Source organism: Azolla caroliniana, unplaced genomic scaffold (genome assembly GCF_043228905.1).
Source record: "Azolla caroliniana isolate FFs.n. ecotype wild unplaced genomic scaffold, voAzoCaro1.0.p SCAF_1, whole genome shotgun sequence".
Lineage (NCBI taxonomy): Eukaryota > Viridiplantae > Streptophyta > Polypodiopsida > Salviniales > Salviniaceae > Azolla > Azolla caroliniana.
Window position 1 is genome coordinate 9,750,886 of NW_028230436.1, and position 56,772 is coordinate 9,807,657.

The 56,772-nt window shown below is 38.4% G+C and overlaps 4 protein-coding genes across 5 annotated transcripts; 3 read left to right on the forward strand and 1 right to left on the reverse strand.

The window, feature by feature from the left end:
• Positions 1-16,346: 16,346 nt before the first annotated feature.
• On the forward strand, positions 16,347-23,262 carry LIG1 (DNA ligase 1). Of its 2 annotated transcripts, none has more exons than XM_087324647.1 (18): positions 16,347-16,849; positions 17,645-17,874; positions 17,999-18,115; positions 18,193-18,294; positions 18,391-18,507; positions 19,197-19,427; positions 19,511-19,605; positions 19,688-19,775; positions 19,860-19,991; positions 20,730-20,842; positions 20,948-21,049; positions 21,594-21,655; positions 21,745-21,816; positions 22,086-22,159; positions 22,262-22,318; positions 22,435-22,512; positions 22,662-22,739; positions 23,016-23,262. In XM_087324647.1, the coding sequence occupies exons 1-18, from the start codon at positions 16,375-16,377 to the stop codon at positions 23,076-23,078; spliced, it is 2,286 nt and encodes a 761-aa protein (XP_087180773.1). In that variant the 5' UTR covers positions 16,347-16,374; the 3' UTR covers positions 23,079-23,262. The 2 variants fall into 2 exon arrangements, with proteins under 2 accessions (XP_087180773.1, XP_087180783.1); XM_087324657.1 differs by having other exon boundaries at positions 16,710-16,849; positions 17,634-17,874.
• A 9,417-nt stretch (positions 23,263-32,679) lies between these two features.
• LOC147868894 (COBRA-like protein 1) lies at positions 32,680-36,159 on the forward strand. Its single transcript, XM_087324441.1, has 6 exons — positions 32,680-32,814; positions 33,064-33,143; positions 33,819-34,278; positions 34,386-34,533; positions 34,770-35,056; positions 35,420-36,159. Exons 1-6 carry the CDS (start codon positions 32,739-32,741, stop codon positions 35,707-35,709), a joined length of 1,341 nt encoding a protein of 446 aa, XP_087180567.1. The 5' UTR covers positions 32,680-32,738; the 3' UTR covers positions 35,710-36,159.
• A 1,800-nt stretch (positions 36,160-37,959) lies between these two features.
• Positions 37,960-40,909, reverse strand: LSF2 (dual specificity protein phosphatase (DsPTP1) family protein). The gene is made up of 5 exons (XM_087324453.1): positions 40,478-40,909; positions 39,711-39,916; positions 39,137-39,304; positions 38,541-38,756; positions 37,960-38,333 (listed from the first exon to the last, which is right to left on the reverse strand). Exons 1-4 carry the CDS (start codon positions 40,842-40,844, stop codon positions 38,541-38,543), a joined length of 957 nt encoding a protein of 318 aa, XP_087180579.1. The 5' UTR covers positions 40,845-40,909; the 3' UTR covers positions 37,960-38,333.
• A 3,157-nt stretch (positions 40,910-44,066) lies between these two features.
• LOC147868896 (GDSL esterase/lipase At4g10955-like) lies at positions 44,067-46,808 on the forward strand. The gene is made up of 3 exons (XM_087324465.1): positions 44,067-44,232; positions 44,463-44,946; positions 46,115-46,808. The coding sequence occupies exons 1-3, from the start codon at positions 44,165-44,167 to the stop codon at positions 46,733-46,735; spliced, it is 1,173 nt and encodes a 390-aa protein (XP_087180591.1). The 5' UTR covers positions 44,067-44,164; the 3' UTR covers positions 46,736-46,808.
• The last annotated feature ends 9,964 nt before the right edge of the window (positions 46,809-56,772 follow it).

Genomic DNA, 56,772 nt, shown 5'->3' on the forward strand with positions numbered 1-56,772 from the left:
GGCTGCATAGTTGGTCATGTCTTTTGTGTTCATTAGCCCCGAAACTCAATGTGAGTACTTTGGCTTCCTTGTTGGTTATTCAAAGATGATTGAAGAATGGAACGATGATATCATGCATGGTCTATGATATTATTGACTTCTATAATGATGCAAGATTGATATTGACTAGCGGTAAGGGAAGAGTAATAATTACGTCAAATGTGTTTTGCGCTCCCATATAGTTCTACATCAACTTTAGGAATAGTTAATGGCGAGGGTGATCCATTATTAATATAAATAATTTTGAAAACCTCATTGTTTTGACAACTAGAATATTGTGGATGAGACATCAAGTTTGAAATTTCAGTTGGGCTAAGAAGACACACAATACACGTATAGAGCTTACAAGTTAAACAAGAAAACTTAATCATTCACTAGTTGATAGGCATTCACTTTAATTCACTATTTTAGTAAAACATCTATTCCTAAGGCTATTTGTATCACAATGGTTAAGTGACGTAAAAGACAATTCACATTGTAGTAAGCTATAAAATACATATAAGTAAACATTTGCTCGATCAGGTTTCATAAAACAACGTGTCATTACTATTAGTATTGTTAATTAAAAGTGCATGTGCACCCCTAACATAATGGAGTCATTGTGACAACCTAATGCTTATTCAAAATAGGAATGTGAAGTTTTATACTAGCATGTGGGTCTTTTTCCTAAAAGTAAGGTTGAATTCCCAAGTTCTTGAACTTGAGAACATCATGAGGTTTTAAGTAAATACTTTTGTCCACAATAGTTAAAGTTAATATACCTACTCATGAAACCTAATGTTTGCAAAAAGATATTGCGCATACATTTTCAAAATCGGTATGTAAGTATAGCATGTGGGTTAAACAATCGAATTGTTAAAGTTGATATTTTACAAATTTACAGAAAAAGGGTGCTAATTACAGGGGTATTTAACATTTTGTAAAGAATGTGTTCATGAGATTTGTACACATACGGGATAGAGCTTGAATGTGATTGATGTAGGTGTACATCCATAGTAAGTGCCCCTTGAAAATCAATTGTTTTGAAGAAGTTAATACACAACATGATTCCCATATCTAGCCAAATGATGTCGCTAAAAAAAGTGTAGTAGAGATATGTACAATAAAGAAAACCATTACCTATCTTTGAAACCAAATTGGTCCAATTCACCAAGCCCTCTACCCAAATGTCCGGTCTCTCCCAAATACTTTATCATGATATCTATTGAATATCGAGAAATCGATGTATTATGAGTGCACAAACAATTTTGAATAGAGTTTTGTTTCCTAAAGCAAAACAAGTTTGCTATCTCGAAAATTCAATTGTGTTCCCCAATCTAAAAGATAGAATATATATATATATATATATATATAAATAGTATATACTATCTTTCACGATTGGTCTTCCAAGAATTAGGTTGCTAAGTATTATATTTGGACTAGATAAAGGGGAATTACTTTTAGAATTCCCTTAAAAACACTAGGTGAAACAAAGTTGTCTCTACCTTTAGAACAAGGTCACACACAAACACACACACACACACACACACACACACACACACACACAAGAGAGTTAGCAGTTATTATGTCGATGATGAGAGATTAGGATGGCGAAGGAACAAATAAATCAAATGATATGAATACAGGAACCAAATGGCCGTTCAAACAAATACCCCAAAAAAAGAGAAATCCTTAGGATGAGCAAGAGGGGTGAAAGAGAGCTCAAGAAGTCGAGAAAGGCCGACCAAGTTGTGAAATTGCGGGACCCTAGGAAAGATGCCAATGGAAGGAACAAATCAATCAAATGAAAGGGTAGAGAGAGAGAGAGAGAGAAAGATATATTAACGTCTTCTAAGGCCAAAATTGGCCCATGAGACAATTGATTTACAGCAAAATGGGGTATTTATCCAATCATCAAAACTAAAAATAAAATAAAATAAAATAAAATAAAACTTAAAATAAAAGAGCTCTAGTAGTGTACAAAACGTGGTATATTCGATAAAGGAAGTGACTTTGCATTAAGCCTAATTCATTTCCACCTAAGCCTCTCGAAAAGAAGTTGGAGGTCAAACGGTTTTGGTGTGGGTGTGACCCGTGGTCCCGGTGTAGAGAGTGCCCAACCATGGCTTCTAGGTGGTGTAGCTCATGTTCCCTTATTTTCTTAATTGCTTCTACACCATGTCGAGTTGCTTTGAAACCCGGCATTAGAGGGCGTTTAATTCTTCTTTGGTTTTCTGCTTCATCAAGGAAGAGGCTGAGTGGTGTAGGTGTGTCGACATTCGTTGTCTCCCCCTGTCCTTGAAAAACTTCATTTGTTACATGTTGGTGAATATTAGAAACATTATTGTCAACATTTTGTAGCTTATTCTCTCTATGTTGTTTTAGCTTTAGGATGTATTTGGCTAATTTCTTTATATCTAGAGTGTCTAATAGTTTGGGGAGGGTGGGAGAGGAACCGAGTATGTCTTGGGAGAGAGAGAGAGAGAGAGAGAGAGAGAGAGAGAGAGAGAGAGAGAGAGAGTACGAATAATAAATTGTAGGATAATAGATTTGCACATGGATTCCAAATATTCAACTATACTTAAATTTGGGCATACCATGCGTAAATATTCAACTCTGCTTAAATCAAGCTCTAATCTCCTTGGCATATGCATTTCAAATAACGGACATAATTTCGAAGGGGATGAATTATCCATATTATAGCTTGAAGAATACATTTGGCATCTAGCGGAGCAATGAGAACATAGATGTATCTTGGGAAACCAAGAGAAAGACTAGAATATTGCATAGTTTTCTCCTTATCTAAAAAAATTGGTCAAGAGTATATTGATGGACCTTATCCATGTGACAATCCTCTTTATTTAGGAAGCCCCCCACTATTTCAGAGAATGCCTCTTTCTATATTAAAATGTTGCCATGTAAAACTCCAACAAAAAGGTCGTCAAAGTGAAAATGGTTGACCATATCACTTCTATCCTTGGTGGAGTAAAGTCTAAAAATAGCTTATAAAATTTTGTTTGTTGTTCCCAAGATCAAATGATTTTTTCTTTGTGAGTGTAGATGTCGTTTCATCACCCATCCACACAGACAGGATTCCAAAACATGATTTATACAAAAATGGATCAACCTAAATCAACTTGTTCCATTGATGGTCCCGTTGTTATATTTTAGACTTGTAACTATAGGGGTGTTCAAACCGAAAAAAGTTGGCCATGTTTACTATTGTCCATGGAAACCTTAACATAGGAAAGGTCAGCCATGAAGCGTAGATCGATAAATGTATGATAGTTCCTCTATTCATAATTACTAGTGATTCTACACACCCTCGAAATTGATGCTCTTTCATACTCATCTTAGTAATAGAAACTTGCCCCAATTTATCTCACTCTTTGAAGTGACGACAATAACTCAACATTTTCGAGATTCTCAAATGCATATTGTATGTATTTATCATATTTCCAACACCCTTTATACCATATAGAACAGTTGTTCAAAACATAATAAACATGAAATAAAAGGCGCTATGTTGATTGCTACTTTGTGTGCAAAGGATGCACATGCACATTGGATGCACTTTATGTTTCCACACGCACCCATTTTATGAACGATAATAATCACAAAACATGTGTCATTTTAATTTGCAATTCTTTTTAACTAGGACACGCAATTAACAATAAATTATTATCGCGCTTTATGTTTAGAGTCCCCACATGCATACACACTTGAGGCCGGGTAAGTTGTGGGCACAAGTGCCCCATCCACCCAACCACACACAATTTGTTTTTAGGAATCCATTATATTATTGGTGGGAAACCCCAAAATGAGGTAAAAGGTTTTAATATGGGGCATAACAATTCTGACCAATGTCAAGAGAGACATTATGAGCATAAAGGGATCTTTTGAGAGAAACCAAATATTGATTGCCCAAAATTCTGCTAGTAAGGAATACTCGAAAGTGTCCATATAGCCCCATGCAAAAAACATGCCAATGCACTCAATAAAAAACCGAAAGAGCAAAACAAACATTGAGGATTTATGTGCAAGGAATCATAAGTTTAGACATTGGTTAATGAGTTGCACTGTAAGTAATATATGGGGAAGTCTAGAGGCACGCACACTCAATCATGTGTATGCCCTAGTTGGTTGATTGGGTTATGTGTAAAGAATTTAGATATATGAAAAAGACATCTAATTTTAGAATGATCAGAGCAACTAGTTGATTTATTGCTAGCTTCTTGTTGCCCAACAAAAGAAGTTGACACATACCTTAACACTCCTGCAATCAGTAGTTTGTTTGATGGTTTCATCAAGAAAGTTAGTTTACTACAAGCATTGGCATCAAATCTTTAGTTGAATACATTTCAATATGTACGCACAACTTACAAGTAATTTGACAGTATAGTTTAAAAATTATACATAAATCCCTTAAGGTCTTTCCACTTGTTGTGGCAATCACCCCAAAAAGCAAACAACCACTTCCACAAAATGCCCATATATGTTACTCAAAGCACTAAACTAAGTAACAAGAGATACATTTAATTTATTGCAAGCCCAAACGATAAATTCAATGAATTTTTGGCAATACACATGACTGTTGAATAGGAACATAAAATTGAAAGCCAAGCCAAATCAATAACTATATTTTGGCTCAATTCCTTTGCATTCCAAAACAAATCGAGAGATCTAGTAAGGAAATAGAGAATGGATTCCATTCATGAAAGATGTGAAACAAGTGAAATTGATGTTCCAATGGATTTATGTTGACTAACAAAACAACGTTGTTTTGGAGAGAAATGGGCCAGGCCAATTGTTGGCATTGGCAATCGAAACCCAATAGACATAGATACCATTGGAGACTCGAGAGTTGCGAGATCATATGTTGTTAGAAAGCACGTGTGAAGAGGCTCTAACTCCTGACTCTAATGTTCAGTTATACGTGTGTGTGTGTGTACAAGAGAACTTTTGTTCTTAAAATGAGTAAATTAAAATTTGAAACTCCAGTCAAGAGTCAAAGGAAGTTGTGCCCACCGATTAATTATTATATTTATTTAGCTAAGAAACTAAAAATAATAATGATATTTTTTTTGGAAAATAAAATAAAATAAAAAATAAAAAATAAAAAAGATAAATAATGAATAAAAAAAACAATGTGTGTGTGGAATCCAAAGCTTCTTATTTTTAATTATATTAGCTTTTATTCTTTATTTCATTTTATTTTTATCTATTTTCATATCCTATCTTTAGTTCTAGAAATTAACAAAATAAATAAATATTTGAATATACATATGTATATTGTTTATTTCTCCATTTAAAAATCACAGGAAAAGAATTCCCAGTTTTTGAAGAGAGAATAAATAAATAAAATTCGTATATAATCATTTTAATTAAAGCAATAAAAATAGTAGTAATATAATATAATTCATTAAAAAGGGTATGTCAGCAATGACTTAGTTTTCAACATAATACATACCTAAATTTGGGAAACTTATTATATAATTTTATTCCTCAATTTTGAATTTTATTATCCTGTTTGTTTATAAACAATCTTATATAGTCCTAAATTACATCCATCCATCCATCCATCCATCCATCCATCCATCCATCCATACATACATACATACATACATACATACATACATATACGTACATGATACATCCAAACTCACGCTTGGACTTAGGAATCCTACCCCCCCCCCCCCAATTTGTTCTTCTAATATCTCAAACCTTGGTCCTTTCACCTATAGGGGAGTCCACTAACATGGAATCGAGATAATAGGTCCACCTTACTCTCGATAACAAGTAGGGAATACGTCTTCATTAATTCCTACAACCGTATGCCTAAATCAACAAGCACCAATTGAACTGGTCGTTGATGTCCTAAGTGTATTTTTGATAGCTTAGCATGGCACTTTGGCACGTCAAACCTTTGGGGTGGGGGAGGTTATAAAGCACCAATGAAATGATTGCCCTAGCATGAGATTCTCCTTTGTGAGAAATATGAAGCCTCAATGGAAGGTTTACAATATGTGTTTATGTCACAGGTAGGCAAATTATAGGAATTTTAGGAATGATTGAATCTGTAAATAAAACTCCCACTTGGTCATAGCTCTATGAGTACACATTGGATGGGCATTCAATTAAACAACATAGCTCTATGAGTACACATTGGATGGGCATTCAATTAAACAATGTTCCAATCTCACTGGTTCCCATAATGTGTTACGACGATATCAAAACCAATTGCAAACAACCCACAAGAAGACATTTGTTGAAACAAATTTGGATCCTGCATGAATGTGCAACCAAAACTAGGTTATTGTTATCATCTTGGTTTGGAACCCCTACTTGTATGATATTTCCTTGTACCCAACATGTTATACATTTATGGGACATTTATATTCGTGTATATGGATACTATGGAAGAGAATACCACAAATTATATGAAGAATATACTCCCTTCTCTACATTCGTGTGTTAATGTGAAATTTGTAGAATATGCTCATGATGCTATGCCGAAAATATAACATGTACGCCTCTATCATACAATTATTTATCACTTATACTTTACATGTCTTATAGACCAATTATTTGTAGTGTAGCTTTCTTCTAGACAAGTCTAATGAGAAATGGTATTTTCACAACTTTATGAGATGGTTTATCCTTCATGTTGAAAAAAATACTAATCTTACTAGCTTTACACCTATATAGCGACTAATCCAATACATTAGAGTCAAGAATAACTACATATAGAGTAATTAAGGAAAATTGATTGAGAGGAGAGTTCCAATGGTAGTCCTTGGTTAAGATGGAGTTGTTCCCATCTTCCCTTAGCTCCAAGTAATCAAAGTTAACCATTCTCTTGCATACTCGTAGTTGGTGAGTAGAGCTCTACGGTTGGCAACAAATCCCTAAGTATACTTGTCCTACTCACAGAATGATCTAGGTTTGTTGAGCCAACCAAGGATATCCTCGATATAAAAAGGCTCTAACTACCATGTATAAGCACATATGTAACTAAGGACGTCTTAGTTAAAGATCCTCCAACTATGTTTGTGACTTGGTCAACTTGGTAACACTTGGCAAACTTGTGGGACAAGTTATTTGACGAAGTTGATCCGCAATTCCCTTGATACTCCATCAAGTTCCTCATCGATTCAAACCATGAGCACGTGCCAATTGTTCCTTTCCCATATCTATATTTTACACATCCATGGATCTTCTTTTGCTCTCTATTCCCTTGATCCCTTGACATGTCATATATCTTATCAATTCAAACCATGGGCACATGTCAATTGTGCCTTTTTTATATCTATATTTTTTCACATTCATGGAACCTCTTTCACACTTTGTCCTCTCTTGATGTGTCTTTCACCCTCATCTTCATTTTGTCACGAGCACACAAAATGTCATGGGTTCAATGCCAGTCTTTGGCATGATCTTGTAGCTCTTATCCTTCTTATTTATAATACAACTACTTTTATTTTGTCAACGTAGTGCTATTTTTTGGCTTTGAATCTTGATAGTACAAACTAGAAATTTTCTTTCTTCTTCTTTCATGATTAACATTTTCATAACGATGAAGTACATTAGAAGGAAATAATACATCTTCCATTTGCCACCAAGGAGGGTGAAGAAAACATAGCATCAACCAAGCAGGAAGATGATATTATGAATGGAACACTCACATCCACATTGCAAACAACACTCCGTAGTCCCCATTTTCATATTGAAGTACTTACTCAACAAGACATCTCTATGACCCACCATACCAAACAAGAGACAATGCTCCAAATCAACAAGAAGGCAAGATCCCCTCTTTGTACATAAATTAATGATCAAACAACAACCCTTGGAAACTACTCTAGTAACTTTGATAAAGACAAACTTAACAAATACCTTTGATTAAGTTGACTTATAAATCAACATTCTCAGTGCATTGAATGCCACCACTAACCTTGCATAGCCTAGTTGAAGTCGTGTTAATCTAGGTCAATGGACACACCAAGTATAATTTCAAGGGTGTTATAAGAAAAGAAAGAATTAGAAGAGAAAGATTTGGAAAAGGAACTAATTTAGGGTAGGAACACGAGGAATGATTTAATTGCATCTTGCCAACATTGTGTAGAACTCCAATAACAACTCACAAAAGGCTAACAAATGGATAAAGCAGAAATATATATCGTCAAAAGGAAAAAACAGAATGTCACGAGCAAGTTGACGAATGAAGAAGGCTCAAGATGGAGTGCTAACTAATGTGAGTGGAGTCACCCAAGTGTCATGAAGAAACTCCTAACTAATGGGAAAGTAGCTTCTTTTTGGGAAAAAAAGGTGTCATGAATAAACTAAAAAAAGAAATGAGAGCTCAACAATTAATAGTAGAAGGTATGACACAACAAACTCAAAATTCCCTAAACAAGCTCACTGAAGTGCAAACAACGTTACATATTTTACCACCACAAGCTAAGGTAGGAAGCACTAAAGTGGAAGATCAATGCGATGACAAGAAGAATTGGCATCTGAAAGTGTATGACACACCCAAACTTTGGCCTTCTCTCCCTCATTGTGTCAACAAGGAATGTAAGAGTGTTGGGAATCATGAACAAGATAGTTAATCAACAATAAGTCAATCAACAACCTACAGTGATCAAGTACCTTGACCACCCACATTGTAGAGGAATGGGTGGTTGAACCTCTAGGCTTGTGTTCCCACATGTTATTACCTTGTGGAAATGCAACTGCTTAGACATTTGTAACTTCATACATTTACCCCATGGATTGTCATCCATGTGCACCATTTCCTAAATCCTTTTCTTTGGGATAAGTGAGAGATTGCCCTTAAACTTAGCACATAGATATAAGGTTAAAAACCACAAGAAGTTCAAGTTTTCTTTTGCCTGCAACTAACACATAGGGTTGTGCCCCAACCCAATCCATCTACTCCAGATGAAATGCATAATAAACAAAGAGTTAATTGTTCCTTTGTGAACTCCCACCCCCTCGAATGTCGATTATGTGTGCAATGGTCAATGGGCTTGTAATGCAAAAGGGACCCATTAGGGTTTCCAACTTGCATAAAAATGCAAGAGCTCTAATGTAAAAACGACATTTGGGTGTCCCAACTTTGGGGCTACCCTTTGGTTCACATTCTCTTCCTTTTGCATCCATTAAAATCCAATTTCCTCTATGTAACCTTTCCGCACCAATTAATTGAGATATATATGTTTTTTATTTGGTCATTATCTACTTAATTGAGATACCTCGTACATTTATTATATAATAATGATCTATTTAATCAATACAATCATATTTCTTAATTAGTGTAGTGATTATGTGTGTTAATTCAACATTGACTTAAGAAACCATGAGGCTTTCAGCAGACACATGGAGTGGAGAGGTAAGTGATTTTATGTCTTGATGTATGACATGGTCTTTACCACTCGGGAGTAATGTCCTCCAATCCTTCGGCTAGGTCTTAGAGAGGAAGGTGACCCTCGGGACTTAGTAGTGACCCTTGGAAGTCCAACACTCCAAGGTATGAGTCATGTTGGCCCTTCTCGAAAATCACAATTCATAGTCCAACACCTACCCCGATTAGTTGTGGTGATTGCACATCATTTATATGTAGTTGGAGTTTTACTAGTTTCACTTCTTTTAATTGGATGTTCTCGTTTATTTCTTATTGTAATTACAAGATAATGCCACCTTTCATCAATAATAATGGTAAATTTGGAATTGTTTCATTAATACATCATGAAGATCATCACTAATACGCAATATTTGAAAGGCGAAGGAGAAAGAAGTAAACCTAGTAGTAATGCTACTTGACTTTGAAAAAGCATATTGTAGGATCTCATGGGAATTCCTAGAAGCAGTGATGGAGGCCCTTGGTTTTGAACAACAATGGATCCTTGGAACGACTGCCTTTTACAGAGTTACATTTAGCCAGGTTTTAATGCCTGGAAGTGTGGGGAATAACTTTAAGACGTCATGATCAGTATGCCAAGGATGCCCATTGGCCCCATACCTATATATCATTGAAGCAAAAGCTTTGCATTATCAAATTGTTGATAGATCTTGGCAATACAAGGCCTCCCCCTGTCGGATGATGCAAGAATGTTGCTTGATACGGAATATGTTGATGACACAACGACTTACATTAAGGGTGGTTCAAACAACCTGGATAGATTGCAAAGTGCAATTGGTGAGTTCTGCAAGGGCTTAAGTTCTAAAATAAATTGGAATAAATCAGTGGGCATTTGGATAAGTAATAAGCCTGTGTTAAATTGGGCTCTGGACCCAGATTTCAGATGGTTGAGGAGAGGAGAAGCTATTAGATACTTGGGCTTCAAATTTGGTATGGACATTGATCGATCATAACTCTACAACTTACTCGTGGACAAAATAAATGCGAAGCTAATATGGTGGAATGCAAGAAAACTATCCATTGCAGGCAAGCTCGTGATTGCAAATTAGATTCTAATGGCCACTATATGGCATGCTGGATAATCGTGCCCAAGTCAATGAATTTGATAAAAAGGATTATCAGAAATTTCTTATGGGGGGACACGGAGGAAAAACAGGCTCGTGCAAAAGGTTGCGTGGACCACACTTATAAAAGCAAAAGGTGAAGGCGGGATGGGATTGATAGATCCCATGGTGCAAATGAAGGCCTTGCTAGGCAAATTGGTGGTCAAGAGCTTGCAACCACCTAAGGCACCTGGGAAAATTCTATGGAGACACATATGGAAGATGTGGTTGCCGAGACAAGGTGGAAGATGGCCAAGCAACCCCTTTTGGGGTTTTGTGCCAAAAATGTGACCCAAATATTGGGGATGTATGCAGAGTATATGTGTTGTTGGAATTATGAAGGTGTTGCAAGGAATCAGAAAGGGGATCACATGTAGGTGGAGAAATGATTCATATGTCTGGATCTACATGCCAATTTTGTGGAACCCATTGATCAGAGATGTGGATGGGTTGATGATAAGACAAAAAGCAGGCTTCAAATGGCCCAACTTAATCAATGCCCATAGAAGGGAATGCATCAGTGGATTGGAAGATGTTTCTGTCTAATGATGTGGGCACTCAAAAGGCTAGAATGTGGAGGATAAGATAAGCAGGGGTAAAAGCATGGTCAAGGGAATTATAGATGTCATTGCATGCTATCGCGGATCTCCACGGCTTGGGGGCGGCTTGGGCAGGACCACCGGGGTGTCGAACCAGGGAGCTTAGTGATAGGTGTCGATTAAGCGTTCACTGTGACCTAACCGAACATGTATCCGACTTCCGAGTAATGAGCACACGGGCTCGTAGACGCACGCTGGCAAGCACAAGATGAAATGAGAAAGGAAACGACCAAGACAGAGAGCACACGCTACACAACTCACACCCGGATATTGAAGCCAATGAATCAATTTGTAGTAGACGAAATAAATACAAGAATGGCCCTAGGTCAAATAACAGATCTTAAAGCTCGACAGATACACGGTGGTGAGCCTCTAGTCAGGAGCGCACGAGCTCACTATGCGAGCACATGCCTCACTCGAACCTAACCAACAAAAAAGAACAAATCCGATCAGAGCCAGAACCCTTTCCTCCTAAGTCGACTGTGCTCAATCCGACAACACTTCGACCTCCTAAATGGTGATCCCCAAACAATTTTCCTCCCCTCCTTTTATAGCTCAAGGAGGGTCAGTTACATCAGTAGTTATGACATCCGTTTGCATCAGAGATTTTCCCATGATTCCCTTGAATTCCTCCCAATGTCACATCATATTATTCTTCCCCTCTTTTCGAGGGCCCATATGTACTAATAAAAGGCATATTGTCTTGTACTTATTAATACTCGTTATTTATAATTGTTTGTACACAAGACCTACTTCATGTGCATACATGCACACCCTTGTTCACAAGCATCCTATAGACCTTCCTTCTAGTGGCCGGAATCCTCCATGATAATGCAATAGGAAAACCTTGGAAGATGAATACATAATTGCCTCCGAAATTGAATGGATAGGACTTATAGATGTTGAGAATGATATAATTGGAATTAAGGAAATGAAAGCAGTATCTAATGAGGCATGCCACTACAAAATAGAGCATGGAATGGAAATATGTGAGCAACCAGCCTATCAAATTGAAAGGTTGATTAGGTTTATTGCAAAAAATGGAAAGGATATGATGATTGACCCTAAGCCGAGGGAGATCACACCGAAGACGATGTGTTGGCCAATAGAAGGGCATTTGGATCAACTATCATGGAACCCGACAATGTATTTATGTAGTACTCAAGGACGAACTGAGGGTGCAAAGTTGGTTCAATTTTTCAGGTACAACACGAAAATTGGGAGGCAAATTATTCTAAAACCAAAATACGGAAATATTGCAGCACATAAATTTTGGATACAAGAGGGCATTAGTAAAAAGAGATTACATAAATTCTGGAAAATGATATGGCATGACAGTAGTGACCGCAAGATAATATTGTGCTTATGGTTTATTGCGCATAGAGCCTTGCCGATAGGGACGTGGGGTAAAGGCCCAATGTAGACCCTAGATGTAGCACATGTGGACAACTAGAAAGCATTTCCCACTGTCTATGGGAATGTTGGGAGGCAACAATTGTATGGGGAAGGCATTACGTTTGTTATGTCATGCCTCTAGCTCATTTACCCTCAAACGGGGACATGCTTGTTGGAACTGTCTTGAGGATGATGTGGAGAAATATGATAACACATGCAAAGCAACAGACAGAGGAGAGAATGGAATTGTTCATTTGATCACTGATAAAAGCAAAAATTTGGAGATCTATGGATGTTGCTTGCACCCATTATCATATGGTGCATATGGGCGGCAAGGTGTACCAAGGTATTTTCAGCAAACAAACAACCTCTATTAAGCTAATATGGTACACACTAATAACTACATTGATGGCACAATATGAGAAGATTGATGGAATAGATGATGCTTCAGAATCAACGAGGTTGAATTTCGGAAATTGTTGGTGCACTGCACTAATGGTTGTAGCAAATGGAATAGATACACGATGGTAGTACGTAATATCCGGATGGTTGTTCCCCCTCCCATTAGTTGAAAGAGGGGTGTGAATGATGACATACATAGAGAACAGACATGTGGGTTATTGGATGCATGTGATGTGTATGAAAATTTGGCTAGAGACATCTGTGAAAGTGTAAGATAAATAAGTGAGATCACTCATGAATGATAGGATAATTTAGGCAAGGACTACCTGATAAAGGGACTAAAGTTGTGTACAAAATGACATTTTAACTAATGGAGTATATTCTTTTTTGGTAAAAAAAAGAAAAAAGAAAAAAGAAAATGAAGTTGCATATAGTCAATGTGTTGTTGCCTTAGGAGTTTGATTCATAATAATGATTTTGGGTTAGCACTCTTGTACAACACCAGCATAGGATGGCCATGATATTAGTAATAGGGTTTATAGGGTAGGTTGTGTCTGAAATTTTGAGCACCCCTATAAATATTAATGGACAAACATATAAAACTTCAATGTGCTTATCATGGTTATCACTTTTTATTATCAATCCATTGTTAGGAATTTTTGACATTAAGTTTCAAATTTCACACAATGATTGGAACATGTGTCTTGTTAGATGGGTAACATAACCTTTTGAAGCTTGATAATCTTGGACAAGACCATGATCAGTCCATACCCATCGAAGATTGCAATTATAGATACATACATGGCGGCGTATTAGTAGTCTTGTGTTGGATAAAAAACAAGAAGAATGAACAATAAGAGAAAGAGTGAGAAAGGGGTGAACACAAAGCTAATGCAATTGTCGAGTCATTGATTATGGTCTTATATAAGCTCTTTAGAGTCATTTAGACGATATTCTAGAATTTACATTACAAATCTTTGTTTTGAATAATTTAGGCTATCGTAGCATGCCCCTAACTTCTTTCTAGTGTTTTCTTGAGATTACACATGTAGTAACAATTCACTGCTCTCATGTCAACAACAAGATAAGAACAAGTGGCAATCATGGCTTACATAAAATTGCCAACAATGGAGGGTTAAAGGTACGTCAAACATTTTTTTCAATCTTTGCATCTAACAAATGGTATTATTTTTTATTTTATCTTTACATGTGTAGTTGAAGGAGTGCATATAACCTTACTAGTATCCACATATAAAAGCCCATATAACATTCTTACAACTTCTACCCATAGTAATCCATGTGATAGTTATGTGATTTTTTTTCCAAGAAAGATATTACATTGGTATTAAGAAGCTAAGCGTGTTAAATTCTAACTGTCACTTTAAATAAATATTTCGATGTAGACCAAAACCACTTAACCTTGTCAAAAATCTCCCTATAAAATATTTCTTTGTCCCATATGGCACAAAACTCCAAACTTTGTAATTCTGCATGTTGCGTAGTACCTTTTATGGTATCTATAAAACTTTAGAGATTATCCACAATCTCCATCCAAATCTTAGTTTTATTTGGTAAAATCTTTTGATCACATCTTGAAATACCTTCAAATATTTGGTCTTCCAAATATACCAAATAGTGATACTACTTACCAATTGCCATATTTCAAGTTTACTATACTCTATTTGTGGATTTAGCGGTATAATTGTTTTATGCATTAGACCATGTCTCATAGAAAGAGTATCTACAACATCTTGTTGTTCACATAACATTGGTTGACCTTGTATACACTACTCGTGGATATACTTGTATTAATAGTATGCAATTCTTTTACATATTTCCATCACGTAATCACAAGTCAACGCAATGCTTAGCAGTGTCCACTAGATTTGTACAAAAGGACATATATTATCAACATCCATCCTTTCCCCCTTCCCATTAACTAGTATAGTTGTGTGAATCAACAACTATAAAAAAACAAGCAATTTTCCTGCTCCTTTTTATGCCCTTTTATTTGTCATAATTATAAAGTTGACTTAACATAGCCTTTAAAGCTTCAAAACACCTTTGTTAGGACTAGATATTAATTTGCCTCTACGTATAAGATGAAGAGAATGGAATTACCAACTCAAGTTGTGTTCATGTAGAGACGCACATCTCCATTACTCAAAGAATAGTCGGTGGAGTGGTTAAAGTTTTTGAGGTGGCTACTTGTGCCCACAAAGGCCTTTATTCAATCTAAATGCCAAACATCCCTTTTTGGGTGTGAGAAAATAAGTAGGTCATTGCATATAAGCTCTTCAAAGAGATTACCATGAAGCAAGAACAACTTTACATCCACATTTTGAAGTTCCATATTATTCATGTCAACTAGTGCGAGGAGAAACAAATAGTGGAAATTCTCATTGCAAGAAAATATACCTCCTTAATACAAATATTATGTTGCTACTTAAAGCCTTTCACAACAAGGCAAACTTGGACATATGCTTTTCATATTATGTGATCTTGAAACAATGACCCATTTACAAGAAGGGCCATACGATCATCGATAGGTTGACAAACACTCGCTTATCATCTTGATAGAAAAGGTCATCATTCAAATCCGTAGTTGCTTTATGCTTTGACATTTGTGCTCTATGTTCATAAATTCATCGAAGCTTGTGTATTTGTTGCACTTAGGAAGCATAACATCATCCCAAGAGGGTATGTAGCGATCCAATTGTTACGTTCTTGTTTCAAAAGATCTCCTCAAGGGAGGGATTCCATTTAGAATCGGTTGATCTGTTGCCTTATGGAACCATAACACAATCTTTGCAATGTGGTAGCCACATCATTGCTCGAGCAAATATGGTTAAGGGAGGGATAACATTTGCAAACAAAGATGCTCTTCAACCTATTCATGCATGTTGTTGGTGTTGGTGTGACACGTTGAACCATCTACGACGCGTTGATGCAACCTAGGATGAGACGTGTGTATCGGAAAAATGAAACTCATAATGATTGAGCCAAACCATAAAGAATCAACCAACACAAGTTCCAGGATTCGAGAACCAAGGTAAAGCATTCGAAGCAGAAGCCGAACCAAGGTAAAGCATCAAAGAAGAAGCCAGGCCGAAGTAAACCCAATCAAAGTGTTGACGAGAGAAATGGACAGAAGCATCATGATGAAGCAAACCAAACCGGGACGGATCGATCGAGTACCGAAGAAAGGCCATGAAACACGATGAAGACCGACGCGACGACCCCTAGGAAAAACAAGTAAAAGAGAAGGTTTTATAGGGAAGAGGAGATCTGCATTTCCTGAGATATGTATGCTCTTCCCACAATTATATGTACATATTATGTTGTTGGATTGATGGCTTTGAACTTGAACTTGAGGAGAGTCGTCTTCTTCAGCACCACCAACACTTCCTCCTTCCTCAAGACCTCTGTCGCCATGTCTGCACAGCCCAAGAATGTCCATGACTTCCTCATGCAAGCCGCAAGATCAAAGAAGAATAAGCCTGCTAGCAATGGTGGTAGTATTGTCTCCTCTAATACCACCACCACCACCACCACCACCACCACCACCACTGTAGTTAGTGCTGGAAGACCCCCTGCTTCCCATGTGTCCGCACAGAGAGGAAAGACCCAAAATGAGAAAGTGCAAGAAAAAGTGAAGAAAGAAGAAAACGAGGAGGAGTGTATGGTGAAGCAAGAAATGCAGGGCGCAGAAGAATGCTCTGTTTCTGGAAAGGTTAAAAGTGAGGATGTCGTAGATATGCCACTTGTGAAGGTTTGTGAAGAAGTATCTGTGTCCGAATGTGTCTCACATCTCACTAAAAAGCAACTTGATTTCAAGCCCCATTCCGCTGTTTTCTGGAAGAGTGGAGAGCATGTGCCTTTCCTGTTTCTTGCCCATGGCTTGGATAGTGAGTCTTTCCTTCCTTTCTTATTTTTCCTTATAATTATCATGTGTTAATGATTTTTATATATATGTTTTTTATGTTTTAATGTTGCATATATGTTAAGAATCAACATTTATATCTCATCAGTGTGGTTCAATAATTTACTCACAATGTTGACTGCTTATGCTCCGTTAATTCCATAGATTCCATTGTGAGTCCTACCATCATTTTTACCATTATATATTGTTATTTTTTTCTAGATTCTTTCAATGCTGCCGATGTTTTCTCATCAATACATGCTTATTTCAATTAACATATGTGTAATTAACTGTGGTTTAATATAAAGCTCACAACATGGACTGGATTTGCGATGTTAATGTTCACATACGCGTTTTTCCATCAATATTTTGTGCTATATTGATGCGAAGGCAGAAGCCTCTAGTATGGTATAGGAACATGGTTAAATGTGTTGCAAGGTACATGCTAGAAGCAGCTAACTAGCTATGGTATGTGACATTGCTAAGTATGTACCCAACCAATTCCTTGGCTCCAGAATTGATTGGGTACAGCAATATAACCCTAGCTTTCTCTTATCTTCATATTCATAGCCTTCTATTATCATGATATCCATGTTTAATAGAACTAGCCATACAAATTTTGATCTTTATCCTCACAGAACAGATCTGATGAAGATAATTCTGGGTGTAATAATAATAATAATATTATTATTATGGGGCCTCTTTTTTATATGCATGCATACCGTGGTGAAAGCTATGGCTGAATTACATTGCTTGCTGGTGTTGTTGAGGCCACTTGCAGTGATATCGGGTGAATCAGGGAGGATTGCAATGACAGATATCCTCACCAATGTATTCCGGACAGTCATAGTGACAAGACCTGAAGATTTGCTTCCGATAGTTTACCTTACAGTGAATAGAGTAGCCCCGGCACACTATGGCATTGAGCTTGGGATAGGAGATGCAGCCATCATTAAGACTATTGCAGAAACTTTTGGAAAGAGTGAGGCCCAAGTCAAAAGTCAACTCAAGGTTTAGCTTTGAACAATGAACAATTGGCTCCCATACACAAGTCTCATGATTCCTCTGTATTTGTGTATTTTCTCCTTTTTTTGTTTATTTTCTTTGTGACTTTGTGCCATTCTTTACATTATAGACATTGGGAGACTTGGGACTTGTTGCCAAAGCATGCCGTACGACTCAGAGGTTGATGAGGAAGCCTATGGCCCTGACTTGTGTCAAAGTTCTCAACACTTTCAAGGATATCGCAAAGGCAAGTGCCACACTTTTTTTGCCATTGGCAAATCATTGATTGGAAAATTTTGTTTTAAAAGGAATGCACTACATCAGGAAACGGGGAAAAACTCTCAAGAAAACCGGCGAAACAGAATCAAGTCACTTCTTGTTGCAGCAGTGGACTGCGAGCCACAATATCTCGTCCGTCTGGCACAGGTTATTCGCTAGCTTAGTGAAAGCAGATTAGATATAATAAAATAACCTGAAATTATTGCTTCAACTTTTGTAACTGATTGATCTTTTTGTTACTAGGGAAATCTAAGAATAGGGCTTGCAGAGCAGACTATTTTGGTAGCATTGGCTCATGCAGCAGTCCTGACAGAAGAGCCACCTGTACCTGCTGCTCAATTACCGGGACGCTTAGAGGAAGTATGCTATCTTTGGCTTTATTTTTTATGTCTGCAAGAGGTTCAAGTAAAATGATCTCAATTTTATGCACAGCAAGAGCTGATTTTCTCAAGATTTTATTTAACTTCAAGTTTCTAGTGCACATAGTTATTTCCACATCCCACTAAAATTCTATTGCATTATGAAAGATATGCTGTCAATTATATTATGACGTTTTATGGCATTGAGAGAAATGTTATCAATTACATTATGAAGTTTTATGGCACTATGAAACAAATGTTGTTAGGTACATTGGCCATCTATATAATCAAGAAGGTGATTATTGAGGTCAAAGATAATTTTGGGAATCTCGGTATTGCATATAATGCAATGGAATAGATAGGGCTATATTCCACCAAAATTTAATATTATTATCAAGAAAATTTTAAGTTATTTGGTTGTACTCTCATGTGACATCAAATTGGGAATATATAAAGAAATGAATTATTTACTTCTAAAAAAAACTTTGATTGTTTATATGCTCCATACAAATCCAAATTCTTAGAATTTCTAGTAGCTTTAGAAAAATGTTAAAAGGGACTTACCAAACTGATTGAATCATCAAAAGCTGATGCTAAAAAATGCCTTTAAAATATTTGCTACAAAGTTGTTGCTGACTAGATTAAAATGTAGTGGATGGGGGTGAACTGGTTGTTTTATGTAATGGGCAGGCAGCACAGATAATGAAGCAGACATATTCTGAACTTCCTGTTTTCGACCAAATTATACCTGTGGTTTTAAAGTCTGGTATCCAGAATTTAAGGGCAGTCTGCCATTTCACACCAGGGGTGCCAGTAGGACCGATGCTTGCAAAAGCAACAAAAAGTGTTTCAGAAATTCTAGACAAGTTTCAAGACATAGAGTTCACTTGTGAGTACAAATATGATGGAGAAAGAGCACAGGTATATGAGTGTTTAAGTTATGTATTTAGTTTGATTGCCTTGGTTCACATGTTTTTTTACTCATGAATGGATTTATGCTTCAGATCCATTATGTGGAGGATGGTTCCGTAGAGATATATAGTAGAAATGCAGAATGTACAACTGGGAAGTTTCCTGATGTTGCAGGTGCTATTGGAAGGTACACTATGGAGATGAGTGACTTTTGGTATGTTCATATACTTTTGTTTGTCATGTAATATATTCGGAACTTCATATTGCAGATACAAGGTGGACTCTGTGAAGTCCTTTGTTCTAGATTGTGAGATTGTGGCATATGATAAACAAGCAGATAAAATCCTACCCTTTCAGGTATAACTGTTGCAATATCCTGAAAGTGAGCCTTTACTTTTTTGATTTAATTTTGTTCTAAGTGCTTCACTGTGGTTTCTCTAGATTTTGAGCACACGGGCTCGTAAAGGGGTTACATTGGACAGTATTAAAGTGAATGTTTGTGTATATGCTTTTGATCTTCTCTACTTGAATGGACAGGAGCTTCTGCAAGAGCCCTTGAGAGCTCGTCGAGAGGTAATTATCTATATTTGTAACGATTCAAATTCGTGCATGTCTAGTGTTACCTTCTTGTATGCTTGTTTATGACATTATATTATCATTATCTTCCACAATACAAATACACAGTGTTGTGTTTCAAATGACCCAGCAATTCAAATGTGCAATGAAAATCCATTTAATAAGGGGTTATATCCCATGAATTGCAATACAATCTTCAGATCATTGTGGTATGAGTTCATGCTCATAGATGCAATTGATAGGACTATATCTAGAGCCCTCAGCTCTAAATATGGCTCAATGACCATGAGTGGGACATGAATCTTGTTCTAACCAGATGCCTTTGACTAATTGGATGGAGGTATGAGAGCCATGTGCCCTTCGTGCCCATTGGAGGACAATGTTTAATCTTTGATGATGGATTGCTTAGTCATTTTAATTGAAGCATCCTGCAAATTGTTTCCTTCGCTTGGAGTCTTTGGTGAGGCAGTGTTCTTTGCCAAGCACGTCTTCCCCAATCAGTAATGAATAGAGGCTTCTGCATTAGTTATCATCCTTGGTATGCGTTGGTGGTCTACTTTGAAACCCATGTTAGATTCTGGAAAAAACTTTCCTGCACTTAACTATGGCATAAAGTGAACGCATTGAGGGAGCTTAAAAACAGAGCTATCTGCATGTGAATCTTTTTTGTTTATGATGAATTTATGGAGGTGTTTGTTATATTAACTTGTTTAATAATTTGGAGCTGTGGGATAGAAATTATACAAAGCCTTTGTGGAGACTCCGAAAGAGTTTTGTTTTGCTAAAGCTATAATCTCAAATGATTTGGAGCAAATTCAAACCTTTTTGCAAGATGCAGTGAATCACAGGTAAATTGGTAGCTTTTATGCTGCCTTTCTTTATTTCTTGTAATGCTTCTGATGATCTTTTTTTCTGCTTTTTTTCGTATATGTGTGTGCTATGGTAATCTCAAGTTGTGAGGGTCTCATTATAAAGACATTGGATAAGGAGGCTACATATGAACCATCAAAGCGCTCCAATAATTGGCTTAAGCTTAAGAAGGACTACATGGACAGGTTATGATCATTACCTTAATGTTGATCAATACGAAAAATGGATTTATACTTTTGAATGTCCAATTATCTGATTGATTGTTGCATATTTATGACCGGAGAAGTGGGCCCTTTTCACCAAATATTAATTTCTTGTTAAAATGATGCAATAGATGCATGTAGTTGTGCTCAATTCTGGGGTTTTAGGTTTTCCTTATTTGTTCTTGTGAAGAGATTTCTACTATTTAGTATTATAAAGAGGAGATATAAGGAAAGGTCAAAGTAAGAATTGAAAAAAGTGCTGTTAACTTGCCTGGTTGCATTAAAGCCATTCTTTGTCTAAGTAGGTATTTTCATCCAAACCAAATTAAACCAATTAATTGCTGCATAACAATGTGATAAGACTATGTTGCCATGTTTGATTAATATAACGCCATCATTAATACTAGCCATTTGTAGGGAGTTAGTGCCATTTGGTTCAGTGAAAAAATGAAGTTAAAACTGCAGTAAAGTGCATGCATATCATTATGGTTTTTTTGCTAAGCAATCTTTTCGTCATGATTAACAGTGTCGGGGATTCATTCGATCTTGTTCCAATTGGTGCTTTCTATGGCAGAGGGAAGCGAACAGGTTTGTTAGTATTTTTCATTTGTGTGTAGTTAATAAGGAGGCCCTGATCCAAATTCACATCTCAAAAGGAGAGATAACACTTTGTGCAGGTGTGTATGGTGCATTTTTGCTTGCTTGTTATGATGAAGAAGCTGAAGAGTATCAAAGTGTGTGCAAAATAGGTTGGTTTCTAATCCATATTTGTGCACTTTACATTTTGTAATGTGTTTCATTCATTCATGTATTTTGTTAAAAAATCTCAAGATATGTACGTGAATATATATGTATATATATATATATAATGTATATGTAGATATATGTATGTATATGTATGTATGTATGTATATGTATATGTGTGTATATATATGTGTGTATATAAACCTTTGTTTATGTGTTCAGATTTATAATGCAATTGTTCTAATGTCCAAACCTTCACGATGTATCTATTTAGGAACTGGATTTTCCGAAGCTGTGTTGGAAGAACGGTCTTCCAGCCTAAGAGCTAGTGTGATCACTGTGCCGAAGGTTAAAATTTAAAATATATATTATAGAGAGAATTAGACTTTTCTCCATGCCCTCGTATATTAAACCTTTATTGTTTTCTGTTATTGTTTCTTGTTCATACAGCGGTACTACAGGTATGGGGAGACTATCGGAGTTGATGTATGGTTTGAACCAGTCGAGGTGAAGAGAATGAGCTCATTCAATCAATTTCAATTTAAATGGGTTTAGTCTCGTTCTTTTAGTTCAAAAGTGATAAGTAATTTTGTTTTGTTTTGTCTATTGGGGAATTTCTACAGGTTTGGGAGGTGAAGGCCGCAGATTTGAGCATCAGCCCTGTTCATCGAGCAGCCGTTGGGAAAGTAGACCCATCAAAGGTTATATAATTTCAGTTAGACTCATAAAAGATATTTGATGTCTTCTAGTGGAGATATTCATTGCTTTTCTTTTTCTTTGTACGTTATTTTTTTCTTATTCTGTGACCTGTTCTTTTTGCTATATATTAACTATCGTTTTTTCCAATCAGGGGATTTCGCTTAGATTCCCGCGACTGCTCCGACTCAGGACAGACAAATCTCCTGAACAAGCTACTACAGCTGAGCAGGTAAATTTTTTTATGAATGTTTTTTGAATGCCAAAACAATTAAAACTTTACTTTTTGAATATAAATGAATACAGATTAGCGTCATCAAGAATATCTTAACCAAGGAATCCATCATACATTTGTCAAATTAATGAGCTTTTTCTTCCGTCTGCACTGTCTTGTCCAGCATATAATTGTGTATCTTTTTGAGTTGCAAATCAACAGTCATGTCATTATGCTTGCCAATCATGCAGTATTATTATTACTAATATGGTCTTCTTCTTCGGCATTTTCCAGGTTGCTGAAATGTATAATGCCCAAAAGATTAGCCGTCCAACTAAGGTGGAGGACGACGATTAGGACACTGATAATATCTAAAATTATTGAAATCACTTCTTTCATTATGAAAACTTCTCCATTTAAATGGAGAAGCGCCATTACCTGAACAGGTTGTAAAACATAGATTATCTAGACATGATTATCAATGGAGAATACTTTGTGTCAGCTACCGCAAAGTGGTCACAAATAGAAGATTTTCTCTTGAGATCTGATGCCTTATGATTATCCTATCCATCTTTTCTTTCGTATTAATTAAGGTTACCACGTTAGGTTTGCAAGCTTTAAACAAATTTTACATATGATTCCCATCGTCATGATTTAGGGGAAATTTTTGTTCTATATATGCCTTACCCACAAATCCTTGTGTAAATTGAGATTAGATAAAGCTGTCTGGATTATGGTTGATCGAACATATACAAACAATTACAGTAGCCAAAGGCTCAGTTTACACGATGGGCCAAGCAGTCCTTGCCAAGATGGCATCAGATTCCTAACCATATTTGTTCCTTCATCTACACATGCATTTAATGTCTAAAAATTCTTGATAGAAATTGTTCACATGGATGCAATCTTTTGGGTGGCAATATAGTCAAACAATTACTCTACTTTATTTCTTTCTATACAGTCCTCTTGCTGTCTTGATGATTAGATGATTTTGACAATTTTAGTATAATTTCACCTGTTGCTTTGGTTGGCAAAAATGTTCCAGGTTTGCTTCCTTGTCGAAATTTCCAACATAAGTCCGTAGTTAATTTAAATGCAGAATTCCACCATATTTAGCCATGTACTAATGACATTCACATGAGTTTGTAGTTACATGCACAATTTGTAACATGAGCTTCTATTTGACCAATTCATGCATGTTGACTTACTATTGGGCAATTAGTAATTAAATATATAGTGAGCGAAGATAATTTGGTAACTATTCAAAATTAATCTTCATACCCTCACATAGGGTCATCAAATCTATTCATTGAAATGCAACTTCCCTGTGATTATGAACCTACTTTGAACCAAGCATACAAGCAAATTCGAAAATAATCAACCACATAATCTTTTATGACTTTATACAAGCATATGTTTTGGTAATTCTCCCTTTATCATGTAGGCTTTGTCAATTAGTTGATTGCGCCATGTGTATTATATATTTGTGCACTCACTTGCTATTAGTTTTGTAAAGATGTAGAGAGGTAGGTGGCGTTATGTAGCAGAATAAGCTTGAGTGTGTGTGTGTGTGCACGTGAAGCAACACAGAGAGAGACATACAAACAGATAGAGAGTAAAAGGTTAGAATAAAAAACTATATATTACATCCAAGAACGACTAAGTTACAAAAAGTTGGTTTAAATACCAACTAGTTTAGGGCAAATGCCCTTTCTACTAATTACAGAAATGTCCTAGTAAGTTGTCCACCGCCTATTGTGAACACTATTCCTATGGGAAGTTGAGTTGGATTCTCAACATGCCCCTTCAAACACAACTTCTGAATGTCGAAAAGTTCTGTCGGTTCGGTCTTCGAAGTACTTCGATGATCGCTTCGTGCTCGTTGCACAGCTTAACTGTCATCGTCAAACTTTGACCCTCTGGTCAACTTCGATCGAGTGATTGGCTATTGTTCGGTGTCGGTTGCTACTGTACACCCTCTTAAACTCGGCAATGTAGAAATCGTGAGACCAAGGTTTGATATGAATTGCCTGAGTTTGTCAACTCCTAAGGCCTTCGTAAAGCTATCAAGAACCTGGAGGTTCGTACTGATATGTTGTAAATCGATATCACCAACCTGAATGCATTCACGAATAAAGTGACAGTGCACTTCGATGTGTTTAGTTCGCATGTGGAATACCGGGTTCTGAGCGAGATAGATGTTGCTCATGTTGTCGCAGTAGAGGCGAATTCGATACGTGATGGGAATGCCCATATCCTTCAAGATGCGTTTGAGCCAAAAAGCTTCGCACGCGATGAGTGTCGTGCCCCTGTATTCGGCCTCTGTACTTGACAGTGCGACTGTCGGTTGCTTCTTGCTACTCCAGGAGATTGCTCCGCTGTCGAGAGAGAAAACGAATCTGGAGGTTGAACGTCTATCGGCCTTATAGCCTGCCCAATCCGCGTCTAGGTACCCTTTGAGTTGAATAAGCGTATTTGACTTATACATGATACCGTAATCCATCGTCATACTGCCATACCGAAGTATCCTCTTAGCGCAATCGAGATAATCATTTCGTGGGTTTTGCATAAATTGGCTAAGTAGGCTAACCAAATAGTCGAGGTTAGGGTGTGATGGTTAGATAGATCAGGTTGCCCATCAGTTGTCGATACTGAGTCGGCTTGCACTCGGCTGTGCCCAAATTGACATTGAGCTTGAGATTTCAGTCGAGAGGAGTAGATTGAGGTTTGCACTCTGTCATTCTGAACTTGTACAATAAGTTCAGGATGTAGTGTCGTTGAGAGATCAATATCTCGACTGGTATCCGAATTACTTCAATACAAAGGAAGTAATGGAGCTCGTGCATATCTTTCATTTCGAATATGACATATTGGAGTGATTTTACCTTATTAATCTTGACGAGATCCTTTCCTCTGATGACCAGATCATCCACGTACAAGATGATAACAATCGGGTTGTTTGACTCGTTTCGGATGTACATGGCGTTGTCCGATTTTGACATTCGAAAGTCAATTTGATAAAGATCTTGAGTGATCTTCGAATGCCAAGCACGCGGTGCTTGCTTAAGGCTGTAGAGTGGCTTCTTTAGTCTACAGATTGTTTTCAATTGATTTTCTGATTCGAAACCTGGGGGTTGAGTCATGAAGACCTCCTCTTCTAATTATCCTTGGAGGAAGGCGTTCTTTATGTCCATGTGGTGGAGATGCCACCCTTTCGCCACTGCGAATGCAATAATTGTCCGCGTCGTTGTCATCTTTGTCATCGGGGCACATGTCTCCTCGTAATCGACTACGTGTGTTTACACGTATCCCTTTGCGACGAGTTGTGCTTTGAAACGATTTACTGAGCCATCGACATTGTATTTGAGCTCATAAATCCATTTGCAACCAATCGCCTTCCTATGAGGTGAATGGGGAACAAGATCCCATGTCTCATTTTTGCACAAGGCCTACATTTCTTCATCTATCGCGTCGACCCATCGCGGGTCCTTCACGACTTCGGAAGATGTTTCCGGCTCTGGGAACGTTGCTACCTTCATCATAAAGGCGTACTGATATACCATGTACTCATCGTAGCCGACTTAGCTTACAGGGTCTTTTCATGGGTGGACCAATGTAACTTCTTGTTCGTAGAGACTAATGCTTTATTCATTCCATTTGTCCATATGTCGAGGCCTTCGAACTCACTGTCGAGGGAGTGAGTTGACTCATTGTCCATTAGGTCTTCATATTCTGGCATTTTTGCCTTCCCCTTGTCTAGCTTTGGAGTTGGCCGAGATGTGTTGTGATCACTCGGAGGCTCTTGTGGGTCACTCAGCCTTGTTGTAATCGGGTTGTCTTCGTACATGTGTCTGAGTCGATCTGCTTCTTGTATTTCTTGTTCGGCTGATTTTGGGTCAAAATGGATTAGAGTTGAGATCGTCTCTGGTTCGTACTAGGATGCTGACTCGTCGAAAATGACATCTCGACTCACACGAACCTTCCTAGTAGAGGGGTTATAACACTTGTACCCCTTTTGCTCCAGTGAGTATCCTATGAGGATAAATTTCTCTGATTTTGGGTCGAGCTTTTGTCGCTTCTCATCGGGGATGTGCACGTATGCAATGGAGCCGAATATCCGAACATGCGATAGATCCAACCTCTTTCCAAAAAACTTTTCGTGCGGGGTAACCTCATGCACGCCGGATGTTGTACACCGGTTCATTAGGTAGATGACTGTGTTAGCCACTTCTACCCAGTATGATTTCGGCAGGTTCTTCTCGTTCATCATTGCCCATGCAACCTCTATTATATGCTGATTCTTTCGTTCAGCTACTCCGTTTTGTTGAGGTGTGTGCCGGCATGAGAATTCTCGTCGAATTCCTTCCTTTTAAAGATGTTGAGAGATCAAGCTCAACTTAGTTTAGTTAGTTAGTCAACCATGTAACTTCGTAGTTACCTAGATAGAATCTAGTTAGAAGTGTTGACTATAACAACTTAAATAGGACCTTGTACTTAAGTAGGATATTCTAGATCCTCCACTCCCAAGGTCATTTAATATAGGACTTACACGGTTGTACCTATATTCTCCTCACACATGTGCACCCTTGCACATGAGATCTATATATACCTCATTGATGGTATTTTTGTATTTGATGATGATGATAATGCTAATTTAACATAATTACTCATCCCCCATCTTGTGTTCATAAGTGTATCTCTCTCTCTCTCTCCTCTCACACACATACACACACATATCACTTAATCTTACGCTTAACTTCATCACATAATTAGGTACTAATTAACCCATACTTAATTAATCACCTAATTATTAACATGAGATACGCCGTAAATTCGCTTGAGAAATATTCCATGCCTCCATCTTAACAAAGGTAGCGCACCTGCCGACCCGTGCCTTTTTCGACTTCATTTTTGAACTTTTGGAAGTGTCTGAACACTTTGCTCTTTTGTCTCATAGGGTAGATCCAGGTGTGCCTTGAGAAGTCGTCGATAAATGTGACATAGTATCGACAACTGCCGAATGTTTCCATCTGGGTTGGTCCCCACACATATGAATGTACTACATCCAGGATCCCTTTCCTCACATTCCTCTCTTTCGGGAATGGATGTCGGCTTTGTTTTCCAAACTGGCACTCTTCGCATATGCTTGTAATCTCTCTATCCGTAAAGTTCAGAAGTCTGATGGTGACTCCTTTAGATTGCATGTTCTGGAGCTTCTAGAGATTAATGTGGCCAATTCGCTTGTGCCATAGTTTCAAGTCGGTTTCTACTTTAAGACCTTTTGCATACATTGTCAACTTTACCTCGTTTGATTCGAGGATAAACATTCTGCCTTCTCAACGACCGTGAGCAATGAGGCGACCTTCTTTTTCGATGAAGCACCCTTCATCATTGAACCGGACTTGCATCCCTTGTTCGACAATATGGCCTACCGCGACCAGGTTTTTAGTGATGGTTGGGACATGCAAGACATTTTTGAGGTAGGTTTGTTTGTCGTCATTCTCGAATGGGAGGTTTCCGATGTGCAGTATTGAATGAGTCGTGTCATTGCTTGTTTCGACATAACCGAGCCGATCAGGCTTTCGTAATTCTCGGAACCAATTTCCATGAGACGTCATATGATTGGACACTCCCGATTCAAAAAACTATACATTATCCAAGGTTGAGGTGCTTGTCTCACCTTGTGTCGACATCGAATGCGCTTTGTGCCTCATCATAAACATTCCGCTACGATCATCGTAGTTGGAATTCGAGGCGTAATTTGTAAGTTGTCGGTTGGTCGACGCCGACTCTCACTTCTTCTTGCGGCACTCTTCTTCGTAGTGGCCGAATTTCCCGTAGTATCCACACTGAATGGAATTGATTTGTTGGCTAGGTCTAGCATGATTACTCCCCCTTCTTCCAGACGCTCCACCTAGCGTGTTCAAGACATCCTGTCGGTAATAGAGATTTTGTTTTCGGGATTGCTCCTAGTTATGTCGGCCTTTGCCAAATCGGCCTCTCCTTCCGCAATCGTGTCCTCTTCCTCCATCAAAATTCGAATATAGCATTTGTCCATCGCGTTGTTCCTTTGGTGAAGATTCTCCTTGACCAACAATATCGACTGGAAATCGAAGGAGGGAGGATTCTCTCTCGCAAGAATGGTTGTTCTTATTGTGCAATCGATGTGCCAAGCCTCTGAGACATATCTGCACCATTTCGTCGTTGTAAATGCTGACATTGATCGACCCGAGGGCGTCGCACAGCTCCTTGATCTTCAAGGTGTAATTGCCGATTGACACGTCCCTCTATTGAATACCGTTCAACTCTTGATGAAGTTGAAGCTTATGGGCAACCGTATTGGCCACGAAGATTTTCTTGAGGTTTCCCCACGCCTCCTTCAGCGTTTTTGCCACTCGAATATATCCGAGCATGTGATCATGTATGCATGATGCAAGGCAGTACAACACATGGCTTGCGGCCTACTCCTAAGCTGGGTAGTCAGTGTGTGTTGGGTTGGGTTGCATTTCGTGAGCTCCCTCGATGTAGCTTCTGTAACCTTGTCCGACAAGGTATTTATGCATCTTGTACTCCCAAGATGCGAAGTTTGTTCTATCAAGCTTCTTGGTAGGAAGAGCGCTTCCCATCTAAGTGTTCATTGTCGATTTCTTCTTTGTTGTTCGTCAATGTGCAACACAACATTCATGAGTAAGCTTGATTAAACAACCACATGCTCTGATACCATGTAAAGATGTAGGGAGGTGGGTGGCGTTATGTAGCGGAAGGAAGCTTGAGTGTGTATGTGTGCGCACGTGAAGCAAGAGAGACAGAGAGAGTAAAAAAAAAAGAAAAGGGATGCCCAAATGGATGTAGCTCAGTTGGTAAGGTTGCCCAATGGAGACCAGGTGGTCATGGGTTCAACCCCTACATTCCACAGTGGCATCTAATGAAATAGAGATATATATGAAGTATATAATAGAGAGGTGAGGAAATTGGGTTTTGAACCCAAGACACAATGCTTGTAGTGTTATCAACTTACCACTAGGGTAAGCTAATTATGATAAAAAAAAAGGAGAGAGTAAAACAAGAGAGCTTAAAATTAGAAACTATATATTACATCCAACAACGACTAAGTTATGAAAGGTTGGTTTAAATACCAACTAGTTTAGGGAAAATGCCCTTTCTACTAATTACAGAAATGTCCTAGTAAGTTGTCCACCGCCTAGTGTGAACACTATTCCTATGGGAAGTTGAGTTCGATTCTCAACAAGTTTATTTGGGTAGATGTACTATGATTTCATGTTAGAAGATTTCATATCTCGTGACAATTTAGTATTTGTATGTCATAACTATTTGAGAGAATAGGCATCATGATAGTGAAATCAATCCATGGCATCTTTTTTCTATCGTAAGGATCTAACAAGGTTGTAATTATGCTTTAAGTGAGGACTCTTTGCTATGACTAGGGATCACATGGCCAAGACTACATGCATTTAACTTTCACTTGCTTCGACATTACGTTGAAGAAGTATCTAATGACTTAAGATCCTTTACCTTACTTTATCTCCATAATTTTGAGACAAATCCATTATTCCCATATTTGAAAATGAGGACAATCAATATATCTCCTCATAATAAAAAAACTTTGATCGAAGTAGAAAGGCTTTTGAGACATTAGGTTGTAAAACAAACTCAAAACAAACTTATAAGGGTCAATGGAAGTCACAATAATGATGCGCTATCTCTATATCTAGAAAAATGTGATCATTGATGAGAGAAACCATCATGTTGAAGAGGAAAGGGTTTAGTACGGAAAACACATGTATCCATTTCCAAAAAACTCTTTGAATTGATATAATGTTAACCAATAACAAATTTATTACTTGTGACGTCTTTGTAAGAGGAGTGTCTAATCATCTTTTTTTTGTCTCTCTTGGAGAAACAACCTAATGAATGGATCTCATGGATGAAGCTTCAGCATGCCTAGTATAGTTATTAAGATGACACTCCATAGGCAAAGGAAACAACAATACGAAGGCTTTATATGTATTGATTTGTCATTGGCATTCAATTTTAACGTTCCAACACCTTTTTCCTATTAGTAGGGAAGGTTACACATCAAGAACATTACTTGTAACCCAGGATATGCTAAGGAAGCACAACGAAACATTGGGACACATGAAACTATCTTGGGGACGTCATATTCATGGAGATACGTAGTGTGTGTGTGTGTGTGTGTGGGGGGGGGGGGGGGGGGGGGGGTACACTTCAATATGTTTACAAGAAGCTTTGATTTTAGAAATTTTCGGTGAAATTATTTATTATTGTTTTGAAATAGGTTTGGAAGTTTTATGTCCCAACGTGCCCCCTCTTGGGGCAGATGCTTGTTGTTTTCTCACTCTTCCATATATCAACAACCCCACAAACATGCAACCGAGAAACACTCCTCTCGGATACAACACCAAATAGTAGTCAAGAAATGTTGGTGCATTAGAACTCTCAATGTGCACCTTTCTTAGCCTTTCCTTATGGTCTTTCATATGGTGTGTTGAATGGGGGACTATGTGCAATGAAATCATATGTTTTTTTTTTAATGCTGCTGCGTGTGATTGTTCTTGTCCGGAGTAGCATATGTGCCGTGAGTGAGGGTGAGATTGGGGTGTGTCTTGGGTTTTCTTAGAAGCAGCAACAAGATTTGAGTGTGAATTGGATTGAATAGTTACACAAATACAAGAAGAAGAACAATTGGAGGAATGAATGGATAGAAGCAAAAAAAACATTAGAGGAAGGAGTCTTAAAATATATAAATGTAAATAAAAAAGAAAATCAAATAAAAATTGAATAAATAAAAAATAGAAAGGTAACTAAAATAATAACTGACCCCCCCCCCCCCCTTTCAATAACTGAACCAAATTCTACACCTCCCTCTTTCATTTTTTTAAAACCTTTTCCGTTTTTGTAATTATTTTTAATTTTAAGTTCCATTCCCCTTCATTAGATTTATCCCCGTTCTATTCACTTAGTTTTTAATGTTTTATGTTTTCTGAGCTAAAATAAAGAGAACCAAAAATTAAATATACGTAATCAGACCAATGCATAAAACAAAACAGAAAAGTAAATGAATGAATTCAATGAGTAGAAATAAATAACGACAATATTAGGAATAAAAGGAAAAAAAACATTGAGCGGAATTTCGAAAAACAAAAATCAAGCATATTTTAAGAAAAGAAAAAGAAAAGAAAGATAAAGATAAAAATATAAAAATAAAAATAAAAATAAAAATAAAAATAAAGATGAAGATAAAATTGAAAATGAAAATGAAAATGAAAATAAAAATAAAGATAAAAAATGAGAATAAAAAAATAAATAATAAAATAATAGAGCTAAAAATAAATATGAAAATGAAAATAAATAAATAATGAAAATGGAAAAAAATAAAATAAAATACATCTCTGACAAGCATTGAAGGTTTTTTTTTTTTTAATTATACAAGAAGCCGCCAAAATGCAGAGGGCAGTGCAGAGCTCAAAAATGTGTAGACACAGCAGAGACAGAGAGAGAGCTATGGTCTGTCTGCTCTCTCTCTCTCTCTCTCTCTCTCTCTCTCTCTCTCTGTGCCTCTCTGCCTAACATACACACACACACACACACACACTGAAAAACGCATGGAAACTCGGGGCTGTGTTTTAATTGATTTTTATGTCACTTATTCAATGCTCATTTTTCTTTCCACAAAATATAAATAAAACCCACCCCCCCTCCCTCCAACAAAAAAAACACAAATAACAGAAAATTAAACTCTCTCTCTCTCTCTCTCTCTCCATTTCCCTGTTTCTGTCTCTGTTTCTGTGTGTGTGTGTGTGTGTGTGTCTATCTCTCTCTCTCTCTCTCTCTCTCTGTGTTTGTCTTCAGAGCTTTGGAGGAGGAGGAGAAACAGGGGAGGGGCAAAGTTGCAGTTCTGAAAACAGAGTAGTAGAAATAGTAGTAGTAGTAGTAGTGTCATTTCTCCCCCACTCTCACACAATAAAGCAAGGAATAATGGCTTCTTTCAGATGTTTTCTGCAGCATGTGTTCACTGTCTCTCTACTTTTCTTCCTCAATGAACCCTCCACTGGTAAATCTCTCTCTCTCTCTCTCTCTATCTCTCTCTCTCTCTCTCTTTCACACACACACACACATTCTCATTCTCCTTTCCCGCAAAATTAATTTTCTCCACTTTATTCTATAATTTACAACACTAATGATGATTAAGTGCCATTATCTGTTTTCTCTCTGTTCTTTCCCTTCTACCTTTCTACTGCTCTCTAATGAATCATTCCTCCACCCCCCCCTCTCTCTCTCTCTCTCTCTGTTCTTGGTTTAGATGCTTATGATCCACTGGACCCAAATGGAAACATTACAATCAAATGGGACGTCATGTCATGGACAGGAGACGGTTATGTGGTAAGTTATATTCAACATTTCCCCCTCTTAAAAAACTCTCACTTCTATCATTTTGAAGGTAATAAAACAGGATCAACTCCATATCCATTCATGAAAATAGCGAATGATTATCTTCATATGCCATGCATGTAACCGACCTTTGTTCTGCTGATTTCAATGGGCTTTTTTCCCATCAAAAGGAGCGTTTTAACTTCCTAGCAGTGCACTGCCTCAGAAGTTCATGGGGGGGCCGATTTTATGAAATTGCTGTTTAACTTCGTACTTCATGTTAAGTGCATGGGCTGCTCATGTTGGTCTTCTAAAAATGAGGATTAAATTCATTGCTATCTTCACGGAGTTCATTTGAAAACAATGGGAAGTAACGCCATTACATACGTGAATTCTATTCGCATGTATTAAAATCAAGGCCTCATTTGTTTTTTATTATCAGAACGGTAACTAACTGCAGAAACTATGTTGATTTTCACAAGGCTGATTTGATCAAAACCAGGAAAAATGACCATGAACCATTTCTTAAACATCATCATCATGCTTACACAAGGCTGATTTGATCAAAACCAGGAAAAATGACCATGAACCATTGCTTAAAGATCATCATCATGCCTACACACATTTGATTTATTACATACAAAAAAGAGGTAATTTATGGGTGCGTTTTATTTAATGATTGTCCAGGCAGTGGTGACGATATACAACTTCCAACAATACAGGCACATTGAGGCACCAGGATGGGTACTAGGATGGCATTGGGCAGAGAAGGAGATAATATGGTCAATGGTGGGTGGACAGGCCACACTACAGGGGGATTGCTCCCGGTTCCGCAACGGCCCGGCTCCGCATTCATGCTTGAGGAGCCCATCCATAGTGGACCTATTGCCAGGGGTATCTTATAATAACCAAATCTCCAACTGTTGTAAAGGTGGTGTGTTGGCCTCATGGGGCCAAGACCCTGCATCAGCTGTGGCCTCTTTTCAGATCAGTGTTGGAGAATCAGGAAGTAGTAACTCCACTGTGAAACTGCCCAGGAATTTTACACTCAATACCCCTGGCCCTGGATATACCTGTGGCCAAGCCAAAGTTGTGAAACCAAGCTTGTTTTCATCTGCAGATGGTAGGAGGAAGACCCAGGCTTACAGTAAGTCCTTGCTTTTTATTTGATGCATTGCAAATGCTTTTACTCTTAATACTGCAGAACAGACAAAAAGGAATTGTTTCTAATATCTGTTTTTCATATGTATGCAGTGACATGGAATGTTACCTGTAGCTACTCTCAGTTCCTTGCACAAAGAGGTCCAAGTTGTTGTGTCTCCTTCTCATCCTTCTACAATGAGGCTATTGTGCCATGCCCTACTTGTGCATGTGGATGCCAACACAACAACAGCTGTTATGAGTAATTCTCCTCTCTCCTTCATCTCTTGCTCCCATAACTCAACTATGTAATGTCAATTCTCCTGCTAGTTATGGAAGGATCATGTTTTCACATGATCCTTCCATAACTAGCAGATTTACAATTCATTTTCTCTGCAAGTTTCTAGAGATGATAAGAATTTGATGATGCCACATATCTAGCTTCCCATGGTAGTGTATTTCTAACGAGAGATGTTGTCTGTGATGTGATGATAATAGGGCTCCTCCATTGCAAAGTGTACTTAGCTCAGGGTCAAATGCACTTACACCTCATCGAACCGCACCTCAAATTCATTGCACAAATGACATGTGCCCCATCAGGCTCCATTGGCATGTGAAGCAAAATTACAAATCTTATTGGAGAGTGAAGCTCACCATTAGCAACAGAAACTATGCGTGGAACTACTCCCAATGGAATGTGGTAGTCCAACACCCCAATTTTCACAACCTTACCGAAGTCTTTAGCTTCACATACAAAAGCCTCAACCCTTATGGCAGTGGCATCAGTAAGTTTATTGTTAGATTGTGTGATATTCCAAGAAAGACCTTCATTATGGATTCTGGAAAATGAAGTATCAAAGTGCAAATAATGGAGTTCCTCATATCCATACTATATAGTCTATAGATTCTAGAACAAAAAAGAAAGAAAGATTGAGTGCCTCTTACAATGAACATTATATACATGATGCTTAAGGTTGTGGTCTAATATATATACTATGTTCAATGTAAAAGGCAGTCAATCTATTTAGTTCCAGAATCCATAGGCAACCTTATACAACGTTTAATTGTTTTCATCATACCCATAAAGATGTTGCTTTCACATTGTGTTATTTTGTTTTAACATTTATTGCATTTGAATTGAATGTCAGATGATACTGCCATGTTTTGGGGCATCAAATACTACAATGATTTGCTAATGCAAGCTGGTGAAGACGGGAATGTGCAATCAGAAATCCTCTTCCAGAAGGATAAAGACACATTTTCTTTCTCAGAAGGATGGGCTTTTCCTCAAAGGGTTTACTTTAATGGAGATGCATGTGTACTACCACCCCCAGATGCTTATCCATCTCTACCGAATGGAATATCTTCAATGGCGGTGAATAAGTCCATTATCATTTTGCTCCCATTGATGATATTTGCGCTTATTTGCCTCCTATAGTTTGTTGGTTTTATCAAGCTAACAAAAGTTCGTAATATATTGGGTGGTTTTTTATTATCACAAAATGGGTTTGTAAACTCAAAAGACTAGATTGCCATTTCCCAAAGCAATATATTCAATCATGGGATCAGGAAAGATTAGAGCAACATATGATTTGCAAGCTAGCTTTCGAGGGCATTTTATAGCCATATGAAAGGCTCGATTCTTTTGTAACTCTTGGCTCATTGTTGCCATGTAGGGTTAAAATATATGATTTAGGCCACAATGAAGGAAACCTCCTCTGGAATTGTTGGGGGACCTGGTTTCAATTTTTTCCATAGAAGATTGCATTGGATTGGGGTTAGTACTTCCACTTCATTTTTGTAGTGGGGAGGGGACCTGCCTCTCCCATGAAAATATACTTATATTGGAATATCACGAACTAATGAAAATTGATTGAATTTGATACCATTAAGCTTCATTATTAAGTTTGGTTGATATCATTGAGAAAAATGCTCTTTCTCAACAACAATGATTATTTGTACTTTTGTCTCCCGTCTTTTCTTACTCATAGAAATGCTCATCATCATGATTATGTAATTGTATACAAGTTATCAGGCTTTAAGCCATGCTGTCTTGTGTGATATTCATTCTTTACGACATTATATCTTGTATGTGAGCTGATGATACATATACATATTTCTCATTAGCACATAAATCTCATCATTATCGTCCAACTAACTGCTTTGCATGGTCAGATGCAAATATTCTGAACTTTTTGTTCATATTCTGAACTTTTTGCATCCAACAACACTGCCACTCTGATATGCATAGGTAATGAATGGCATATCCTCTGTAATTGATAGAATGCCCTGTTCAAGATGTGGACATGCATGCAATTGGTCGTCAAAAGCACAATGTGATGAAGCCATTGCTCATAGAAGACACTTGCTTTCGATGATTTGCAATGACCCCAAGCACTTCTTGCACAACTAATGCCCACATTAAAACTCAAGATTTACAACTCCATGGGTGTCTCTCAATAGAAAATGTGTAAAAAAACACTCGAATGTCATGCAACTAATGTTTCTATTGCAAGAATCTCACAATTCAGAACACTGTAGACAATGGTAATTATTAGTCGAGACCTAAATTTCATGATGATATCCTTTCATGGAGTGCACTCCAAAACAAAATAATGTGATGGAAATCTGCATGATAAATGTAGTTACAAAACCATGTCTCATTTCATGCAAATCATTTTGAGCAATGCTGCAATCCCTTAGATGTTATGCTTTCATGGAGTGCATTTTCAAAGATGTTAAGGTGATGGAAATATCACAAGAGCAATGCAATTAGGTGGTGTGTTTCATTTTGTACAAAACATATCTAGGCAACTTTCATACATCATAAACTTGGAAACATGTTTTTATTTCTTTCATGTTTACCAACAACATTGCACAGTCCCTATCAGTTCATAACATTCATTTTGCTCCCACTTTATTAATTTTATTGACTATAGTTACATTTGATGAATCATGTGTACATAAGACAATGGATACTACAATTTCATTCTAGTATTCCTTGAAATTTAGGAGCTGTTGATAGTTTCCCACTTGTTTGAATAGCGTATCAAAGTTTACAACCATGGATACTAGCATTTTCTGAAATTTGGAAATGTTAAATAGGAACTTTCCATCAAGTCCATTGCTACATCACGTGACAAGATGATCTTCTTACATTAGGGAATACATGTGTCCCGTGTCTCAAGCAATCTTCTAAATGTAAATATTTGAGCACACATGAATAGATATAACTTATGTCCCATGGCCTCTACTAGATGCAAAATTTTGAGCATAGCATAGGGTAATCAGGAAAATTTGTTTGCAAAGAAAATTATGTCAAATTAACCGTGTATACAAATGAGGTATGTAGAATTATGGGGTGTATGTAACCACCGAATGTTGAATTAACAATGGCACATCAACAATTTTTCGTTAGCATTCAATCTAATTAATGGCTTGCTATTGAAGCAAACAAAAGACAATGTTTTCTCAAATGATTTCATAAATGTGTTAGATAAGGTACTCATATGGGTTCACCGGATAAATTTGACAAATGTATAATACCAAAGCTCATGAACAGATGCTGCAAGATTTTGTATATAATCACCGTGCAATGGTATCAAACAAGCATTTAATGCTTTCTAGGAGAACAGTGGAAATGAGATTTAAAATAATGGGCAAAATGTATCTTGATGGTGTCAACAAATACTCACAAAACAGGTGGTTTTATATTAAGTTAAGAACCATTGAGTTTCAATAAGATACATTACTTTTAGTATGAAGAAAATTACATGGTACCGCCAGCATCTCAACCACGAGAATTGCCCTTAGATTATTTCTTAAAGATAAATTAAAGATTACCTGAATAATGTGATGCAGAATCTTCATATGATTACCTGTTGCTGCCTGAATCAATTAATAACTGAAGCATCAAGTCAACCATGTTATAAACATTTCCATGCACGCGATTAAAATCTGTTGACTCCTCGAATAGAGCTTTACAGTGACAGGATTCCTGAACATAGATTAAGTGATACTAATATCACTGTTTTTTTCTTTGAAATACTTAATTGGTAGTCCCTGAAAAAATAAAAGGCAGTGAATTGCCAATATGGCTAGTTCTTTCAAAGAACTTTGGTTTTTTGAAAGATTTATCCAAAAGAGGCAAAACATATGGTAAATATTGTAAATGATTTGAAAAGGTTTAGCTAAAATTTCAGGATATTTTGCAGTTTTTATTTTATATGACAAGCACTTTAGAAACAAAGTGAGGGTTCAAATGATTACCTATGCATTCTCAAGTGAATTGCGCATACCACATATTTTGTCTTGAATAAGTTGTCTCTCCCAAGGTGCCACATCAGTGAAAGCATCTTCAGGTAGAGATTCAAAGGGTTCTTTGTTGGGATCATTTTTGGCAAGGTCATATGTTGCCCCTCTTATTGCTTCCTTCTTTGGACCGCATGGTCTCTTTGATGTCAAAAACTTGTAAGCATCATTCAGCTGAGCCATCATCACAACACCAAGTTGTTTAAATCGTTCCAAATTTTATGCTAAATGTTTCCATCACAAGCTTATCCATTAATTGTGGCTCCTTATTCAAAGATGATCCACGGCATTACATGAAACCAGAAACGATGTACAATGGCTACACAAACATGGTTTCACATTCATTTCATGGAATTCGAAACAACATCAAACTACCTATACAAAGATATGATCCACGATCATTCCGTGAAACAAATGATCTACACAAAGAGGTGACTCCTATTTGTTCCATGAAACCAGAAACAATATGCAATGGCTACAAAAGATGAGATTCACAATCATTCAAAAGAACCCACAAAGAAATATGCAATAATGATCTACACAAAGAGACTCACATTCATTCCATGAAACCAGAAAAGGTAAGCAATAACAACAGCAGGTGCACGACCAAGCCCAGCGGTGCAATGAACATAGACGGTTTTCCCTTCCGAAATTGCCCTTTGTAATCCACACACAGCTTTTGGCAGCTCCTCTCTCAATGAGTTTGGATCAAAATCTCTGGCCTGCACAAGTGAACTATTAGTACCAATTAGATACAGGGAAAATACAAACACAAAATGCCCCTAACTTGTTGAGTATTTACTTGATTACCCGTGACTAAGTTTCTGATATTGTGGAAATTCCTAACACAATTTCGTGCCACACCTGGGGTTGATCTACTCAGGTTTTTTTTAACATAGTGTCATTGTGGTATATCTCCATCAAATTAAGGGTACTTCCATGTTCACACCTTACACGTCACTTTGAACACATACATGCACATACACATAAACATAAGTGTAAGTGGATGTGTATATGAATGTGAAGTCTCCATGTGTGTAGGTACATACACGTATATGCATGTCTGTATATGTAACGTATTTGAATACATACACATTGAATTATGCAAATACTTGGGTCTGGACTTACAGGATTTCTCATGTAGACAATCCCCAATTCATCACAACGCTTAGTGATCGGATTTATATCGATTCCCCAATATTCGATGTCCTTATCCTGCTGAAGATTCAGTATTGCTCTTACACCTTCTTCATTATAAATCCGATCGATGTCAACCACTGTCTGTGGTTGTGACCCCACGATAATATTGTCAAGAATACGTGTGTAATAAATTCCTGATGTTTTTCAAAAGATCTGGATTAGAATGGTACAAAATCAAAGAAACTGGTTGTTTTCTCAGTCTAAGTCAAGGATGAGCAAATGAGGAGTTAAAATGCATGTAGAAGAAAATCAAAATTGCTGCGACCTGATGAAATTAGAGTTCATTATTAAGGCTTTAGAAAGGAGTAGGTAAATACATTTTGTTCCTAGCACTTTAAAAGAAATAGTGGACGTATCAATTGACGTGTAAAAACATGAAATTGAAGCTCGCTTATACATTATAAGTTTTTGGCAGCATTTGGCTTATTTGAAAAGAAATGCAAGCAAATTATGTACTTTTTCCCTCTCTGTAATGCAACGAATTCAGTGAAGTTGGACAGAAATAAATGAAAGCATTTCAAGCATCCGAAAAGAAAATCAAGCTTCTCTTTTTCTTTCTGCAATGCATCAATCAATCAAAAGAATAAATCTTTTACATTCTGTAAACCAATTAAATACACCAGTAAAGAGAGAAAGCAATAACCTTTCTATGCAAACAAACGGAAAAACAATGTAGAGAGAAGAGGCATCCGTACCAAGATCATGATGATATTCGTATGGATTTCGCATCTCGCGTTGCATGTTACGATTATACTCCTCCTCCTTGGAAGCAGAAGCAGAAGCAGAAGAAGTAGAAGAGGACGAGGAGCAGCAGATAATGCGACAGAGACGAGCAGAAAGAGGCCATGGGAGAACTCTTCTTCTTCTTCTAGAGACGGAGGAGGGAGACGCAGCAGCAACGGTGGCGGTGGATGGAGTAGACGCAGGAGAAGGGGGAGGAGGAGCAGCACCATCGGCAGCGACGATAATGGGCGATAATGAAGAAGAAGAAGAGAGAGAAGGGGAAGAAGAAGACGAAGTGGAAGAAGGGGAAGAGACGAGAGCAGAAGAGAGAGATGCCATGGATCCTGTGCTGCGTGCTTTGATCTTCTGGCCAGAGAAATCAGAAGATGATGATGATGAATGCAGAAGAAGAAGACGAAGAGACAATGAAGAGCCGCTTCAATCATCTCTTCTTAATCGACACCTCTTCTTACACATACACACGAATACGAATACGACTATGACTACGAATACGAATACGAATACGAATACGAATACGAATACGAATACGAATACACGTAGGGATACGGATACACGTACACGTACACGTACTATTGTGTACATGTACCCATACACCATCACGCGTGCATGTGTCCATGGGTGCCACGTGAAAACCCACACAACCGAGGAATCCCATCGAGTTTTGAATCGTGATGAAACTTGCGTTTCACCAATTTGGCATATCTTGTGAGAACCTACTTGTATTAACTGTATGCGGGTGCGCCCTAACCTCCAAGTAACGTTTCAACAATGTTGAGATCGACCACCACTTCTGTGCGTAAGATTTAGACAAAGTTGCTCGATTGTGGATTGATGTTTCCGTAGTTTTTTGAACAGTCCCAACACAACGACAGTTTGGTGCGCTTCCTCCCATTTGCTCCCCCCCCCCCCCCCCCATAACCATAAAGTGCAACAAAAGGATGTTTTTTCTTGAAAAGGAAAGTGCATTTTTGAAGAGGGTTATTGATGATACTCTAGTCTGATTGCTTAAACATACATTGAAAGAAAAAGGCAACTCCAAACATAATGAAAAATGCTTTGCATAACATATATCTGCTTCCATGCTCGAATAACACAAACGAATCACGAGGCTCATGGAGAAAGTTTCCTTCAATGGTAAGATCGATGATCTATAGGAAAGTCGAATGTTACGTTATTTCAGTTAATTCAATTGACATGTATGTTATCATCCATAAATTTGGGGTAATGGTTTTGATGACAATGCAACTACTCAATACAAACAGAAATTTATTGACCCAAAAATCAAGCATGTAGCGCTCCCTCTACCAAAGGATATTTGGTGGCAGATGAAAGAAGCCTCATTTGACTTGACATTACAGTGCAAGTATAAGGTGATATCATCAACGAATTTAGCTACTCTTAACTTTGCACTTGAAAACGGAATAGGCAATCCATGTAGACCAATGTCATTAGCCATCGAAAAGAAAATCATTTGCTTCAACAAAGAAAAGAAATAGAAAAGAAGCCAAATGGCAACCCTGTTGAGATGGTAAAGAAAGGTACATAGTCCCTTGCCAATAAAACACGTCTTTGTGTTGTACAATATAAGAAGGCAATACTTATAATCCACTCCTAAGCGAAACCAAACTTAGTCTATGTACTTCGCAAGAAGTTCCAATCAACACGATCGTAAACTTTCTCAAAATCAAGCATAACAATTGCTTACCTCCGTTTGAATTTGGTAGCTATAGCAATTGATTCCCAAATGTTTGTACATTATCTAAGATATTGTTAGATTAAGATATAATCAATGATCAACCCCAAGTTGTCAATTTATCCCCATATGTATGGTTACAGTGCACATTTTGTGATAGCAGCCCAAATGAATTGTGCAACCCGACCATATGGGTCGATAAGGTGTCAATCTAGGAAATCGTAGATGAGTAGGACACAATGTATTTAGGCAAGAGCGAAGTAGGCTAATAGGATTGACTAATTAAGTCAACTAGAAGAATATTTTGTGGCCAAGTTACGATGTACTTAGTCTTGAAGTATGTGCCATTGACTTAAGTACTATCCAGCACCATCTTGTATCTATGGAGTTGGGTCATATTAAGTGACAAGTTAGTTGACAAAAAAGGAATATCTCCACTACTATCAACTGACTTGCACATTTTATGTTACACTTAGACCAAATAGAGAATATAATCCACTCTTACTCGTGGTTGTGACCATTATCTGTCCCCACTAATTTTGTAGTGCGGTGGTCAAGATCCCATCTAAGCTCTAATGTGTGAGCGTGTGGGTGAACTACCATTGCGAGCTACTCTCATAAGTAATAGAAAATTTGTTTTCATATATTCATCTCTATGATTGTAATTCTATATATCTATCTATTTGACTCTCAATATTTCTAACATGTACTCCATATAAGTGTATAACTGTATGTAACATAGTTTGAAGGCAATTACTAAGTAGTTTAGTTAGGATGCTATAAATTATGTTGAGTATAGTGATAGGGCCACCCTCAGACTTAGGTATAAGGCAAATTAGTCACTTTGTAAAATGTGAAGGCATATAAGGATCATGGAAATTTTGTTGATAGGCCACATATAAGTCTACCTTGATCAAATCCCAATACTCAAGAAAAATGCCAAGGTTGGTCACCTATTTAACAACAATTCTAAAGGCACTTTGCATTAGATGTAGGACCCAAGTCCCACACCTCATAATATTGTGTGAAATGATAATATGAATCTCATGCACAAAACTAGATTGTTCAATCTACCTAGCCTTTTATTACAAAGAGAAGGCGGAGACTCCAATAAATAGTATTAAAACCTTTATCCATGTGAGAACAATACAACCTATATTCACTTTCATTGGCTTTCACCTCATATTAAGCATTTGTCACTAATATTGTAATTATTGTTAAGAAACTATTCAAATTGATTGTTTGTGTAATCCGCAAGAAAAGAATATTTGTGAAAGCATTCCACCTCGACGGTGATAGGGTCGCTCACAGAAGCGGATCCACATATTGTTCAAGCATTAATGGTTGGTTTGTTTCACAAATTATCCAAGGTGTTTATAGGTAACCTCAAGATACATTTGCACAACTTCTGAGGTGGGGAAACTATGTTTAGGACAAAATAAAGGCACCCTTATTTGCCATAACATCGGTTTGATGGTGTAGCTAGCATATTGAAAATATTGAAGTTCCGATACATGTAAAGCTTCCTCTTAATTTTCCTACCCACTTAATGTCCTACTTTTTTGTGCACCAAAAAGGTGGCTCTATGTGTTGGCCCTACCCATGAAAGAGAAATTGCCTTCTCCCCTAAACACATTGATTGGAACACAACAATAGTTTTTTTTTTCTTTTGCAAGGATAGCAATGAATGTGTTGGGTACAAGGTCCCTTTCAAATATGATGGGAAAAATTGATGATCGATCCAAAGATAGGAGAAGTAGATATACACATATGTGCCAAGTTGAAGGTCATGAATTGAAGTTCTCTTCTGTCATTCATATTGCAGTAGTAGTAGTTGTTGTTGTCGTCCTCCTCGTAATGTAAAAGATAAATCGACAAGATAACCCCCAAGCTCATTCCTCTTCAGTTTCCTTTTGTTCCATTGTTCCAGGCTCGATTCTGAACAATGATAATCAATGTTGACGATCAAGATGTTTTTGAGCTCTCCGGTCCAATTCACCTCTGCAACAAAAGGTTCTCTTCCATGGATACATTCACATATGCACACCCACACATTTTTCATACACAATGTCATACATATATACATACATACATACATGCATGCATGCATGCATACATACATACATACACACACACACACACATAACATGCATACACACATTTGGATCTCCATACATACATGTATATATCTATTATATTTCTTCTAATTGTTGGTTTTGGGTCTCTCTTTTATCACTGTGCAGGGAATTGTCGGCGGGAGATAAACATGCTTTGATGGCTGCACTTGTTCAATCAGTGTATGTTGCAGAGAAAGATCGGCAGCAAGAGAGGGAAGGGATTGATGCCCTTGCTCCGTCATGGTGGATGCCACTTGGCTACAGACTCCTAGCTTTCATCGGAGAGGAAGAAGGAGAGGGAGATTCAGGAGAAGGAGAAGGAGAGGAAAATGATCAAATCATAGGTGCCATATTCAAGAAAACCATTAAACAGAATGGTTTCTGTGATGATGATGATGATGATGATGATGATAATGAAGAAGAGGATTTGAAGAAAATGTCTGAGAAGGGTAGAATGCAATTGGTTGTGGCATTTAGAGGGACAATGCTTCAAAGTGCAGAATCTATGCCCAGTGACATGATGTCTAACTTATATTTGGTCACTCATCAGCTCCATAAAACATCGAGATTCGCGGCTGCGCTCCATGCCATCAGAGTTTCCATTGATCAGGTATGTAATGCACTCACCAGCAGCATTGTATGTACTATGTACTATGTGATACACTCACACAAACATGTGTGTGTGTGTGTGAGGGGTCTCTGGGGGTGGGCAATACTCTAACTTTTGGATAATTACCCAAACATACCCTTTTCAATAAATACCCAAATACCCCTTTTCGGTAAGACTTCAATGCTTAGGCCTACTTTAATAAACACAGATTGACCCACAAGTTCAAGGGTGTTTTGGTGCATGTTTTCTCCCCCCATTAACCTTTTTACCATTGTGGAGGGGCATTCTCATGATTTATATAAACTTATGGCCAATTGTGGTATAAAAAAAAAACAAATACCCAAAATGTTGGGGCATTCTCGTGCCAGTCTTCCAAAATCTTGCTCATCTTTAGTACAAAATTTACCACCTCAAAGGGATAATCTTGCAAAAAGAGAAGGTTTAAAGTTAGGGGTGTTTTGGTATGTAAGGCATCTCAAGTGTTTTGGTGATCCCCCTACTCTTTATTTATGAAGGTATTGGAAAAACCGGAGACAATTGCATTTTGTGATCCCACCACAGTATAGAAAGTATTGTCCCCCCCTTCACACACACAGAGTAAGTTTTCTCACAAGAAATGTGGGCCTTTATTCCGTATAATTCAATGGATATTACAATATTACGTGATTGATGAAACCACGAAAAACATGTACATTATGCAATCCACGAAAGTATAAAAAGCACATCTTGATATGTTCCCACACCTCAATAGAATTATGTATGAAAATATGGATAGTTAATCGTATTCAACAACAAGATATGATTTTACAATTTATGAAGCTTTAGAAACGAAATAGGAGTACAAATGTACCAAGATCGAGTACCACATGGGAAATGTGTATTTTCTTCCCATACCATGCATCATATGTTTAACATGTGGGCTTTTACAATATCATGATAGGATTACACATGGGGATGCCTAGGGAAATAGGGATATTTTCCCATACCATGTTGGATAGTGTTAAAAGTTAATTCTCATGTTATTTGGCATGATGTCCAAATAGCAAGATTGTAACAAATTCTTGTCCGATGAATTGGCTCAATATCTATATTTCAATAGGGCAACTACTTATTATGTTTGATAGGCTCTTGTGTAAAATCACACTAAAATTGTTTTGAAATCAAGTAGGTGGGAAGTGAGAATGTTAGCATAGCCGGGCATTCTTTGGGTGCAGCTCTTGCTATGCTTGGAGGACAAACTCTTGCACGAGAAGGCATCCATATTGATACTCATCTTTTCAACCCCCCTTTTCCGTCACCACCAATTGAATACATAAAGAATCACCGATCAAAGCTGATTTTAAACATTGTTCGAGTTGTAACTGCTGCAAGTCTCTCAAGTTTCCTTCTTGACCCGTGTAGTAGAGAAGAAGCTTTGGAATCATTTTTTGCTCTCAAAGACTGGTTCCCACACCTTTATGTAAATGCACAAGACCCAATTTGTTCCTCATACATTTCTTTCTTTAGTTGTCATGAATTAATGCAAAAGTTGGGTGTAGGTTTCATATCAAAGTTATCAGCCCCTCTCTCCTTAAGGGGAGCCCTCCAAAAGTATCTATTAGGTGAATGCAAAGCCTTCCATTTAATACCTTGTGCACATTTTTACAATGTAAAAAAGACGCCTAGAGAGTTTGTCAAAGCACATGGGCTTCATCAATGGTGGGCACCTACACTCGAGTTTGAATACCAAGAAATCAACCTTTTTTTTGAAGAGAAGTCCAAGTGGTTGTCAATCAAACATTCAACTTGATACATGAAGCCCATAACAACATATCGTTCTATCCAAGATCTTGCCTAATACAAGATGCTTATAACATTCTATCCTTTCATCTGACACTAGTCATTTTTATTAAAACCATCTACTTAGTCGATGTTGTTATTACTTTGTTTCTTTAGTGAAGAACCCATCTTGGGTCTAAAAATCACAAACAGTAAGATCGAATCCGCCATTTCGTGTCACACAAAACCCAATTTCATTCTAATTCACGTTCTATAACTCCAAAACCTCACTTTGGAGCCTCGAGCACATTTTGCATCTCAACAATATTCTTGGTTATTGTCTTTACAAATGGTGATATATGGTGTATTATGTATATAACATTTTATTTTTAGATCCATATATGTAGTACCTTGTCATTCTAGAAAAACCATCTATTTCGGCCATTAGCTTCAAAATTTGATGTGTCATCATTTCAGGAATACTTGTCTCATCATTATTCTTGCTTGTGTAAGATAATGTGAACAATTGTTGTGCATACTAAGATTTCATTTACTAGTTTTTCCGTCAACATAAAATTTAATGCACGAATACTTCCTCTAATGGTCACATTATCCATAATGGTTTTCTCTACAAATATTGGTTAAAAACTCAATTTCAATATATTGCCACTAATATGTAACATCCACGTACGATTAAAACCAAAATATCTCTACAAATATGTACATATGATCTTTATCATCCTTATGGTATGGTATGCAAGGGCTCTTGTTGTATCTCTCAAAATAATATCCATTGCAACCTCCCCGGTATATATCTAATGATTCATTCAATATGGTTTTGTATGTTTGTATGGAAAACATGACAAATACTTCTGTATGGTGACACATTTCATGATGTTGTAAACAACATATTTGAAAGATACATTATGTTGAAACCAAAACATGAGATATTTATTCTTCACCAATTGTTAAGGAAGTTAATTGCAAGTTGTTAATGGATCTTGTTAGTTTTTTATTGTAAATTCATCAACGATATTCTACAAGGTTAAGATTCTTAGTTTTCAAAAAGTTAATTAATCTTATAAATGAAAGAAGTTAAGAAATAAAGCATACATTTAGTACATATAGTAGTAGGGAGTAGGGTAATTATTTTTTCGGTAGTTTCCGTAAAGTAGAATGTAGAGTGGCAATTGGGGATTATATATAATGAGATTTACATTTGATCATTTTAAATAATTGGCTAGAAACATCAACTTTCATCTTGGTTGAACCCTACATTATTAAGGAGAAACAAGAAATCAAATTGGAAATAGCCTAATCTACCATTAAGTGTAGACAATATAATGTAGTGTGAATTTACATGATGAAAATGCATATGCCATAGTGGGTGAGAGGAACCACATCCTACATTTCATTTCATAACCTTTAATTTGTGGGCTTCATTGGCACTCTTCAATTCTCAGAGGATTCACGACATGACAAAGCTTGGTAAGGATCTTCTTATTGCATCGAACTAAGCCGCATATTCCTCTACTTGTACAAGCCCCATCAATTCTGTGAGTTTCATCTTGTGAACATACTCACCATGTAGGATACTCAAATACTTGATATGTTAGTTACACCATTCTTGGTCCATGTGTGCAACATTAGTGTCCATATTTTAAGGCTAGGCACATTGAGTATCTAATCGCATTTGCTTTGGTAGTTTTCAATTCTTAATGTTGGTTGGAGTCAAGCAAGGTACCTGCACCAAATAGTCAAACACTTCCACACATGTACCCAACTACCCCTCACATTGTGTTTTTGATGTCTAAAACAGAAAATTAGCGTTTTCTATGTAGCTTCCTATCATAGAGTTAGTGATACCAAGTTCCAACGAATAACCAAGCTTTTCAAGTACTCTCGCTAGTAGATAAAATAGAACAAAGTTTTAAAGTTTGAGTTACAAAAATTTTGATCTCAAAAATCACCCCCATGGGTGTTGTGAGTGTACAATATAACTTCAATTGTAAATAGTTTACATGCAACATGATAGTAAGTGAAATTAAAGTGCATATGTGTACGGACAAGGGATGCAAACACACTATGTAGACTAAATTGCATCAACAAATGTTGAGGATGCTTTTATCTTAATGTTTACTCCATACAATTGTGACATAATTTAAAGATACAAAACATCTCTTCTCTTTTCCCTTCCATATGGGTCCTAGTCTTGTCCCATTGGCATCACCCACAACCACTAATGTCTCCCTTGTCGAATGATCATAAACCATTGGGATAATTTCCTTGCAACCATGACTCACATGTTTATGGGTGGGGGGTGGAGCCAAGATGGGTTCCAACCCCCTCCCAAGGGGGTTCGAGTGTGAGAGGAGAGAGGGAGAGATGAGATGCACAGAGAGAACAAATGAGAGAGAGAGAGAGAGAGAGAGAGAATCAAGACAAACACAGTTTGTGGGTAACTTCAATATTCCATATTTTCATGCCCCATGAGTGAGGATTTATATAAGATCTTTACAAAAAGCCGAATGGATATAGGTACACCTACTTACCTCATGGCACGCCCTACGGCCTACGGCCTACCCCTCTTGAGAAGAAGTCTATCTCTCCTTTTCCCTCTCCATCACTAATCTCTCTGTCTCTTTCATTGCGTGTTTGTGTCTTTGTGTTAAAAAGTGGTGTGTATGGACTCTCTGTTGAGAGCCAATCTGCGATGGCAATGGAGATTTCTCTTGCTTTTATTTCTAATGTATCTAAGGCCTGATGGACATGGCCTTTCAATCCCCATTTCCCCATTTTGTTACTCTATCTGCAAAAAACCCTAGCTACCCCAGAGTTCGTCTCTATGTGTTTAGCTCTCTACGTTTCTAGGTGTTTGTCTATGTTGTATGTGTGCATCTTCGGCCTTCTCTCCGTACTGTGGATCTCCAAGTTAAACATGGAGGCTTTTAAAAGGAAGCTAGACACAGTCATGGGAGTGAATCGCAATGGAGAAGTGAAGGTCGTGAAGAGGAAGTATTATGTTCTTTTCCAACTCATGAAAAATGGACTTAGGAGCATGTTGGAAGAATATGAGGAAGCAAAAGAGAAAGGGAACAAAACAGAAACGTAATCCAAGAGCCGACTGAGGAAGTGTTGGCTGAGAGATGGCCTGGAAAGCAGCTGAGAAGAGTTCAAGCCAACTGAGACAACCAGAGAATTCGGCTGAGACAGCCGACCAGATAGGGCTGGCCCTACAGATGGTTCGACGGACGAAGATGATTGGCGTCCGACAGTCAACCGGACACAAATAAACCCAGACCAACTAAGAGAGAGGGTCAAGATGCGGCCGAGAGCCAAACGTCAGTCCAGACGTGGCCAAGTAGCTGCCAAGAAACGACCGAGAGCCATCTGCGCATCGCTACGAGATATGGTCGACTGACGGCTGAGACGTAGCCGAGAAATCGGCTGAGAAGCCGAAGCCGAACCACGACTGCGAGAAGGCCGCACAACGGCGGAGAGTATGGCCGAAGTCCCGTAAGTGGCCGGAAAGTCACGGCCAAACAGAGAACTGGCCGAGACCGTCGAATAGTAGCGGTCGAACCAACCGAGTGATGGCCAAGCGAGAGACGTTGCGTGACGACCGAGACAAACCGAGAGTACGGCTGAGAAACGTGACCAAGAGTGTTGGCCCAAGCACGGCGGAGAAAGCGGCCAAGAAGCCGAGCAACGGCCGAGCGTCAGCTGAGAGCTAAGCGACGACCGTGGACGGCTACTACCGAGAAAGGCGACGGCCAAACAGACGATGGGGGCCATCAAACAAAGAAAGTCGACAGACAGGCCACGGACAACCGGCCAGCTGGCTGATGAACAGAAAATCAGGCTGACAACCACCAAAAAGAAGGATTTTGCCAAAAGGAAGTAAAGAATCAAGAACAAGAAGAGGAAGAAGAAGTGGAGCCATGGAAGCTGCAGTGGTTGCTGTCAGCAGATGAAAACACGAAGACAAACGAAACAGAGAACAACAACACACAACAAGAGACGAAGGGAAGGAAAACGAAGATAGAGTATCAGAAAGACGATGAAGAAGAAGAAAGGACCTACATAGAGAGACAAACAGACATTCGATTGAGAAAGCCCGGATGGAGCAGGAGATGACTGAACCAAGAAAACTAAGGAAGAAAGGAAGAAGAAGAAGACAAAGCATTGTTTCTGTCGCAACAGAGATGGAAGAGAAGGAGAAGAAAGAAGAGCAAAGAGGAAAGAATGAAGAAACGGAAAACTAAAAAGAAGAAGAGAAAGGGAAGGGCATCAACGAGAATTTCAGAAGTTTGAGGGCACGATGGAAAATTTCAAAAACCAAAGTGACGAAAGTTAAAAACGAAAAAACATAAGGGTAGCTATTAAAATTTCAAAAATTGAGGCTACGACATAGAAGTTCGGAAACAGAATGGCTCAAAACTCACTACCACTCCCAATAATGTAGAAATACATATATATATATACACCCACAATCTTTTTAAACCCTTAATGACTTTATCACAATGGACGAGCCGATTGGTGTATGATCCAATCGTGCGTTATGCTGACAGAACGAGAAGGTTCGTGTCAAGCCAGCTCCGATTGAAGTTATTGATCGTCAAGAAGTGTTCCGGTCGAGGGATTTCCGACCGTCGAGAGAAGACCGTTGAAGTTTTCGGTCAATAAGTTTTTGGCATGGGCTTTGTGGGATCGACGTTGTTGTAGTGTATTTTGTACACTACGTGAAAAAGTAAAAATAATATAACCGATTTAATTACATATAAATAAATAAAATAAGAATATCAAGATATTTATCACGTGCATAGGGCAAAATTTGAACCTTGTACCTCCACATAACCAAACCTCAACTTTACCATTATGCTACCTTATCTTTAGTGTTTTACAAATAGATTTAATAACTATAAGTGCTTTATTTGCACCTACCTTTATTAAAAGGTAAATCGTGCATTTTTAGAGTGCGTGAATATTTTATAGAAAAACGCAAGCAACTAAAAAGTGACTCATGCACATCTAGCGTGCATGAGCACTATATTTAGCAAATAAAAGCAAGGATTAGAAAAGCATCACATGCACATTTAGTGTGCATAAACATATTAGAAAAAAAACATGTAGCTATGCTTAGTCTCTCCCATCACTACATAAGGATGGGGAGCACAATGTAATAGAGGTGTGAAATATTTGGAAAGTGGATATTTCCGAAAACACCAACCGATTAATATAATCGTGGGATTCACGAAAATAATATAATCTATACTTGTGGGATTCACAAGTTTCTTATATCTTTCTTTCAATCTAAATACATATTCTTATCTAAATATTGATTAATCGAATAAAATACACTCGTGGGATTCACGAAATTTCTATCTCTCTTTCTAATAATCTATTCATTACTAGCCTCATCTCATATTCTTCTTTCTCCTAGTCCAAAACCTCGGCGGTTCCCACCCGACTCACGCAACGATCCGGAGCCGAAAGGCACGACACAGTTGGTGAACCCGACGTGAAACCGGGTGGTAAGGAGATGGAGAATCAACAAGAAGTGATGAATATGATGATGATGATGATTAAGCGGATGCAAGAAGAGCAACACACAATGTCAGAGATGAAATCGGCAGTAGTGCGGCTTGTGCGAAGAAACGGGGAATTCGACGGAAAGGATGTGTCATGCTACCTATGTGACTACAAGGCGGAGATGATACGATGTGGGATACCGGAAGGATTGCAAGTGACATCCTTCAATCGGGTGGCCACGGATGAGCTACAAGAGAGAATCCACAAGATACGGCAACAAAACTCGACATGGGGGTCATTTGAAGAAGCTTTACGAGAGGCATATGATTACAAGAGATCGAAGGGACAAGATCGGCAAAAATTCGACGAATGGGTGGCATCGGAGAAGACCCACCGAAGTGCAACACAAGCATTCCTAGAGTTCGAGCATCGTCTTGCTCGACTCTCGGAGCGGGAACAACGGTTGGTGGGGGAGGATAAAGTCCTAATGTTCGTAAAATCGATCGATCGAAAAGAAAGGATGGACATCGGGATCGAACTCGAAGACGATGACGGTACGAATGGTCTTACCGAAGATTGGGCCGAAGTCCAAAGGGTATGCCGGAGACATGATGAGAGGAAGATGAGAATCTTGTCAACGACATGGCCGATGAAGGATGGTCTATTGAAGACAAACGATGGAGCCGATATGAAGGCCGAAAATACAACATGATGGTGCGACGGAAGAGGGTGTAAAACAAGCTACCCTCTTGTCTTGCGAAAGAACAACGACAAAGGATAAGGCCGATAACCCAAGTGTAGAAGAAGATTTCAGAATACAAGTGTCCGAAACATCGGGTGAAAAAGGGGTAAGCATAATTGATGCAGTGAAAGAGAGCAAGGAGGACTTGATTGAGGAGGTCACCACGAAAGATGCCATCGAATCGAAGGTGGCTATGGACGAATCAACGACGGATGGCCATATCAAGACTTCCCCACCACTGATTTCAGAGACTCCGACGGTTGCGTTTGAAAGGCAACGTGAGACCGAAGAGACGAAAGGTGGCAGAGAGAAAACAAAGGTCGAAGCCGATGTGTATGACGGAGAGATAGCCGAGAATATGGCTATGGGTGAAACAACGGAGGATGATAATACCGAGGATTCCTGCCCACTAATCCTAGAGACTTCGGCGGTTGTGTCTGAGAAGCAACGTGAGACCGGAGAGACGGGAGGTGGCGGCAAGAAAGGTAAAGTCGGAAGCCAGTTAGGATGGAAGGTGATCCGGACGGGATTCCGATCCGAAAGAAAGCCGAACCGGGTAAAAGAGGATTCGACAGAAAGTCGACCCGAAAGAAAGCCGAACCGAAAGGAAGAGAATTCGGCCGAAAGACGACACAAACGAAAGCTGAATCGGGCGAATGAGGATTTGGCCAAAAGACGACCCGAAAGAAAGCCGACCCGAAAAGGGGTCGACTTGGTCAAAACCGATCGACCGAGTCTGACTTGGCCGAACGCAAATATGGATGGAAGCCGACCTAGCCGAAAGCCGATCGGACGAGACCGATCCGGAAAGAAGCTAATCCGACTCAATCGGAGGTTGGACCGGTCGAGGCTGGTGAAAACGAGGAAAAGAAAGCCAACTGAAACCGAAATCGATAGATCGAAACCGAGCCGGAAGGAGACCAACTCAATCAAAACCGAACAACCGATTCCGATTCGGCCGAATACGAATCCGATCGGAAGCCGATCAAACCGAAAGTTGATCGGACGAGAGCGATCCGGAAAAAAGTCAAGGTTGATGAAGACAAGAAAGAGGCCAGTAAAAGACACTACCACGAATGACAAGGGCCAAGAATATGACAAGAGAGAACAAAGAATATGGTGGATCAGATGGCGACAATGGTTCGGGTGGAAAGAATGGGTCTACTCAAAATGGAGAGACAAAGTTGACATAGCGGGACAAACAGAGGATGAAGGGGAGACAACGAGCATCGGCAACTTCGGCACATACCGGAGGATGTGCGGGTTCGGAGGGGGCGAGTGTCGTAGTGTATTTCGTACACTACGTGAAAAAGTAAAAATAATATAACCGATTTAATTACATATAAATAAATAAAATAAGAATATCAAGATATTTATCACCAATAAATAAAATAAGAATATCAAGATATTTATCACGTGCATAGGGCAAAATTTGAACCTTGTACCTCCACATAACCAAACCTCAACTTTACCATTATGCTACCTTATCTTTAGTGTTTTACAAATAGATTTAATAACTATAAGTGCTTTATTTGCACCTACCTTTATTAAAAGGTAAATCGTGCATTTTTAGAGTGCGTGAATATTTTATAGAAAAACGCAAGCAACTAAAAAGTGACTCATGCACATCTAGCGTGCATGAGCACTATATTTAGCAAATAAAAGCAAGGATTAGAAAAGCATCACATGCACATTTAGTGTGCATAAACATATTAGAAAAAAAACATGTAGCTATGCTTAGTCTCTCCCATCACTACATAAGGATGGGGAGCACAATGTAATAGAGGTGTGAAATATTTGGAAAGTGGATATTTCCGAAAACACCAACCGATTAATATAATCGTGGGATTCACGAAAATAATATAATCTATACTTGTGGGATTCACAAGTTTCTTATATCTTTCTTTCAATCTAAATACATATTCTTATCTAAATATTGATTAATCGAATAAAATACACTCGTGGGATTCACGAAATTTCTATCTCTCTTTCTAATAATCTATTCATTACTAGCCTCATCTCATATTCTTCTTTCTCCTAGTCCAAAACCTCGGCGGTTCCCACCCGACTCACGCAACGATCCGGAGCCGAAAGGCACGACAACGTGCAAAGCACTGTCCCACGGGCGTGCCAGGTGTTACCCGTATAGGTATACGGGAGGGTTAAGTGTAATGTGAAAGGTGTAATGTGGAATATGAAATGTGAATGTGTGAGTGTTAGGTGAGGTAAGTAGGTGTACCTACGTCCATTCGGCTTTTTGTAAAGATCTTATATAAATCCTCACTCATGGGGCATGAAAATATGGAATATTGAAGTTACCCACAAACTGTGTCTGTCTTGATTCTCTCTCTCTCTCTCTCTCTCTCATTCGTTCTCTTTGTGCATCTCATCTCTCCCTCTCTCCTCTCACACTCGAACCCCCTTGGGAGGGGGGTGGAACCCATCTTGGCTCCACCCCCCACCCATAAACCCAATTTGGCACGCCCGGTTACAGCTTTGAGTGCACAACGAACTTCGTTGAAGGTAACCACCAGCCGCCGTTACGGCGCCCTCTCGCACCACGAGGTCTCGGCCACCTGCCCGACGCCCTGAGCCAGTCGAAGGAACTTCCAGCTCGGCGGTCACTGACCAATCCTTTCCCGATCAATCCTCGCCACCGGACACTCGATCGCGAGTTGATTCACCACCAGAACCCCCGTCGAGCCCTCCGGAGGTCAACCAACCGGAACTAAACCCTTTTCTGGTGCTACCAGAAGACCCACAGTACGACATCATGCCGTACATGTTGTGATTACGGTCCCTTCGCATGGGATGGTCGGATATCGGAGATGAATGCCGACAAGCCCGGTTTCGGTTTCGGATCCGGATGACGAAGACCCCGGTTTCGGTACCGGATGACGAATGTACCCGGAGAGCGATCCGGATGCAGGGACATATCCGTGAATATGTTCGCTATGGGCCCCTGAGGCTACAGTTGTAAATAGCCCAAAGTCATATAAGTATAAATATGACTTAGGGCAAACAGTTTTGTTGTTGCTTCTCATTTTTCTGTTTTTCCACTCAAGAGGAGTGAAGTGTAAGCAGCCGTGAGAGAGAGAGAGAGAGAGATAGAGCGCGAGAGAGGAAGAGGTAGATGCCTCTGTGTATTTCCGCCGCCTGTGGCGAGGACAGCGAGCTCAAGGTCGTCGCCTTGCAGCTCGCCATTGTATACTTCTCTGTATAGTGTTGGGTTGGAGTCTTGTACTCCCGTGGTTTTTCCCGTCTGGGTTTTCCACGTTAATCCCTGTGTACTCGCGTTTTTGTTTTTTTCGTGTGGTTCCTATTTTCTGCTGCATTGATCCGCGACTACTCGGTTGTGGCCGAGAGAAGAAGGTGAATCGAAGCGTTGATTCTCAACAAACTGGTATCAGAGCGACTGTTGCAGAAAATGGAAGGCGGCGGCAGCGGGCAGCCGGGGATGATGGTGCTGAATGCACAGAATTACGCCGACTGGAAGATCAAGATGGAGGATCTTCTGATTGTTCGGGACCTGTACGAACCGATTGACAGGTCGGAAATACCGAAGGGGGTACTTGAGTCGGAGTGGAAGCTCCTGAACCGGAAAGCCGTAGCGACGATCCGACAATATGTCGATGTAAGCGTCCTACAACATGTGGCGAACGACACCAACGCATATGAGATGTGGAAGAAGCTGTCGGGCCTCTACGAGAGGAAGAATGCGTTGAACCGGACCTCCCTGATGAGGAAGATAGTGAACCTCAAGTACCGGGACGGCGAGAGTATGGTTGAACACG

Bases quoted from the DNA above. Each gene is read 5' to 3' on its own strand.
- LIG1 (XM_087324647.1), top strand. From the start codon at position 16,375: ATGTCTGCACAGCCCAAGAATGTCCATGACTTCCTCATGCAAGCCGCA. The intron at 18,295-18,390 runs GTTATTCGCTAG...TTTTGTTACTAG, and splicing joins ATCTCGTCCGTCTGGCACAG to GGAAATCTAAGAATAGGGCT. The intron at 22,513-22,661 runs GTTATATAATTT...TTTTCCAATCAG, and splicing joins GGAAAGTAGACCCATCAAAG to GGGATTTCGCTTAGATTCCC.
- LOC147868894 (XM_087324441.1), top strand. From the start codon at position 32,739: ATGGCTTCTTTCAGATGTTTTCTGCAGCATGTGTTCACTGTCTCTCTA. The intron at 32,815-33,063 runs GTAAATCTCTCT...TTCTTGGTTTAG, and splicing joins CCTCAATGAACCCTCCACTG to ATGCTTATGATCCACTGGAC. The intron at 34,534-34,769 runs GTAATTCTCCTC...TGATGATAATAG, and splicing joins CACAACAACAGCTGTTATGA to GGCTCCTCCATTGCAAAGTG.
- LSF2 (XM_087324453.1), bottom strand. From the start codon at position 40,844: ATGGCATCTCTCTCTTCTGCTCTCGTCTCTTCCCCTTCTTCCACTTCG. The intron at 39,305-39,710 runs GTAAGTCCAGAC...TCACTTGTGCAG, and splicing joins TTGTCTACATGAGAAATCCT to GCCAGAGATTTTGATCCAAA. The intron at 38,757-39,136 runs GTGAGTCTCTTT...ATGATGGCTCAG, and splicing joins TCTGGTTTCATGGAATGAAT to CTGAATGATGCTTACAAGTT.
- LOC147868896 (XM_087324465.1), top strand. From the start codon at position 44,165: ATGATAATCAATGTTGACGATCAAGATGTTTTTGAGCTCTCCGGTCCA. The intron at 44,233-44,462 runs GTTCTCTTCCAT...ATCACTGTGCAG, and splicing joins ATTCACCTCTGCAACAAAAG to GGAATTGTCGGCGGGAGATA. The intron at 44,947-46,114 runs GTATGTAATGCA...GAAATCAAGTAG, and splicing joins TCAGAGTTTCCATTGATCAG to GTGGGAAGTGAGAATGTTAG.